Below are 71,529 nucleotides of genomic sequence, written 5' to 3' on the forward strand. Positions count from 1 at the left end.
TGTGGCTCTGCGCTGGACTCTCTCTAGCAGTTCCCTGTCCTTCTTAAACTGAGGGGCCCAGAACTGGACACAATATTCCAGATGTGGCCTCACCAGGGCAGAGTAGAGGGGGAGGAGAACCTCTCTTGACCTGCTAACCACACCCCTTCTAATACACCCCAGGATGCCATTGGCCTTCTTGGCCACAAGGGCACACTGCTGGCTCGTGGACATCCTGCTGTCCACTAGGACCCCCAGGTCCCTTTCCCCTACGCTGGTCTCCAACAGGTCTGTCCCCAACTTGTACTCATACATGGGGTTGTTCCTGCCCAGATGCAGGACTCTACACTTGCCCTTGTTATATTTCATTAAATTTCTCCCCGCCCAACTCTCCAGCCTGTCTAGGTCCCTCTGAATGGCTGCGCAGCCTTCCGTTGTGTCAGCCACTCCTCCCAGTTTTGTGTCATCAGCAAACTTGCTGACAGTGCACTCTATTCCCTCATCCAAGTCATTAATGAATATATTGAATAGTACTGGTCCCAGTACCGACCCTTGAGGGACTCCGCTAGACACAGGCCTCCAACTGGACTCTGTCCCATTGACCACCACTCTCTGGCTTCTTTCCTTCAGCCAGTTCACAATCCACCTCACTACCCGATCATCCAGACCACACTTCCTCAGTTTAGCTGAGGAACCTTCACACGGGTGCAGCTGGCTGCACACTGCTGCCGTTGGGTCGCTGGGGTGCTGAGGGCAGTCCTCCACACAGAGTCCCATCAAAGGCCATGCACAACCTTCATTACTAGCTGAAAACTCATTGACTTGAGGCTAACCTGATGCTGAGTCATTGGCTGAACTGCCAATGGCAATTTACTTGTTTGGTACCTCACTGTGACCTCCCTTCATGCAATCCCTTTAATAAGATTTTAATTCTTTGTCTTTTGAGTTACTTCAATACATCCTGTTGCTAGTGCATCTGGGTAGTTTTCTTAAAATACATGTTTCCATGCACTGTGTGTATTATTTAATGTCAGAGGAAAAAACAAATGTTTTTTGTTTTTCAAAAAAAAAACCCAAACGTGTGTGAAGCTGTCCATGTTTGCAAGAAGGCAGGGTTTTCATCCCAGGACTGAATCAAATGCTGCCAAGACAGGACAGTACGGACATAAATAAAACATAGGTTGCAGAGACAAACTGTCAGTGGTTCTCATCTCCTCAAAGATCTGTTTGTGTTTGTGCACAACCATACTTCCTGGCACTCCTGCCTCTATGTGTTCAGTATAAACTGATGATTGATTGAGAAAACAAGTTTAAAAAAAAGAGTAATTTCTTACTGTGGATACAAGTGGATAGATGCAGAGGGGAGATGGGAAAAGGGTGCAGAAGGAACATTGACCCAGTGGCACACACGCAAATGTGAAATGCAGTCAATACAGTCAATACGTTCATGTCCCACAGGTGTGGAGAGGTGTCATGCGTTGGAGTAAATGTTTCCTAATCCTTAAACACACATGATAGAAAAGGACAGAGCACAGGAAGAAACATATTCAGGGAACCTGCCAGAAAGAAAGGTGCTATTTTTTAAAAGAGAGCTGAAAACACTCCGGCTCTGGATCCAGATCCAGCTCTAGCCTCCAGCCATGGATACCAACCCGCACTAATGAGGACACCACCTAAGTGCCACCACTCTTGTGGGCTGCATACCTGTACTACATTGCCTACATGGCTGCCAGTGAATGGGGTGTCCCAGTGTGCTGTATGTACCTGTGGACATTACAGGAGGAGCATCCTCCCACCACCTGGAGCCCCAAAGCCCCAGGACTCCCGTACTGTGCAGGACTCCCCAGCTCACATAGCCCATCACAGTCATGTCCCCTCTCCCATGCTGGGGGAAGGGGTGATCCATCTTTTCCATGCACCACTGCATGCCCCTGGGTGCATACACTGCTGGCTTCTTTCTGAGTGGCTGATGTGTTGGTAACTGTGCTACTTGAAGCTTGTTTGTAAGCTAAAGGTGCTATGTAGCTCTCCCTGTGTTAATGCTCCTATTGACCAGCACCTACAATGGGAAGTTTGCAACTGGGGTAGATCTGCCCTGAACTAAGTGCATTTATTTCCTATCTCCATTGCAGCATGTCACTGGTTTTTCATCCATTAGTGATTTTTTTTTTCCCTTCTTAACATTGTCTCTGATTTCTGTGTCATGAGGGGGAGTATTGTCAGATCACATTCTCATGATGGGAGAGGCAGAAAATCCGTTCTGTATATCATGTGCCCTTGGCTCCCAACACCACAAAGGATTTCTTGAAGCCCTGCTCATTATCTCGTTTTATACTTTAAAAGAAAAGCTAAAATGCTGGTGACAAATGGCCTCGTTTATCACATTTAATTGATTGACTGTTCTTTTAAGCCTCTGAAATACACACTTTAGGCCAAAGCACTAGAAAAAGAACATGCCATTTACCCTGGTCTGCTGCCAGGTCACATTAAAAAGTGTTCAACAGGTGTTTGCTAGACCAGTACATGGAGCATGCTTTCTCCAGCAGTGTCTCCAGCTGTGTGCTGTGTTCCTCTTTGAAATGGACATTGAGCAATTGCATCAGAGGTACTTTTTATCCTTGTCTAATTGCACTAACAACTTTACTAGAAACTTATCCATGTGCAGCACAAAGCCTGTGCCCTCTGCAGAGGGTAGGATTTGGCAAAAGGTGCAAGGGTCCATGAAGTAGAAACAGCCGTTCTGGAGGTGGCCAGCCATATGCACAGCTCTTACCACTGGGATGCACACCTCTCCCCAGTGTCCCTGAGCCAGGCTGGGGCTGACTGCCTGGGCTGCTGCTCTGCTCCGAGGACCCGCATGTAGTGATGGGTCATGAGCTGACTGAGTACCTATAGTGCCATACTGTTGGAAAAAAACCCCACTCCAAACTCCATTGTGGAGTACATAAATAGAAAGACAGCGTGCAAGACATCTGCCTTCCCTCTGTTCAGCTCCCCCTGTTAGTGCGAGACTTCACCTAGAGATTTTTTTGTGGATGGGGTTGCTATTCCTCAAGAAAGGTTTATACAGGTATGTGCAGGAAGGTAGGGCAAGGAAATTGGGTTTGATTAAAGAACAGATGTCTGAAGGGAGAAATAATGGCTTTCAGGCAGATAAGGGGCTGAGCAAAAAGAAAGTAAGTAAACTGCTCTCTGTCCCTGCTGCAGATAGCAGCCACGTGCTAAAATTTCAATGAGGGTGTGTACTGGGTCTGGCTGGGAGGGAGTTAAGAAAGACTTAAGACAGATTTAAGAAATGTTCGTAATAGTAAGAGCAGTAAAAAGCTGAAATCCTTTGTCTCAGGAGACTGTGGAGGTTCTGTTATTAGAGGTTTTTAAGAACAGGTTATCCAGACATCTGTAAGGACTGACCTAGGCATGGGGTGGAGGGATGGACTGGAGCCAGCCTGAGTCCCCGGGGACCCTTTTGCATGACATTTTCATCACATTAATGTGAATACATGAGACTCCTCTTGTAAAGTACTAAAAATGTCACCCTGGTTTCTAAACAGCCCCCAGAAAAGGTTTCAGTCTTGACTGAGCCCATCTGCAGTTTGAAGATGGAAAACTTTTGACTCCTTTCCCCATCCCACCCTCAGACAAACCTGCTACAAAGGGGCCAGTGAGCAGCAAAGTCACAGAAAACATCTCCCCTGTCCTCTGCTGGCCTGGGAGCCCCGAGCTGGGAAGGGCAGCTCTAGGACCCTTTCCCCCAGAGGCACCAGGGTCCTGTGCCCTGGAACAGCCGGTCCCACATTCCTGTTCCTCTCTGCAGCAGCGCACACAGGGCACCCCGGAGCATACGCAGGGCACCCCAAAGCCCAGAGCCACCCCACACAGCTGCTCACCCCCACGGAGACCCCGTCCCTTCGCAGCCCAACCACCCCACGCTGACCACTGGGGCACTCCGCATCGCATCCTGACTGAAAGAATGACACAAACCCCGCTGTCTTGATTAGCAGCCCGTCTAATCCCCGTGATGTCAGCAGGGTTTTGCGTGGCAGGATTTGGCCCACTGCCCTCATACAGGCACTGCCGAAGGGCTTTGGGTTTTGTTCCCCTGCCTTCTGGCCATCGGCGGGCAGGAGGAGGCTGCAAGTGTCAGCCTGCAGCAGGAGCCTGTGATGGGGTTTTTGCCACCCAGCAAAATTCACTGCCAAGTTTTGTTTATCTTGGTGGGAAAATGATGGGACAGAAAAGTGTTTCCTGAAGAATGCAGAAAAATCCCACTGTGCAGTTCCTCTTTAACTGCACAGCATATATATGGGTTTGATTATATCTATGTGTATAAATATATATATTGCAATGACACTGTTTTCATACTTCCTACAAGCACAGTTTCTGCGGCTAAGACAAGGTACATGTGTGGTGTGGGGAGGAAAGGCAGAGATGGAAGGAGAAGAAATTGCCGCCGGACATGGCAGCTCTCCTCTAACCCCCATTTTTTACACTGATGGAATGCACCCGGCGACTGTTTCTACTATTTAAGGAAAAAGGTTCCTATACAAAATCCTGTGGTTTTGAAGTGATCCTTTTATAGGCATAAAGAGATTTTTCCACATCCCTCTATTTGATTTCTTTTTCACTCAGACCTGGCTACTCAAATAGCTATTTGCAGAATGTCATGCACTGGAATCAGACACTTGGTCTGATTCTTGTGTATTCCTATTTGTAATTCCTATTCTTGGTACTGGAGATCAAATATCTCACCAGTTTACCACATAAAGCCACAGGGATGAAACTGAAGTCAGTTTAGCTGTAGGGCAGTGCAAGAGAGAGTTGAATTTGGTCCTGTACCCATCCCGAGGGATTTTGAGCTGGCAATGCCCCATCACAGAGTTGAACGTGCTGTATGTTCTGCAGCAGGTTTGCCATTGTCACAGCGCTCTCTAATGAGTTGTTTGCCTTCTCAACAGTGGTGAATATATATGTTAAGCTTGAGTTAATAACACAGGTTTTTAAGGTGTGCATCCTAAACAGCAGCTGGATACAATGCACAACCTGTACCTGGAGCAGGGACCTGAACACATATCTCTCCTGTCCCAGAAGTGGGAGATGTGGCTTTCATGTCTGTTCGGGCCCAGAAAACAGTGAGCACATCCCACATCCTGGACAGCAATGTGGGGTGGTGAGGTGACATGGGATGCCTGGGCTGTGACTGTAGGCACTCATGTGGGAAGACTTGGCCAGGCAGCCTGTGTTGCATTCAGGGTCTCAGGTGGGAGACATCCAGCCCGAGGGCAGACACTGAGCTGCCCACCCAGCGAAAAAGCTGGGATGTGAGGAAGGAAAGCAAACCTTAGGTATTTACAAGCAAGCCCACAGACACCTGAGAGCTTCTGAGTCCCTCTTCAGGCACCAATGTCTTTGGGGGCATCCAGACACAAGTGCTAAGCTGGGGACCCAAACGCAGCATTACACAGCCCAGTGTTTTGTAAGGACCAACTCAATCTTTAATTTATTACTCCAGACTATACAGTCATATACTGTGCTGGAGGTAGCTTTTCTGCACAAAACTACAAAACAAGGGATTTACAGAGCCCCAGTAGCCGCTCGGTGCCAGATGTCTATTATCTCATCACATACATATGCTGTGCAAAGATGCCGGCACTAACACTTTCCTTCACTACTGCACAGACATGCCTGGTACCACCAGTTTGTGCCGACATAAATAACCTGTCCAAGCATCTCCCCTACAAGTGCTGGGGGAAGGGAGAAAGACATATGTTCTAGATGGAAATACAACCGGGGGTTGTGCCCTTGGTGGCTTCGAGTTATGCAATTTTATCTTAATGTGACCTGAGTGGGACTGATTCCTCCACAAACTGCATCGTATTTGGCTGCTTGAACACTTACTTTTTTTATAAGAGTAGGGGGACTGGTAATAGGGACGATGACAAAACTACCGCAAAGCAGCTGAGACTCCCAGTATATGGTAAAAAAAATTAACCCGCTATGTGGTTCCCCCTTGATAGATAAGACATGTTTACTTATTCCAGCTTTAAAGAGATGTAAATCTCTGACTTAAGAAGAACAAATCCTGATTTACTCCGATGCTGCATGAGTGGAAAATGCTGAAGTTGGATTTTGGATCAGTGGTACAGGTCTCAACTCTCTAGGCTTTGAGGACTCTCAACTTGAAATAATCTTTTAACTGCATATGAGGCCACCATGGAATATTATGTGATACAGATATCCTTCCAGCTCATCTAGAAGGAACGATTAAGGCCGTGCTGAAGATATATTGACAGAATGGGGATGGAAAACTAAGTGATGCCTGCCCACAGAGGGACAAACTCATAGTGCTCTCCCAAATTGTGGGTGGTCTATTGTGCATCCTCTAGTCAATGAGAACATTACACTCATACATGCAAACCTAATTTGAAAAACCATCATTTAAACTGAACAATGAATGTATTGTAACCTCATCGTTCACACACACTGAGCCTCAGCCCTCTGTTCTTCTCCTGTACATAGTAGCCTCTTCAAAATCCTGCAATTTGATTCAAAAAAAAGAATGCTGTGGGCGTAAAGTTAGCATAGAAGTACACAGACCACTGATGATTGTTTTCATCCGCACAGAGCATAAGGCAACCAGATGATTTATTTTTATTGGCACTGCAGGCAGATAAGCTTCCACTATTATGAAGGAGAGAAGTGCGGGTTGGCCCGGGCTGTCAGTCAGAGCGCGCCCAGCAGAAAGACTACAAAACCTGATTCAGTAATTACATCCTCCTCAAGGACATATAGCGGAGGAAGGCCAGGATCTCTGCTTCTCCCATTGCACTCGGAAATAACCTAGTCAACGAAGTCACTGTTTGCCCTTGGACTGTTGTTGATTTTTGTAAATGTTGTGGCAAGTCATGGGACATCATGGCTATGCTGCAACTGAATGCAGTGAAAATGTCCAACTTAGAATAAGAACTAGACACTGAGGCTGAAAAATAGAAATCCTTTATAAAGGTGCTGAGACATGGTGCTGCAAACCCCCTTCTCAGACTTCGGCAGGGTGAGGGCAAGGGCAAGGTGGAGCATCTCTGCTTGGAGAGCTGTGTGCTGGGGAGGCTCACCAGCTCCCAGGGAGGTCCACCAAGTTCTCCCTCTCTCCCAGGTAGGCTCAGCTCCATGTGGCCCTCCCAGTGCTTGTGAAACCTGTTCGCAAGCCCCCCTGTCTTGTCCCACCGCCCCCGCTGCCTCATTGCCACCCTTCACCTCCTGCCTCCCACGGGCAGGGATGGCAGCCTGTGATTACTCTCATTTTTCCCCTGCAAGGCTTTCCGGCATACATAGCTCACCGTAACAAATCTTTTCCCTTTGACTGTTGCTCTCCTGGCTTCTACAATACAACATTTTGTGGTTGCCTAGACTTTGGAATTAAGGGAACAAACTTTTGATGGATATTCCCTCTCTTGCTGGGTTGTGGCTAATTTACCCAGATCCTACGCTTTCTTTGAAGGAGACGCTGATTATCAAGCACATTACATTTTTACCCTGTTCCTCTGAGATCTCAAGTGGGAAATGATTTTTTTTTTTATTAAAGATTGCTAGAGGATTCCAGAAAGTAAAAAGACCATGAATACAAATGGATAATCAGGGATGAACATCAAACAATATTAACAGCCCTGCAGAATTGCTTCATAGCTTTAAACTTCAGCGTTGCGGGTCTGTGTGCCTCCACAGCTGTACTCACACTTCTTGGACAGTAGCATCATACTCTGTATCCTCTTCTGCTGAGGGGGAAACAAGGCAACTCTCCTGCAGCTTCAAAGTCAACAATGAAGGCATCCCAAAGAAAAGCACATCACAGCTCCATATACGCATGCACATGCTTTGGGCATGTCTGAAAGCATCTGCAGTGGGGAGCAAAGCTACTCAGACTTTTGTGACTTAAAAATGATCCTCCCAAAATAAGGGGGTTTGATGCTGTTTTTTAAGTCACTTGTTGCAGGAAAATGTTGCTTCAGAACAAGTTTTTTTCCAGTGGATTTAAAAAAAAACACCTGTAATTTAAGTTTCCAATTTTTGAAGAACAAAATACTTTGAGAAATTTGAATTTCATTTGTCCATCTCTGGTACCAGGTACCTAACAACTCGAAAAATGTCAGTGTATTCTTTCTATTTGTATTTTTTTCCCCCTTGTTTGTCCCTCTCTCTTTTACCCCCATAGCCTCCTCAGCTGCCCAGTTGCCTCCCACCTTTCCCACATGCTTCACCAAATTGTTTCACCTGAGTGGCATCAGGACCTCACCACCGATGTCCCCCTTGCACAGCCTGCATTTTGGAGAGGGGTGAGCATCCCTTCATGCCAGCCATGCAGGGGAAGAGCTGCACCCCAGGTCACCCATGAGTACTGATGGGACACCCCAGGTCAGACCCCCGGTGGGGTGCTGTGTCTAGGGGCTGTTCCAGCGCTCCTTCTCCTCCCCGTTTTGCAGCCAGGGCTTAGCAAAGGTCTGAGCTTCCTTTAGCCGGCAGTTGGGCGCGCTCCGTGCTTTCTGCTGCTGGCACTGAAGATCAGGGCTGGGAGGGCAATGTGCTTTCCACAATGAAATCTGATTGGAAACAGTAAAGATCTGAGGGCTCTCTCAGCTGGAAAATCAGATTTGGCTTACCTATATGTCAGGTCATCTGGGCTGGAGTTAATAAACAGCTCGGGACAGATGGGGACAGTGATGGAGTTGCTCGTGGGAGCCTGTGAGGTTGGTTTCCTGCGGGGTCCAGCCCCTCACGCTGGCGGCTCCTGCTGCCCTCCCCAGCGGCCAGTGCTTGCCTGGGTGAAGGGCAGCCGGTGCTGAGGGTGAACCCAGCTCATTGCATGTCCCAAACACGTGAGGACTTCACGGCCTTGAAACGCCTCCCCCCATCAGGACTGGGTGAAAGTGGCTGGCAGAGCCACACACTGCCACGGGCAGATGGACAGACAGCGCAACCTCCCAAGCCTGCTCTTGGTGGGAAATGCAACTAAAAGACTTAACTGGTTATTTGTACCTGTCAGTCAGCAGGCCAGGTCCCACTGCTGCTGGGCTGCCAGGTACTGGGGACACCAAAACAGACTGTCTTGTGTTCCCAGCATTATCCTACCTGCATCCCTAACCACATAGCCAAAGTCCTTGTTTTTCCCCTTCCTTAGAAATGTCTGTAGAGGTGGAAAAAGGTGGATTCTGCAAGAAAACCTTGGTATATAGTAGCTCTGAATATGCTGAACTGCTTGTAGAGAGAAGTCCTCACTCTGTCTGTACTCCCACCTCCCTGGAGCATCCCACATATCCTCCTTCCTTGGGCACGTGCTGCCCAGTACAAGGTCTGAGCACCCCTGCGCTGAGCTCAGAGTTTTCTTTCCATCGTGGAGGAAGAAGGCAGACCCCCACATGTGCTGTGGGGTTGTCTCTGGGACTGCCTGTGCAGGCAGGGCTGTGCCCACACCATCAGAAAGCTGCATGGTGAGATACCTTGCTTTGGAAGAGGGGACAGGGCCAAAGGCGAAATATGCAGAAAAAGCACTGCAAACGTGACTTCTGGTTGCCATGGCTGTAATCCTCCCCATAACCCTGCACCGCTGCTGCTGAAAGAAAAAGAGAAGGTGGTTCACAGCAGCCAGGAGCTGTGCCATGGGGATGCTGTGGCCTTCAGAGGACACGTGGGGATGGCAGGTGTTGTGAGGGACTCCTCCCGGCAGCACCAGGTACGGCAGTGCTCCTTCACACGGATGTTTCAGGGCCTTGGCATGCCTGGATTTGGACCCCTTCTGCTGCTAAGGCATGAGTGTCCCAAAAGCAGGGACCTCACCACTGCACCCTCCACCCCTCTCCTTTTGGGCATCACACCACGAAATGGGTGCGGTGGGAAGGGACCATCTGAAGTCATCTTAGGACTCAGGCCACCAGCCCTTACCCTGTTTGCCCATCTCCTTCTAGTCAAAGATGAGATTACTCCCTTCAGGTGCCAGAGGCTGAAAAAAATATGACTCAGCTCTGATTTTGTGCCACTGCAGTTAGATTTTCTGTCCTGTGCAGAGGAAACAATGAAAGGTGAAATCCCTGTAGGGAAGGATTTGCAGAGTTCTGCGGGAAATTGGTATTACAGATAATTGTTTCCCGCTGAGGGGGATCTAACAGAACCTTGCAGAAAAGCTGCCCTTTTCAGCAGTATCCACTGTAGCGTATCTAGGCACAAAAGTCTGTCTCTAGCATAAATATGCTTCACTGCACATTTTCCTGCTGCACCTGAAATCTAATATTGGTTAATTCCACCGGGATTTCCTTTAAAAGAGACACCATAGTGTAAATGATAAACTTGTTAAATTGCAAATGAGGTGAAATGGTGGGTGCTTTGGCCTCTGGAGAATGAAGACTGATTCTTAATGGTAGCTGTTGAGACTTACTTACCTTTTGCAAATGGGTAGGGAACACTTATTAACTGTCAGAATAAAATCTCCCCTCCTAAGCAGGCTCATGCTGCCAGAAAGCACCAACTTTGTTTCATAACGTTTGGTTGAGGATAAAAAAGACACTTATGAGCAGTTTCTTTTTTGTATCTGGTTCCCAGTATTTTGAGAATCTGTCCTTTATTTCTCCCTGATGAAGGTACCTTGTTAAAATAAGCCAGCATTAATAAAATAATAAATATGATGACTCATGTAATACTAGCTTTAACCATTGTACACAGTCATGGATATGCTTGTACACATCCAGAAAAATCATTTTTTTTCCTCTAAGCCAAGAAATGTTTGGTAAGCTGCTCTGAGCTGGAATAGCGTTAACAGTGGATGGGAGAGTGAGTCCTCAGATAAGCTCTCGTCTTCACTCTTCCGCTGAACTTTCCAAAGTAGACGGATGGCACTTGCTGGATGGGATACTACTGTCCATTGAATGAAGCCCTCCTGCCCAGCTGCTTCTGACAGCTCTAAACTTGAAACAACAGAGACTTTGACCTAGACAGAAGAAAACTTCTGCTTATAATTATCACAAACAGGACAAAACCAAGAGCACTCTGACTGTTTTATTAATAGTGTGCTTTGCTGCTTCCAACCTTTGCAAAATCTGTGTATCTGGCTCTCCAAGAATATTACTACTTGGACCTATTTCATATGGACTGTGAAGGATAAAGGCATTCCTGAAGGCTCACTTGCCAGCTTTGCTGTTCTGCCAGCACCAGTAATTTGAGAAGGAATTATGGTCGCTTTGAAATACGGATCGCAGCATGGCTGGAGTACAGTGCCCAGCCAGACACACGTACATGGACAGATCTACAGACAAATTGTTTTCTGTCCCTCAGCTGTCCCACAGTAGCCCTCATCTTCCCTCTTCTGATGCTCTGCAGTTTTCCTGCTGAGGACACATGTAGGCAGAGAAGACACCAAATCTGATGTTTGAAATCATTTCACAAACATGCCTCTACATTGGGCTCTCCTCCTGATTGTAGGACGAGGATCCAGCGGCAGAAGGCTGGAGCAGGAAGGAGCTCAGATCTCTTGTTTTCCTTACATGTCTCAGTAACAGCTTTATGCAGAATTAGAGCATTTTTGCAGGACTGAAGAGTGCTGATGGCATCTGGTTTAACATGATAAACCTTGTTTGTCATCCCCAATTTACTGGTTATCGGATCAGCTCATCTGTTAGATCGGTATAGTGGCTCCCTGACATCATCAGGAGTGAATGTGTTACATCGATTAAGCCTTTTACAGTCCAGCATGGATTTAGGTAAACTGCATTAGCTGAAGGGCTTAATGAGAAAAACAGCCTGTGCACATAGAGCCCTACCTGAGACATATTTGAAAAATGCAAGTGTCTGTTACACGGACCTCTAACTGCTTTATCAGACGAGAGGAGAAACCTGGCAAAGCTTAACGACCTCATGGCAAAACACGTCAACGCAGTTGGAAGACGTCTGTCAGATCACCCAAACAGATACTCAGGCTGCGAGAAGGGGTGCTGCCATCCGAACTAACGAGTTCCCAGCACGTGTGCCTCAGCTCGTCATCTACCCAGAGAGCTTCCTGGGAGGTGATCGCCTGCTTCAGAAGCAGGGTGAATAAGCTGTGGGAGAACAACAACTACACTCTCTCTTGCTCCCTGTGAGCCACTGGGGTTCAATAACCAGATTTCTGTAACTATTTTGAGCACTGTCTTGAGGAAGGAGGCACATGGACAGACATACTCTGCAATGTAGAAGAGTTGGTTAATGGAGGAATTTCATACCATGTTAGGAATGACTTTAAGCTGTTCCTGTACAGCCTTATTGATGGGTCATGGTACCAGTGGCTTTGAGCCTGGCATCCCATGACCCAGCCAGCTTCCACACATGCAGCAGTTGCCAGACTGCAGAGTCTGCCTCGTTCCACTGTTCCCTACCAGGCCACCAGTAGCAAGGGCAGAAGAAGAGGGAACATCTCTTTTGTGCAATTGGTATGTTCACCACTTCTATCCTGGACCTCTCTCAGAGAGCGGGACACAGCGAATGCTATGTGTGGGAAAACATACCCAAGCCAGGCTAGTGGCAGCCTCTTCCCTTGTCAGCATGAAGTCACCCTTGTGCCATGCTCATCATGACTCTCTGGCTGGAAAGAGCCAGCCAGCACCACCCCCCCATGGTGGCTATACCAACGGGGACGAGCAGCATCGGCCACAGTTTGAGCAAGAGCAGCTACAGTTGCTGAATTCAGAGCCCAGGGCACAGCCGCAGAGCATCTGAGCGACCCTGAACACAGCCACCTCATCTGCAGGGCTGGATGGCAGAGAGGCAGGAGGCAGGCTCCGGTGGCCAAGCCCAGCTAAGACAGCAGCACCTAGAGTCACCTCCATTGCAGAAGTCCAGGCTTTTAAAGATGTTCTTGGAAGGGGTGTACAAAAGGGGGAACCTAAGTCCTTAGGCAGCTGTGAATTGCTGTCTTGGATTTAGGCACCTAAGTGCTTTTTTGGATCTCATCCCAAACACTTCATTGAGTGAGTGTTGCATTAACAACAGCGCAGTCAGAGGATAAGCAGCAACAGAAATGCTCTAAGCTGCTCTTTTAGTGCATCCTAGGATGTGAACAAATGATCACTGCAGAAACAGCTGTACTGGGTTATGGTGTCATTGCCCCAAGCTGTTTCCTTCATCACTTCTACAAGGAAACACCCCTCAGCAGAGCTTTCTTCACTGGCTTCACTGCAAAACCATCAGCCTAGTGCGCTCCAGAAAACTAGCTGTGCTAGTACCACAGACTTGGTGTTGAAATGGATTTGCAGCTCCCACCATCCATGCCTCTGGCCCTGTTAGGGAGGAAGGCAGCTCCTGGTCGGTAGAAGAGAACAGCACCTGACAGTAGTATTGTTGTTTCTGTAGTGATTGTTGTCTTCTTTCCTTAAATATGGAGTGGCCACTCATAAGGACCTGAGCTATGCACTGAGCTTCGCAACTCACTCTTCAGCTTCCCTTCTGAGATGTGTCAAGTACCTACGTGGTTTGTGGTGCTACCCGTGACCACTAAGTTCACGTTGAACAGAAGGAGAACAAAGGCTCTTCTAGAAATGACGGGAATTAAAAGGTAAGGCTGCCTGTGACATTTTTCGCTTTAGGCAAGTGCACTCTGACTTTGGAGGATACACAGTTGCAGGTGCACGCTGCCTGCAGGGCACAATAAAAGGCAGAGCTGGAGTAAGAAGAGTCATTTCTGTTTTAACTTTCTCCTTGGCATGGATGCATCTTGGCTTCTCTGATATTGTCTGCCTGACTATAAGTTGCACGTGCAGGGGCGGACTTAACCTCCTTTCAAACAGGAGTTCAGTTGGAGGCTCCCTGGCTGCTTTTCTCTCAGAGCCTTCCTGAGGACAGACAAGCACTCCAAAACGGCTTGAGCAAAGGATCTCCTTCTAGGTTCAGGTCTTTGTAACACTTGTGAGATGAAGGGAGGTCTTGTGAGGTCCCCTCCCATCTGGGCAGGGGTATGTGTGACCCCCAGAGCAGGGACTTCCCTGTGGGTATGAGTAGGTTTGGGCAGGGCGGCGACGCGATGAAAGAGTGTGCGTGGTATAAATGTTCCGCAGCACCCCGGTCTTTGAACAGCCTGCCTCTAATGAGAGCCTGCGTGATGCTTCTGTGTCACAGCACCGCAATATGCCCAAATATCAGGGGTGAAGCTTGAGACAGTGGCAGAAAGGATGTGATAAATTAAGGCTTCCATGGTGGCTGTTTATTATTCAAAGCACAGAAAATGTGGTGTAAGTAGAGGTGCAATTTCCACTGATGAGTCTGAAAGCCCTCTAGTGAATCTGGGAGCTCCAAAAATTGTACAGAAGGTGGCCTCAGACCAAAATAACCTATAATATGCACATAGATGCCTTCTGATTAATCTGAATGAGCCTTTGCCTACTAAAAATCTTCTATTATTTTAGTGCTTGTTTCCATTTTCCCCTCTGGTCCTGGATAGAAGGAAGGATATGGAAGAATTCAGCTTGACAAGTAAAGCATTTTGGTATGAGAGCTTGGATTTCTCTACCCCCAAGCAAGATTTCTTTGTAATATCGATATAAACTTCTCAAGATAATTAATACAACTTTCAAACCCAAATACAATCCCTACAGACCTGCAAACCTTTATGGTACAAGCTGACATTCCGTTGTTGGTGCTGCAATCCCTTGCACAGTTGCTGTAACTTTAAAGGTTATGGAGCAAAGCCCTGTTTCTGTAATGCTGCTCAGATAAGTTCTTGGCAAAAGTTCTTTTCCAAAAAAGTGAATCCTCTCCAGTCCCTCCAAAAGCAATGCCAGCGGAGAGGAGGTAAGAAATGGGGATGACAGCAGTACCTGCAGAAGTGCATATCCTGCTGTAAAATAATATGAGAGCAAATAAGAGTCAAGACTAAAATACACATGCTCAAGGCAAGCTTATTACTGTGGGTCTGAAGACACATCCCCACTCGCTCCTCTAAACCTGTCCACCAGCGGGTGTGAGGGGGAAGGAAAGCAGCTTGGCAAGCGTGACTGTGCAACAGGGATGATCCGCACAGCTATAAGTTTTCTTTTCTTGGATTCCCACTTGAAGCAGAGGTGGGTCTGTACCACCCCCACAGATAACAGCACACTCCCTGTGTGATTTCATAGCTTTAAGTCAGGCATTTGGAGAAGATTTTTCTGTGAAGAATGGATTTGAGCCATCTTGCTTTGACCCCCTGGCCCGTTCGAGATGGCCGTGACATGTCATTGCTCTCTGATAACAATTCTCCACGCTGCCTCTGCCTGCTCCCGCGGCGGTGAGCAGCTCCGGGGTGGGTGCACGTTCCTGGCCTCACTCCAGAGCTCTGGGATCTGTGTAATCTCCAGTGTCAAGATGTGTTTGAATACAGAAAGCCGCAACACTCTGGTATATATCAGCTAGATAACAGGAGCATCCCTTTGCCCCAGGAGACAGATGCCTAGTGCTGGGTGTTGAGCCACCGAGGGCCCAACCTGCGGGCTTTCTGCCTGCTTTTTAACCCTGGATCACAGTCACATCTTCAAGGGGCTGTTCTTTGGAAGATAAACATAGCTTTTCTTATTCAAAAATTACCAGCCTTTCTCACATTTTTTTCTCTTTAATGGAGAGGACTATAATTTCAGCTTTTTGTGGGAACACACTGGCATGAAGGGATCTTGCAAACTCTTGTTGAACTTTTTGAGTACTCCCATTACAGACAAGCCTTTCTTCATGCTCTGCCCTTGCTACTGTGCTCAGCTTCTCTTATGAAAAATACCAAACAACCTACTACAGGTAGTTCTCTCCCCTTGATCTCATAAAACCAGCTCATGTACATCTAGGGGAGGGAGGCAGTATTTCAGAAAGGACAGTGCTGCCTGTTGAAATGTAAGATTTAAAAATTAATGTTACCACAGCTAAAATCTGAAATTGGTGAGTTAAACTTGAATAGCTATTACTTAAGTCCTTACGGAACTGATAGGAACTATGACACAGAGCATTTATAAAAAGAGCCTTTTATTGTGTGCCGTGGTTTTGTATTAAAAAGCACTATTTCAGTGATGCTCCCCCCTTCCCAGCGTGAACCTGCGTTCCCCAGGGAAGGGCTCGCTGCAGAGGCTCAGCGCGAGTGGTACCCAAAGCCACGCTGCTCAAAGCACAGCAAGTGCTGCGGGAAGGACGGTCTCTCAATTTTGAAGCTGTGTTTATCTCCTGCCTACTAAAGGCAAGCAGTAGGGCTACCATGCCAATAGCTGGCCCACAGCCTAGAGCTGCTGGTCCGATTCTCTGTCCCACTGCATGCCCCTGCCTGGCTGCAAATGGGTCCCTCAGCACCTCCATGTCTCTCTAAACGGCAGCGACCAGGGCTGGGGAAAGGGGGTAACCTGTTCCAGGGTAGGTTTCCTTTGTTTTCCCAATAATTACAGTCTGCCCAAAGCTTTGAAGAGTGTAACCCCCTCAGCTCACAGGCTGAAAGAACTGGGGCTGTTCAGCCTGGAGAAGAGAAGGCTCCAGGGAGAGCTTCTAGCAGCCTTCCAGTACCTGAAGGGGGTCTGCAGGAAAGCGGGAGAGGGGCTTTTTGCAAGGACAAGTAGTGATAGGACAAGGGGGGATGTTTTTAAACTGAAAGAGGGTAGATTTAGATTAGATATCAGGAAGAAATTCTTTCCTGTGAGGGAGGTGAGACACTGGAACAGGTTGCCCAGAGAAGTGGATGCCCCCTCCCTGGCAGTGTTCAAGGTTAGGTTGGATGGGGCTTTGAGCAACCTGGTCTAGTGGAAAGGAGTCCCTGCTCATGGCAGGGGCATTGGAACCAGATGATCTTTAAGGTCCCTTCCAACCCAAACCAGTCTATGATTCTATGAACCCCTCCAGACTCTATTTCTTGATATTTACTGCTGTAACTATAGGTTCTTTTGCCACTGGTATATATTTTTGCTTGTTCTTTATAAACCTCAGGGCTTCAGTTTTATCTTACAGCAGTGAATTTCACAGCCTCGCTGTATCAGTGTGAATAAATAAGAATCCTTTTATCAGTACTGTATTTGCCATCTTCCAGCTAATTGTTTATACATATATGTTCAGGAAAGGGAGGAGACGTTCCCAAACCACCTCTCCTGTTTCTACATTACTTCACATACCTTTGTCACCCTGCCCCTTGTGCATCTCCTCCCCCAGGTGCCCTGCTACTTCAGACTCTATTCTCCCAGATAAAGAGCTGCTCAGCACACACCATGTGTTTGCAAGTTAAATTATCTATATTGCTAAGAATAAGTTTACAACTGTTTTGAAGGGGGTTTTTTTTTCAAAGTAGATTTGCAAATAGTTTCATGAAAAAGTCAAAGAACTTTTAGCTAATGCCTGTGGGCAACCTGAGTTTGCTCTCACCCTTCACTCTAACTCCAACAGGTCACTATCTGCTCTCGCCACAGTAAATCTGGAGTCACAGTTGGGCAGTGCTGAGCTGTAGCTAGAAATTCGGTGAGAGGACAGGGTGGATCCTACTGCTTGACTAGACCTACACTGGGTATTGTGTGGGACCTGATGGGCTGCTGAGTGTTGGCTGGGAGCTGCTGAGCACTCACAAGTAACGGTGAAGTGGGCATTTTCCCTGGAGATCATCAACATCTTGCAGTAACACGAGATCCCACCAGGGTCTGCTTTTCTTCTACCTTGCTAAAATGTGTTTTCCACCAACACTAGTCCACACAGTGATGTTAATGGGATCCGTAGCTCTTGATAACCGCTTCTTTTTTCATTAGAGGAATCAAGCTAAAACCTTGCCTGTGCTTAGAAAACACAGGGATTAGCCTTCTCTAGAGTAGTAGGCATCCAAATTTTAAGCTAGGAAAAATAGGACAGATCCAGCACCAATATGCTTTGCTACTGCATAACTCTTCCCCTTTCATTTTCCCCTACCTTTAGGGATGACCCTCTCCATCCCCAGTCCCGACACCTTGCTGGGAGGCCAGCTGGAGCTCCTAACCCTTCTCAAGAGCTTTTCAGCTGAACAACTGTACAAATACTTTGGTCAGGAAACTCTCCTGAAAAATGAGGCCTAACTGTTCTGTTCCTCAGCTGGGCGACGGGGGTAATTACTGTAATAACTTCCCATTTCTCCTGGGTGTTATGATGAGAAACTCATTAATATTTGCTGAGTACCCTGAGCCAAGTCCTTGAATGAAAAGCTGTAAGGATTATTTTAACAATACTTAACACTTCAAAAAGTGAAAGGCAAACTTCAAAAGTTTTGGGAGCACTACCTAATTTTCCCAAATGTAAAACAGCTAAATTCTGAAGGGCAATTTGTGTGCCACGCCTCAGCCTTTTTGGCAGTCTTCACAATGTTCAGGTGTCTTCACACACACAGTATGCGTGTACACTTCCTCTGTGTTAACTATTCTTTTATTTTTTAGCTTTTTTTTCCCTCATTTTTTCCTCCCTCCAGCACACATTTGTGTGTCATACTTTAGGACTCTGAGGTACATCCAATAGAGATGATAGCTGCGTCCTTACCTTAAAGGAAAATACGCTCCTTTAGTGCACTGAACTATTACTCCTCTCCAGCAGCCTGTGGCCCAACACCTTGCACAGGCACCGACTGCTGTGCATTAAATCATCCTTGCACAATGGTCACCACCTGGCATCATGAACTATTTCCCTCTGTTCAGTACAGACCCACACCCATCCCATCTGCTTCTTTGGGATGCTTAGGAAGTGATAAAGTAGTTCAAGAACTGCATCCCCAAATACCAGGTCAAAATACAGCTAAAGAAGCACCAAAGAACTTGCGAATGAAAACATCCCCTCTCCATGGCAATGCTTAGTGCTTCCCTTGATGTAGCTATAAAATATCTGAAACTCCTCTATTTCAAACTAAAAAGAGGTGCCAATTCTATAAACAGGTGATTAGTGGTGGGATGGGTAATGTGACATGTTTCCTTGCAAAAGGTTAATAGCTGTTTTGTTTATGACTAGCATCTGTTCTAAGAAAGTTTAATATATCATGGCTGTAACGTCATATAGGATGGACAAGAAGAAAAAATAAGCATGGGTTTAATAGCACATCTGTGGCTAGTTAGTTATGGTAAACTTCAGGTATGTGGTGATTTCAGCGTATGTTCCTAAATACATTCCCAGCAACTGGATCTAAGACAAAAACCGTTACTGTCTTTCAGGGAATAATTAATGCACCTAGTCACTTCAAATCACACCAAATTATGAAGAAATCTGCTTGATTTCAAGGTAAAACCCACTAACGCAAGATCACCTCCAGAAATGCGGCTCCAAGCCTGCAACAAAATCTCAGTAGGAATGGCAGGAGAGCCCTGGCCCTGAGCAGCAACGCTGATGATAGGACATAAAACATAAATATAAGACTCCCGGTCAGGGAGGTTTTGAGACCAGAAAGAATTATAAAGGCATAAAGCAGCAATAACTTGCACCGAGTGGAGCAGGACTTCCCACTCACTCATCACACAGCAATGGCACGCAGCAGTGCTGCCGCTGAAGAGCTGGCTGGCTTGCAGCATGCCTGCGTGTTTTTCCTTTTCCCCTCCCTGTGCATTAATTCATCTGTATTTCCCCCATCTGGCCTGTCCCTCTCGTGTTTGTGTGTTTCTCTTTTCCACGATTCCTGTCCATAACCGCCACGCACTCAGACTTGCAGGCGCTACTCTCCATCTCCCCAGGAGCTGAGCCCTGCCATTCCCTGCTTGCCCAGGTACGTGGACCCGCTCTACCATGTCCCATGGGATGCTGATCTGAACCTGACTGTTGTGACACAGGGGATGGCTTTACCGCTTGCTAGGTTCATGCTCCTGTCCAGATACCTGCCTTTGCCGCACACAGCCATCGCTGGCGTTTGATTCATGGTTTCTTTGCCCTTCTCCTTGCCCCCTGCAAGCCACATGCAAAGCAGAGGGCCAATAACAGCTCTCCCCTCTGTGGCCGCATTGTGTCACCCTGCCCCATCACACTGATTTTCACCCATCTCAGGAATCCTCAGTGGCAGGGCAGAGGCTTCAGCGCTCTTTTCTCTTCCGCAAACCCCATTTGTATGTTTCCCTCACAGCCACATTTGGTTCTTCCAGCCTTTTCAAGGCTGAAACTCTAAGCAGAGGAATGTCTGACTGTGGTCCCCTTCTCTGGAAAGAGCCAGGAGAGGGACATCTCCCCAGGTGGCCGTAGGACCATGGTCTTTGTAGGGGAGCAATGCTTCATCACTTGTGCACATTTACGCTGACCATCAAAAAGCAGAATTTCTTTCCTGCCTCCTCTGCTTTTCTTCATCTTTGCCCTTCTCCTGGCAGGCATGGCCTGCATTGTAGTAGCCACCTGAGACCACAGCCCCATTGATCGGGGCACTGAGCTAAGGCAAAACCAGAAGGATCTGCCCAAAGACTTTGCTCTCTAAGAGGCAGAGGGCAAGGTGCAGGAGGAGCAAAGGGAGTCCTCGAAAGCCGTGCTGCCCCTGAGGAGCACAGCACTCAGACTTCCCAAACCACAGACCAATGGCTTCAAGCGTTACACCAGCCCTCTGGGCAATCCCGCTTCACCATGACTTGGGGCTGCCAGCCATCATCGGTCATTAATTGTGAATCCAGCCTGAGAGACCCCTCAGATTGTCTCAGAAATCATGCAACTTGCTTTCTAGTGTCTGACAGCAGAGCTATGTTCAGCTCAGGTTTTCAGGCTTTTTTCTGTAACAGGAGAGCTAGAAGCATGGGTGGCTGTTTTATTTTTTTAGGAGGAAAGATCTATTTCTCAACTCGAGACCCTTTGACTTCACTCGGGGGAAATCTTCAGTGACCGCAGGACTCCAAACAAATCTGCAGAAATGCCTCCTTCCAAGGGCTGTGCCCCCTTTTGCAGCCCATGAAGTGTTCTCAGAAGACGTGTAACAAAAAATATCCCCAGGTGCAGAGAGGCAGCTCTGAGGTGTGCTGTCCTCCGTGCTTTTATTGCACACTCCGCAGGCTGTGACCTCCTGAAGACAAAAAGACGTCCCTTCCCTTCACCTTGACATTGTCCAGTAAATGATCCAGATTTCCTTCTCTAGAGTGGCAGCTCCAGCCTGTGCCCTCCTGCTTCCCATTGCCTAAAGCCAGTGCTGCAGCAGCTTTCCCAACGGAGAGCCGAGAGCTCTGGCAGCAAGGACCTGCTCCATGTGGTGCATTGTAAGGACCCAAGAGGGAGCAAAGGCTTTTTGGCTCAGGAAGGAGGGTTGTAAACAGGACTGTCTCCTGCAACCAAGGAGAGTAAAGAGTTCAGAGCTGCAGCCATGCAGATGAGAAAATCGTCCTGGAATTTTTTTCATACAAGACAGTAGAGACAGGTATTTAAAAAAAACACAACTCCCAATTCGTCTGTCAGAGTCAAGATATTTAAATATTAAACCGTAACTTGTGCCAGCACGGCTTCCTTGATGGAAACCCCTGCTATCGTCACACCCACAAGAAGCTGCTCAGTGACAAAACCTAAACTTTCTACTGATTGACTGTGTCAGCTACAAGGCTTTACCATGGGAAAATACGTGTGTTTCCCAACCAGCAAGGCCACGGAGGACTCCGCAGGTACCCTGCAGGGACAGGGTATGAGGTGCCTGCGTGGGGTCCTGCTGGAGATCCATCTGCTGCGAGTGGCATTGCCCTTGGTGGATGCTTCATGTGTCAGCGGCTGCATGTTCAGAGCCTCGCTGCTGGAAGACAAAAGGAGATGTTGGTAGAGAAGCAGGTCAATGTCGGTTACTCCCAGCGCCCTACAAAACCAGGGCATCAGGAAACCTGTACTCGATTCTGGGCTCTCCTGCAGACTTCTCGTGTGACCTTGGACTCACTGTGTAACTTCACTGCCCTTGTTTTCCCACTATTAACTAGAGCATGTATTGAATAGGACTCAATTTATGAACATGTGTAAAGCGGTTTGATAGCCTAGGGTTAATAGTCAATTAAGACACGGCAAGCAGTTGATGGGCCCAAGCAATCGCTGAAGTAAATCATTCACAATCATACTTTTTTGAGAGTGTCATTAAACCAAAACAGATTTGCAAATTATTCACCTGTTTCTAGAGGATTAATAAATGATGGGGAGGGGAGAAGTGGCAAAGCAGGCAACGAACAATGCTTCAAAAACACTTGCAGATGTCACAGTGAAAACCATGGTGAGGACAAGCCCTGTGGGTGTGCAGCCGGGTGCAAGTGGGCACAGTGAGCTTTGAAAGAGTCTCCTCTGGTCCCTCTCCATCCTTGATGGACCCCAGACTTCCCTTCTGCAGATTTTCCTTGTGCTGAGAAAGTTGATGTCTTTCTTCTCAGCTGAGCCACGGGCTGAGCTCAGCTGCGGCGAGAAGGGGCAGGAGGTGCCTGTTCAACTTTTCGGAGGAAACAACCTGCCCCAAGTAAGAGCATGTTCTCGGCGGGGCTGCCACTGCCGGGGCAGGGTCCTGGGTCAGGCCCTTCTAGGTTATCTCTCTGGAAGGATGAACATGTCCCTGACCTGGCTTTGCAGTTAAGCGCCCAGGGAAAAGGCCTGTAATGCGCAGGCTTGGGTGCTCGAAGCTAACCAGACCTTCCAGGGCTCTGCATTTTTAGCTTGCAAGTGCCTCACGCACATTTCACCACCAGTGCAGGACATCAGCTCCCCAGCGCACAGGGCAAAATGTTTACAGGGATGGGTTAAAGGAGGATTGGTGGATCCCGGGCTGGGAAGCCAGCGTGTAACGCCTGCACGGGCTGGTGCCTGCGGCTTCCTAAGGGCAAATAAATGTTTCCCCAGCATCCTGGTTTTGTGGGGATAAAATTGATAGAATCAATTTTCTGTTACATTGTGTTTCAGTCTGTGGCCAGCTGTGGTATGGTGCTCAAGGCCATTAGCAGTGAAAGCCAGGGCAGCTGACCCAGGTGGGCCCACAGGTGTGTTCTGTAACTTTAAGGTCAGGTTCACTATAAATGGGAAAGCTGCTTTCTCCTTCTCTATGATTGCTGTCCCTGGAGTGACTTGCCACCACTCTGTGGGCTAAGTATAATTTTGTGTCTTTTGTATTAGTATTGATATTGTTTCTCTTATTTTATTAAATCTGTTTAGATTAAATAATAGGAAGAAATTCTTTCCTGTGAGGGAGGTGAGACACTGGAACAGGTTGCCGAGAGAAGCTGTAGATCCCCCTCCCTGGCAGTGTTCAAGGTCAGGTTGGATGGGGCTTTGAGCAATCTGGCCTAGAGGAAAGGTGTCCCTGCTCATGGCAGGGGCATTGGAACTAGATGATCTTTAAGGTCCCTTCCAACCCAAACCATTCTATGTTTTTGTCTATAAAAAAATATCACACTGCTCAAACTTCAACCCGTGAGCCTCCTTCTTTTTCCCAATTCCCTTTCCCAGCTGCGGAGGGGTCTTGGGTGACAGAACAACTGGGTGCGGGCTAAAGGGAGACACCCAGGCTGTAAGCGTGGCTCTGCGGGTGGGGGGGTCTGATGCGCTGCCCCAGTGGGGACCCTGTGGGGTGACGCAGGCATCATGCAAACAAACAAACAAACTAACAAAAAAAAAAAAAAGAGAGAGGAAAAAAAGGGGGGGGAAAGAAAGAAAAAAGAATCCTGCAATGTCTCTTCGGTGGAAAAACCGGCGCTTTCTCGGCTGGGTTGCTCCGCGCCGGTGACCGGGATGAGCGCAAGGAGCCGCCTGCGATCGGGGCGGGCGAGGCAGGGGGCGGGCGGGCGACCGCCCCGCCCGCCCCCCTCCGCCCTCGCCCTGTCCCGCCCCCCCCCCGCCCCGTCGGCGCCTCCCGGCTGCCGCGGCCGCTGATCGCGGCGGCCCCAGCCGCCACCCGAGGGTCTTACGGCGGTCGCCCGGAGAGGTGAGTCCCGGCTGGTCGTGGAGGGGGGTAGTGGGCAGCTGGAGGAGCCGGGGGGGGACAGGGGAAGGACGCGGGGGGGGGGGCTCGGAGGTCTCCCAAGGGCGGGCGGCGATGTGCGGCACCGGGGAGGGGGGGACATCGCTGGAGTTGTCATCCCTGCTTTGCACCTGCTCGTTCCTCACTTCGCCTCCGCGTCCCTCTCTGCCCCCACCCCGAGCGCCGCAGAGGGGGCCCAGCAGCCCTGGGGAGCTGGCCGTGCGCGGGGGTCCCGGGGAAGTTATCCGGTGCCGCTCGCTGCAGCCGCCCACCTTTATTTAGGGCTTGTCACCGCGGTCCCCTGCGCCTGGGACCTGGGCACCGTCTGCGAGTCGGTGCTGGGTCCCATTGACACCGACCGGGATGTGGGATCAAGGTCTGGAACATCAGCTGCCGTGCCTCGTGGTGGTTATTCGTATTCCGATATTTACACAGCAGTCAGATAGATCTTTTGGGTTGTTTCCTTTTTGGTGGCTGTTTTAAACCGTGTGCTGTTGCAAAGGAGATGATAAAAAGCTGTTATGTCAGAAGGAGATCTGTGCTGTTATGTCATTTCGTAATTGCTTCAGAATTACAAATTATGGCCTTAGTCTGCTGCTGGATCTGTGCCAAAGGACTCTTGCATCTATTAAGAGGTTTTTTTTTTCCTTTCTTTTTTTTTGTCAAGAGTTGAGAATAATGGCTTTTTTTGTGGCATGGACCCTACATGTTAAGTTACTCCAGCCTATGTCTTTAAGTGAAAATACGATGTAACTGTTCTGAGTAGTCACTCTGATCCACACAGGCAAGACATTAAATCTTGGCTAGTGGCAATGAGAATTGTGTCCTGCCGAAAAGTATTCAGTGACATTTCTTTGCATGAGCTGAAGCATTTTCTCTTTGTTACTTTAAAAGTTCTGATTCTGCCCAGAAATGCTTTTGCTGTTTGTGGGTAACAGACACATGGAAAATAGCCACCTTCCAGCTTCAAACTAAAGAATATCAGGTTAATGACAGAGAAGGGATCTGCAGTTCAGAGATGCGGCCACTGCGAGAGCCTCAATTTGTGCTAGCGCTTAGTTTGTAATCACAGAGGTTACGTCTGCCCTACCATACTGTGCTCTTGCAGTTCTACCACTCATCGTGGAACGACGTGGAGGAAAAAAGCGTGGTCCTGCCAGCTGTTCCCTTTGCCAGGGATGCTGAGGGCAGCAGGAGTGCAGAGGAGGGTTGCTGCCGCAGGGTAGGGAAGCTGGGCAGGGATGTCCTCCTCAAGGCAGGATGTTCTCCTGAGCTGTGCCTCAGGGGCATTTTGTAATACCAACTAAAATACCAATTTAGTCTGTCATTTTGAAGGCTGGGCCCACTTCTTCATCCTCCCTTCCTATGGTGATGGTCAGGATTTCTCCATGCTGCAACATGTATTTGCCAGCTCTTGGAAAAGAGGGATCGTTCAGAGTCTGCTGGGCTGTGTGTATCAAGTGGCATATTACAGTAGTATATTGTTCTTTAGATGCATAAATGCACTGGCCTCTTACGACCTAAAAAGCACACAGAAAATAAACAAGGGCATATTGTTTGGTGGGAAGGGTGCAGAAAATTCTTCTGCCTTAGCCGTTAGTTAAGGAAAGATTACTTCTAAGTGTTTCTCCTGACTGTCAGAGAAATGACACGGCACATGTGAGCTTGGTTTTTGCCAAGCAGGCTTTGTTTGGAAGGTGAGGCATTTCTGAACTTCTCGGTCACCTTGGAACTAGTTACGAGTTCATAGCAAAGTCCTGCCCAAATCTTCTCTTCTAATTAATTTGGCCAGAGGCCATCCTAATTAACCTTGAGGGAGTTCAGGGGTGGGAGAGCTTGGTATGAAACAATTGTTCTCTTGTAATTTGCTGTTCACAATGTGTTGACCAAGCCACGAGCTGCGTCTCTGAAATCCTCCGGGTCTCTTGCTGAAGCCATTACACCAGTTTGTTTGTTTTTTTAACAGATGTTGTTTTCCACTTCTTGAGTGGAAAGGGTTATCTCACTTTCTGCAACCTTGTTATTGTGCTTTGTTTCAAGAGCCAGTGGACTCAGGCTTGCTGGGGAAGCTTACTCACCAGTTCCAGCTATGAACGAAGGGGTTGGTCAGCCTTTCAGCGCTCTTGATGCGATTGTTAAGGTCTCTATGTGAACTGATGGCATCTTTTCACATCTGCCTAGAGATAACCCTCAGTTCTCCTGGTGTTGGCAGTGCCTGCAGAGAACAAAAATCAGCAGCAGCCTCTTCGTCGCCCAGGTGTATTACAGTTAGGATATTAATAGAATTTGTCAGCCCTAACTTGGACCATCTCAAATGGTGGGGCAAGGGAAGGGTTTTGAAATCTGAGCTAGTCGAAAAAAGAAAAAAAAGTTAAAGGCCGAGTTCTGCTTTTTGAAAGTGCCGAGGGCACGCTGCGAGTCACCAAGTGCGTGACGAAGGGGGAAAAATTAACAGCCATTTCTGAAATTTTAGGATGGTCCCTCTCCCCCTGCATCATGATGATGGCTGCTCACCTTGTTGGTCCAGGGGGCTGACCCATGCTCAGGAGCTGGGCCACCTTTCTCAAGCCTGGGTTTACCTTACCTGTACGCAGCCCTGCCCAGCACACTCAATGCCTTAGCGGCGCTTGCGTGTAGGCTTCTCGAGCGTCTGTCTTATTTTTTTTTTTAACGCTAATGCACACAAATGCTACTTTGGCATTTATTTTCTGGTAGAGCAAGGGGTCGGGGGAAATCCTGATGAGACTACAAGGCAGGACATGCAGATGCAAGAAAGAAAGATCAAAGGCGTCTATAATACAGGAAGAAGCAAAGGGTCAATCCAGAAGAGAGGGCATTTGATTATACATACAAGGGTAATATAAAAGGGATAACAACACAGGAGAGCATGGTAATGTCTGAAAACGAGTAAACAAACAGATGTGTAAGACTATGCTGAGAATTTATTTACTTCAGCAGACACAATCCTTATCTCTGTGAAAGAGTAGAAGACCACACCAACCTTAGACCGCCTCCGCTCCCAGCCACGTTTGTGAGCAGGAGAAAGTGTTTGTTTACGGATCTCTCCTCCGTGAGTCCTGGCCTGATGGGCTGTCCTGTCCTGCTGTGATTAGTAGGATGCTAATGTGTGTAATCCTTTTGACCACAGAGCCCAGGCTCTATAAGTCATGTCACTGTCACCTCAAAGAAGTTCAACTATGTGATAGATCCCCTATTAAAACTTTGTACTTTTAAAGATCTAATACAGTTATTATTGGGGTTTTTTTTTTTGGTTTGTACAGATAAAGAGCTTTTCTGTTTAAAAAAAATGCCAACAATAATAATGATCCATTTAGTGCTAGCGTGGGAGTAGCTTGTTAGCACTTTGTCCATAGGTATTGTAGGTGGGATGAGTAGCTCTTAACATCTTGATTTTAAGATGTGAGCAACGAATGTGGCTCCATGTGCTTTGTTCCACCAGAATAGATGGCTCCGTACACAAGTGTCATAAACAGCATGGAAACATTCATCCAAGTCTAAAAAATATCCTCTTGTGCAGCTCCTTTTTGGGAGGGAAAGAGCTGGCTGATTACGTTTTGTTTAATAAATGTACTCTTTTGTCCTCCTGTTGTGACAAACAAAAGCTGTCATTTGAGGAAATACACCATATGCTGCCAATTGGTCTAAGGACTGGTTATATCTGGAGCACAGAGTAGCAGTGAGTGCTCTTTAACAATTGCTCCTTCTCTGAAAAAAATCTGGACCGATTTCAGTGGAGTAATGTGCTGCTCTGTCATCGGTGGAAGCAAGCTGTTGACGTTTTGAAAACCAACTAATATGAACAGTGGTATCTGTGCATGCTTGGACGTTTCCTCTCTCCCTTTTATGCATTTACTTCTATTTGGATGCTTATGAGCCTCAGCGAACCAGTGCTCAGTCGGGGCTGGATTGGTCCATGGCAAATTTAAAAATCAACCTTATTTCAGATACAAACTCCCATCCATGCACCATCAAACATGCGTTTCAGCATTGTTTGAACCCAGTGCTCAAACACCCACATTACTTAAAAAAAATCTAGCTCTCTACCATTTTTTCTTGGCAAATCTGAGAAGGCAAACTTTGAAATATGACCTGAAACCTCCTCACAAACGGGGCTGGCAAGCCCTGGAGAGCAGCTGTCACTTGTTAAGGTCTCCCCCAGGAGATGCTCTGTGCTCGCTCTCATAACACAGTGGGTTTGCTGATGCATGTGAACTGGTGAGGTAGATACAAGATAGGAATAACTACCTTCTGAGAGTTAAATAAACTCTTTAAAACTCGCTCCTCTTCTCCTCCCCACTTCCTAATTTTATTGGAGACACGTTGTATCATTAATTTATTCTCTGGCACAGTTCCTCGGTGATTTCAGTGAGGACTTCTTGCTCAAAGAATGCAAAGAGGATGTGAGCTGTAATTTTCACTGTCTGTGAATCTCTTTGTTGGAGAAAAAATGTGAACTCTCCTGCCCACAGGTAATAAGGGTTAAACACAAAAATTCCCAGATTTCTTTTTAATTTCTGTGAGATGAACAGGAGACACTGGCCTGGGAAGACATGCAGAGCCAACATAAAGTTGGCTTATCTTCCAGCAATGACTTTGGCACGTCTTTTTCCCATGTAGTCGGCAGAGATGATTATGCCTTTAGCACTAGCGGCTTTGAAGCCCTCAGTGTGGTGTTGTCTGTAATGGGAACTTTCTTGAAGCTTTGCCTGGTGCATGTCTGTGATCTGATCTGAGTCCTTTGGTCAGGACCCCATTCTTGTGCCTCCACTCAGCTCATCTACTGCCTCTTCTCTGCTTGGGATCCTTCAATGTGTGGTGTGGCTCTTGTGTCTCAGTCTCCTTATCACTCCCATCCCTGGAGGAGAGGCAAAGTTTCTGTTCCTCCTAAGTGGTGCTTGCCATCTTGCCAGACCCGCCTGCCCTTGACACCCCCTCACTCTTCCCCAGCATGCAGAGGATGTCAGGACAGGGGGGTGCAAGGTAGGTCATTGGTGGCATTTTCTCGTCCTACTTTGGACTGTTGTAGCGGGGGGGCAAGCCACATTGTAATTCAGGTGAGGTGGCTATTTATAAGACTGTACAGAAGAGTTTCGATGTTCTTGGAAATGTGTGGAGCATGCCAAAAAACCAATATTTTCAGGGGGGGGAGGGAGAGGAGGGATGTCAAAATGTTTAGTTTCCATCCCAAATCCCTTGGTTCTGAGGCAGGATCTGCTTCACCTGCACCATTCCTGACAGATCTTCATTTAGCCTATTGAAGACCTGTACTGATGGAGATTCACAGCCTCCCAGCGTAACCAGTGGTTAACTATCATCATGGCTAGACAGTGCCTCCTAATACCTCACCTAAATCTCCCTTGCTGTGTGCTAAGCCAGTCCCTTCAGTTTTCCACATCCACGGGGAGCAGAAGAAGATTATCACTGCCTTTTAGCAGCTTGGCATATTTAAAATTTGTTACCGTCTCTCATTCTCTCACCCTTGTTCCTCCTCCCTTTCAACTAAACAAGCCCACTTCTTGTACCCTTTTCTCCAGGGGTCACATTTCCTAAACCTTTTACCATTCTTCTGAGCAAGTGGCAGGGAGCAGCATTTTGCTTGAGGTAGGGCCCAAAACTGGATATAGGGCTGAGAGGAGTTAAACAGCCTGACGTGATACTCCTTTTAGTATATCTCCGAGCATATTCACCCATGTGTACCAAGCCCTGCACTACTCTTGATGTCTTCCCTCTTTGTAGCTCTAGCTCCAGACACTCTTTTGCCATACCTCTCCATTTTGCACTTTTGCGTTGCATCCTTCTTCTTCAACACAGTGCTTTACACCCGCCTGTATTGAATCTCAGTCATTCATTTCAGACTGGGTCTCTAATTTATTAAGATTTTATTCTAATTGTAATCCCTGAAAATGCTTGCAGCACTCCCTACAGATTTGTAATTGTAATCTTTATTCTAATTTACAAGTCATTAATGGAAATACTGAATACAGCAAGACCTCAGGCACAGCCCTTATGTGTCTTTTCAAGTTGACATTGAATTTACTAACTGTTCTTTGAGTACAGATTCGAAACATTTGTATACCCACCTAGAGTAAATTATACTTAAATTGTATTCACCTGGTTTGCATAGAAGACTACCACATGCATCCTTAAAAAGTCTTCCTCGTTCCAGTGTGTGACTTCTACTGTTTTTTTCCCGCCTAGTTGCTATGCCCCCAACTCCATCAAAGAAGCAAATTAAATTGATTAGACTTAATTTGTTCTTGACAAGTCTGTGTTTTCTGTTTTCTCATGACTTTATCATGTGGGAGTGGATGCAGCTGCAGTGCGGGGCAGGAAGCAAGGAGCTGGAAATGCCGCTGCTCCTTCTGGATCGCACACTCGCTCCTTCGTGCTCCACGATAAATCAACACCTGTTATAAGTATTTACAAGTGGGTTGAATAATAATTTGTCTGAGTCAATATCAAAGCCAGGCTGTTTGGTCTATGATACCTCAGGTCTGTCTCCTCCCCCCTTTTATTTGAAGTTAGATAATATGTTTGCCCTTTACCCATCCTTTGAGAGTTTCTAGGAGGTATTTACTCATGGCTTAGAGGCTGCCCTGGCTAGTTCCCTACTCCTTCCTTACTTCTAGCCTATGCTTCATTAAGCCCTGCCAACTTGAATACATCCAACTTACATTAATATTCTCTAATATCTTTTTCCTGTGTTCTAGACTATCTTTGCATTAAATAGCTAATATTTGATCATAGTGAACATTATAGTTGAAGGCTCTTCAAGCACATGAATTTTATTTTTCCTGATGGAGTGTGTGTCTGCAAGCCAGTGAATGTGGTGGTGGTTGTTTCCGCAGCGGAGGGCAGGGGTGAGGTGTGCCAGGGTGGCTGCACACACACCAGCCTGCCATTTACAGTCCCATCTGACTTTATTGTCCCAAAAAAAGATGAAATTATCAAGGTAAAAGCCTCATTTAATGTGTTTATTTTTTGATCAGCTGTCTCCTATGCACACAGGCAAAACCAGAGTGAGAAAACAGGAGCAATTACAATGGCCAAAGACTTAGATATTCTCCTGGGATGTAGCTCAGGGTTATATTTAGACTGAGCGAGTAGTACCATGTAGTATTAAAACTTTGGCTACAAGAACCTGTTTTCCATTGCTGTAGTCTGTCAGGCTTTTATCACTTCATCTGAGACTTTCAGGTTGTGTCTCTCTCTCGGGCTAAATTTATTTTAATATTGTCAGCTAAACCAATTCAACCATTTCCAAGAAAAACTAGGGAGGAGGAGGGAGGAGAGAAGGAATGTTGTTTTGCCCACATTAAAAAGGGGAAAGAAAAGAAATCCTCCAGCTATTTGATTGAGACCTGTGGTGCCATCATGTTCAGGAACAGGATCTACGGTGACAAGGCTCAGAGACGTCCACACATGTTCTTGGCAGACTTGTCTCTGTTTCTAAGTTTCTCTGTTTTCTGAGGATTATTCCCTCCCATCCATCAGCACCCCACAGCCTCTGGTGCTGAGCAGCCCACTCGTGCCCCAGCCCTGCGCAGGGACGGTGCTCATGCCCTGACTGCTCCCACGGATGTGATGTGCCTGCATAGCCCGGGCACGGTGCCCCTGCCTAGGGCTGTGGCCATGGAGATGGATTGACCCTGTAATGACAGCTCCTGCTTTTTCCAGGTACAGGTGAGACGGGGTCTTGGACCTGGGAGCAGAGAGCAGGCACAGAGGTGCTTCTGCCAGAAATGTAGATGGGACTGAAGCTGGTCATCAGGAGGGGAAGGAGGAAATTGGGATGATGGATGCAAACCGAGGACTGGTCAGGAGTAGCTGCAAGGGGTGCAGGAGGGCAGGGTGGGCTGGCTAGCACGGTGGTAGGCTGGCTAGCATGGTGGTGGGCTGTGTGGGAAGAGCAGCTGGACTGGTGGGACCAGGAGATGGGAGGGCAGGGAAGGGATGCTGGGAGGTGGCAAGAAGGACAGGTGGTATGGGAAGTGGGAAATGAAGGCAACGGGGTGCATGGTAGTGAGGAGTTAACAGAGGTGGGAGGGATATGGGGCTGCCTGGCAAAAGTGTTGGTGCTGGATTAGATGGGCAGAGGGATGGAGGAGAATGTGCTAGACAAATTACTGCAACCAATTTTTTGGCTCATCCCATACCTTCATTGTGTGGACAGCTGACTTGCCATGCTTAGGTTGATGTGCAGAGGCACTAGGTTCTTGCAGCAGTTGCTTTGAATGTACCTAGTTCACTTTTAAAGCTAAAAGTGCTTTAAAAAATCAGGTTGTAGGCACTTCAGCCTGGGCGCCTAGAATGGAGAGGGTTGTTTTCACTTTAGTCTGTCTGCATAAATACTTCTGTCTGGCACACGTCTGATATGAAATGCGAATAATGTCACCCAGACGTGAGTGAAGATAAGCTAGTGTAATGTGTGACCCATCTAGATAATACATTTGTAATTCAGATGCCTGTTAGTAACTCTGTCTTCAGAACAGTGTTTGGATAGCTGCTGTAGATAAAGCCCAGGAAGACTAGCATCACCTCGCCTGTGTATCAAAAGAGGCAGGAGTCCTGCAGAATTCAGTAGCCTGAAGTCATGTAATTACAGGCTGCAGCAACTCGTGCGTCCATGCAGGGTGCCATGATTTTGGCAATTCAATGATGTTTGTATGCTTCATTTTGCAATATGAATCATGTCCCTACGATGTTTTCTTTTCTGTAAAATTGTACAGAATCACTTACAAAAATATTATAAATAGTTCTACAGAGGTGGGCGGGGCGAATCATGTGCAAGAAAATTAAAGGATTGCCACCTTCCACTTTATTTCAAGTAGCAGAGGGAGGGAGAGATGTAACAGAGGGCAGCCAGGGCCAAATGCTCTGTCACTTCTGGTCTCCCACCCAATACGTGGGTGCTATGCCAGGACGCTCTCTGGAACCAGGGCTAAAGGAAGGAGCACGCCAATGGGCTGCTCGAAACACCGTGCAGGGAAGATTCAACGGCATGCAAGCCATCTCAGAGTGTGGAGGTAAGAGCTGCTTCTGCCACTGCTGCAAATGTTGGCATTCACCGTCGCTGGTACTGGTCATCGTACAGGTGGTGGTGGTACCTCCTCTCTCAAAATAATAAGGCTTGGGAACCCCTGCCACTGAAAACAGCTCCAGATAAAGGCAGACCATCAACAGAAACCAGTGTGTTTCCTGCACCAAGAATGGGCTCCAGAAGCAGCTCAGAGGAAACTCTAGCACCAGATTTCTTCAGGCTGTCTTTCAGGAGTGCTTTGGGCTTTTCTCAGGGCTGGTGATGAGATCGCTGCTCTTGGACAGAGCACCCTGAGCTGAGGTGCTCTGATGACGTTTCCGTCTGGTGGTCCCATTGTGTCCCACTTGCCGAGGCTGCGGATCTCCATTGTGTCCACGTACGCAGGGGCTAATGCCGATTTCCGCCATTCAGCCTGCGCTTGTTTCTTTGCATCTGAGAGCGCTGCTGAGGAGTTTCCAGAGAAAAGCTTGGCCCCTGTTTCCAGTGTAATGTGGAGTTGTACCGGCTGACGGGGACAAGTCGGAAACGCTGGCAAGATAGCAGGCATCCTCAGGAAGCAAACCCTATCAGAAAGCAATGATGTCATTGGCAAACAAACCAAATGAGCACTGGAAAAACAAACTGTTTTCCAGCGTTGTTGATCTTCCCTCAAATTAGAAGCTCTGCACAGCCTTTACTCTTTGGCCCAGTCTGACGGATTATTTACAAGACAGCACTGCAGCAATAGTTTTGTTACTCCTGCCAGTCCAATTCCTTTGATTTTATTTTTTTCATTTATTTATCTTAGGGAGGGCGGGAAGAGCGTCCCAGCTCCGCAGCCAGCTTTGGAAAGCTGGCCAGCGTCCTTGCAGACACTGGGTGCTGACAAGGTTGATGTCCTGCAGGCTTTGCTCAGGCAGGGCCTCCGGCTCCCCTGCCCGTGGCCAGGTCTGATGTGGGGGGATGGTACCTCCCCATGACTTCTGCGCAGCCCCTTGAGGCATGTGTCCTGACAGTGCCCCAGCTGATGGCCACCCACCACCACTGCTAACCAGCTCCTGGGAGCTTGTGCCATGGGCATGGAGCATTTCTCCATGTGGTGGATCTGGGGAGAGCTCATCGGGGATTTTGGTGCTGAAGGCACCGTGGCAGGCAGAGGGGTGCAGGCTTCTCTACCTTGGTTGTTCCCATTGTGGAGCTGTGATGGGCACAGTGATAACATCCCACTCCCAGCTGGGCCTTCCCACCACCTGTAGCACTGCAGTGTTTTCCCTTCCACACGTGATAAGTTTGCAGAGCAGGAGGAGACAGTCGCACCAGTTCCTCAGGGTGCATTTCCACCCCGGTGCTGCTCACCACTGGTGCCAAAAGGAGGATCAGAGTAAACTCCACGGGCTGGAGGTTTCTTGCCCACTCGCCTTTGCCTCTCTGACAGCACCATGGGTGGAGTGGGCGGCAGAGAGAGGGTTAAGCTGCACTCCAAGCCAGCCTGACAATAATAGCAGGAAAAGCACATTTCTTCCTTGCACCTGCGAACGCTCTGATGGGCTTTCTGCTGTTTATGGTAGTCACATTGGATCTTTCTCTTGTTAGAAACTGAACAGCTCTAGCAGCCAGCTGTTCCCCTTGCTCTGCTCGTACCTGACTCCTTGCACCATCCGAGGTGGTGGGTGGATGGAAAATCAGCCTTTTAGGTCAGCATTCAAAAATAATCCACGAGGCTTTCCCTTCCTTCCAAAAGGGAAGGGTCCCACTCCTCCCATGCTTTCTGCCTGCTTGTACTCACTGCTGGCTCACTTACTCAGAGCGCTTACTGGGAATTTGGAGTCCTGTTCTAACAAGGGATACTCCTAAAATATCTTCGACACAGAGCTTTATTTCTCTGTTTCTAAAGGGTGTGTGAAAAGGGAAGAGATTCATTAAGCTCAAGAGACAAACCAGTTTAAGTGCTCAGCAGGCTCTCAGGCTGAAAAGCCACTTCTGCAGCGTTCCAGGTTACCAGTTAAACTGTGGCTTTGCATAAAAATTCTGCATGTTGTTCCACACGGCAGGCTGTCCTCGGGCGAGTGCTATGGCTGCTGTGGGCAGCGCAGGGCAGAGGCGGCTGGAGGGTCCCTGTGTGCCCAGGAGTTGCACACCAGGCTGGCCCGGAGCGGCCGGCCGGACCAGCTCCACAGTCTGCAGAGCATCCAGGAGACAGGGCGGGAGCAGAAAATAGATGGGGCGCTGGATAGGCAAAAAGTGGCCATAATGTATGGAGTGCTGCACCACAGAAACTGGTTTATATTCTAAGCCAACCCATCAACTTCTGCGTATACGTAGCCTGAGAGATTTAGTACTAAAAAACACGCAGCAGCCATCTTGGTAGTTGCTCCATCTCAAGGAAATTATTGTAAACAGCAGTGAACAGAGTTCTCCCTTTCTTCTTGTCCAAGAAAAGCATTAGAGACCAGTGTATAAAATGCACTTGCTTGTCATGATCTTTGCAAAGATGATCTCCTTTTGAGCAGCTGCCAATGCTGGGCTCCTGTCCCTCAGGTAGACCTGCTACTACTAAGGACACACACTACTCACCAGGAGCGTTAAACGAACTCTTCACGCAGGGAAAATCATCTTGAGTGCTCTATGTTTTACATAACAAATCTATTTCTGTGTGCTTCTCTTCTTCTTTATCCACCTTTTTTTTTTTTTTATTTCTTTCTTCTGGTAACACAGTTCAAGCAAGGAGGAATATATCAGAATGGGCCCGTTGTTGTGCACAGCCTACAGAATAGATCATTACCTTCCACTTGTTTTAAAACTCTGGAAGAAAGGGTATTGTGTAATTGCCATAATGAGCTGTGAGAGTGGTATAGAAAAGAGAGATTGTTTCCGGCCAGCTAATTCAGTTTGCTGGATCTTTGCTCTAGTCAGTGCAGAATTGAGGGCTGTCACTGGGAAGAAAAATCTTGACTGTCCTGTGTCTTGGAAATCATTGAGACACAATAGACACGGGCATCTCAGGTTGTTTCCAGTCATTTTACACAGTGGAAGTGTGCTGTAAAAATAGAGAGTGCTTGAAATCTTAGGTTTTGTATTCTTCTAGTTGAGGATTACTGATTTCCAGTAGGCCGACGCAGGCCGAAAAGAAAGTAATCTGTAAAAAGGACTGTTTAGCTGGGGTATTGGATGATATTACCTGGGTTTCTCCTGTGGTTGCATAATTCATTTTTATTCTCATGCATATTTTGTCCTTGTTCATGGGAACATTTTTTCTTAATTGGAATATGCAGAGCTGTAGGGAGAGGCATATTGCCCTGCAATCCACCCCCTCCTTCTGCAGCAACTTAAAATATAATACAGAGCACACCTCTCCATGACTAGAGAAAAATTGTTTTTTAAGGAAATGCCTGACTCAAATTGTGGGCTTACCTCCGGTGCAAAGATTTTTGTGAGATCACTTAGTGAGATCACTAGTGACTTCTTCAGTGAAACGGACTGAGTCAGCAGCAGCATGGCATCTGCTGCTGGCTGAGTGCGTGGAGGTGTGTTGTCTGGGGAAGGTCAGCACATGACTCATCAGCATCTGCATGCACTTTGCTGCTTCTCCTTTATTATAACGGTGGAAGACTGAGGCCAGGGGATGAGACTCTTAGCTTCAGCAGCCTACCAGCTGATCAAAGATATCTTTCCTTGTTTAAAGCAGCCTCGTGTTTGTTTTTGGTTTTGTTTTCCAGTGATGGGTACAGCTGGAAAGAGCTTTCTGATGGCACAACTGTGAGTGAAACCAGCACAATATGTTCAGTGTCGAGGACCTCCTGATTTCTCATGGATACAAATTGTCAAAAAATCCCCCTGTTTCACATGAGAACAGATATGATGGATACCGGCATGAAATCACCGGGAACAGATCTGCTCAGAGAACGCTGAATGGGTTTGAGGCAGAATCAAGAAGCAAGAAACCTCTGGTGAAAACCAACTCGAGCAGCACTGAAAGCAGCCGTGGGAGCCAAGGGAGGCAAGTGGGTCCTGGTTACCACCATGACCTTCAGGGTTTGTCCACTTTTCATACTTCAGAAGGGGGGTAAGTTTCAGCATCATGCCATGGCTTTGCTTTCTCTTCCTTTTGGTCCTGACAGATAACTAAGCATGACCCTAATCCCTGACACCATCTTCCTGTGATCCTTTCCTGCTCCCATACTAGTGACCATTTCCATGCACTGCAAGTCCACATGAAGCAGTGGCACATCCATTCACTTGGTGCTAGAGTGAGGCCTTTGAGAATATTGGGGTGATGGGAAGTGGCTGAGTGTGGGAAAATTTCATTTACTAATGTGGTCTGTATCAGGAAGGCCTTTCTGATGGGCTTAGAAAAGCTCAGTCCAAGTGCAGTAAAAAAGGAGGGCAAAAGCTCTTCCTTTTCTTCAGTTTTAAAGAACTGAACCAGCTGCTTCTGCCACATACATGCCCTGGGTTTTGCTGCAGATTCAGCCATGTGCAGCTCTCAGTGACTGTTCCTGCATGCACCAAGGACCTTCTTGTTTTTTTAAGGCCACTCTTTGTGGAGTAAACGTGAGAAGGTGCCTGTGTGTTTCTTTTTAAAACAGCTCAAAGCCAGTGGAAGCTCTTGTCGTCACTCCATAAAGCGTGCTTGTACAACTGTGGCTCGCTTAGCACGGAGTACGTGCGTGCTGGGGTTGGGGCAGGCCGGGCAGGAAGAGCTGTGTGTACACACCGCGGCTCAGCCATTGTTCTGCAGCTATTTGAGTGCTGCAGATGAACAAAGGAAAGGGCCTAGAGCAGGACTGGAAGCCAGCCCAAGTGTGACCATGGTTTACGAGGAAAAGCCCCTTCCTCCTGCTGAACGGGCTTGAAACTGAAAGCAGGGCAAAACGCTGTCACCTTGCGAGCTTGTCCTCTTACGAAGACCTTCAGTAACATGTGGCAAAGGCACGTGTTCCCTGAGTGCTGGGCACGTCTGCTCCTCCCCTTCATATCTCTTCCCCTTGCGAGCCTGTTTGCCTGGAGAAGGAATGGCTCCTGGCTGCCAGCTAGGAGAACGGGCAGGAAGAGATGTGAGCCCTGTAAAGCAGTCCTAGGGCAGCAAGTCCCAGCCGCAGTGAACGTCCCCAGGTGGAACCATCCCTTCCGGAGAATAGGACACATTTAAAGGTAATAAGGAGGATCCTTCATGGTGTGTTTTGCGTGAAGTAAACTGGACAGCAATAGAGTGAGGAAAGATACAGAAAAAGGCTTCAAAGCAGGGGAAGAGAGTGTGCAGGGGTGTCAAGGAAGGTGGTGCTTGGCTTTGGAGCTGAGTTTGCAATGTGGAGAAAAACTGGTATGAAGAAGATATGGCTGTGCAAGGCTGGAAGCGACTGCAGCGCTGCTGCTCCCACACGCTGTAAGACAGAGCCTGCGTGGGTGCATGGCGGCGTGGGAGGCTGCTGCCTCCCTGCCTCCCACCTCTCCAGGTGCCTCTGAGGGGCTCGCACGTCTGCCCCACGTCTTGGACGTGGCAGAGGTATCTGTGACTGCTGGTGTCGGCCAAGTACAAAATAATGCTCTCTGACATTTTAAATGTCTCTTTCTAACATCTCAGAACGCAAGGGGTGAAACCTGTCAGTCTGCAGTGTAGTTCAGTATTATATCCTGGTTCTAAAAAGTGGCTTTTCCCCATAAAATAGGGAACACAGCCCTGGAAATGGATTTGTCACACTTTCAAAATAGAAATCTTTTCTTACTATTATTGTTACAGCAAACTGATTCCCGGCGAGCCTATTGGGAACTCTTACAAGGCACTAGCAGCTATGAACAAGGGAAAACCTTGTATCGGCTGTCCCTCTCTTGCAATCCCTGGGTGTACAGAGTACCTCTGGTGCAGAGCATGACACTGCCGCTGTCCTGCTGGTACTGGGAGGGAGGAGCGAGCTCTCAGGCCAGCTCCAGGAAAGCTGTCTGCAGTTCCAGTGCTGGAGCACCTGTGTTTCAGTTCCTGAGCTCCAGGGTGACAGTCCCCCTCCAGACCCACTCCCCTGCCCTGGGGAAGCACCTGAGGCATGGGGCTGCCATGCAAACATGAGCTGCTTTAAAACAGAAGAGTGTTGTAAGGGCCCACTTTGGGGTGTTTTGGCCTGTTGAGGGCAGGCCACTGTGGGCTTTCATCTTGCTGTCTGGTTTCTGGACTGTGGCAGGAAATAGGTTCCCCGTTCTCAGGCTGGGACAGAACTGGACGCTGTGGAGACTTGGGGACCTTTTGGGCCTGAAGAGGGGACAACCACCCAGCAAGGTCCAGCATGAAGACACTGGTCTTTGGGCATCTCCTGAAGCTGCCTTCCCAGTGCAGCACAGTGGGAGAAGAGGGCCAGAGGACACAGTGTGTGTCCCAGCCACCTTCACAGACCTCAACCAGCTCCACGGCAATTCAGAGTATGACTCAGGCTCCTCAGCCAGAGAACTATCTGCACTACAGTCATGCTCAGACCACTGAAGTAGAAGAGCTAATCACCCTCCAAACACCACAAAAGTGAGTGATATTGCCCACCTTAATGCTGCCTTCACAGACAGGTTTGCAGGGCTCAAGGTGTTTCATGATGGCAGGGGATGATGCTGTTGTCTCCACTCATTAGGGTTGTTCTGCTGATCAAACCTTGCTGAGGAGGAGGAGAGAGGCTTCATAGCAACTGCATGTAGGCACATCACACCACCCGCTGCTGCTGCTTGCAAGGGGGGAGTGATGTTTTGCTCCATCCCTTTGTTCCTCAGGAAAAGTGTGGTGGAGCAGATGGTGGGAGGGCTGTCCTGGCTTAACTGAGAGTTAGGAGGCTGCACAGTAGAGGTTTTGAAGAGGAAACGAGGCAAAGAAAATGGGAAAGCTGACTCTATGGGTAGAGCTGAGAGGGTTCACAGGAGAACTTCCTCCTGCTTCTCTTCTGCGTGGAGAGAAGAGGCACTTTGCTTAGCTATTTGTATGGGTTGAACTATGTTGGTAGCTGGCAAATTCAGAGATAAATAGATAGCATCATTAATGAGATCACTTGCTGGAAAAATTAAAGTGTACTGTTGTTTCCCAATGTTGAGGCTTGGAAGAGTGTATGTGAGGATAGGATCCCAAAACAGAACAGAAGATGCCAGTGTCCAGAACAGCCCTCTGAAAATTTTTCCCCCTTGCTGCCAAATCCTGGAAATTTCTCAACAGTGCCTCCTCATTGGGCACGAAGTCTGTCCCGGTGCCTGCAGCTCACCTGCCCTGAGCTACTGGGTACCTAACACCTGCTGCTTGCATGCTGGCAGCCAGAAACAGGGACAGGAACTCCCATGGTATTGCTAGATAGCAATACCAGTGACGTCACTCTGCGGGGTTTTGACTTCATAGCCTGTGCCATGTTCCTTCACTTCTAGCCCCGTTCTGTGGGTCATGCAAGGTCCTGTTGGTCCAGCGTTGCCCTGGGGGACCTGGGCAGCTTCAATCCATTGCTCTGAGAGCGGCAGCTCAGTGAAATGCAGTCATGCAGCTGGTGCAAGTTGGACTGATGGCCTCACTTCTTGCAAAGGCCTACAATTCATAGAAAGCTAGCAATAGTTTATTTTTTTTTAATGGTTTTAGAATAGAGTAGAATGGAATCATTTTGGTTGGAAAGGACCTTTAAGACCATCAAGTCCACTGCTAAACCATGTCCCTAAGCACCACATCTACTCATCTTTTAAATACCTCCAGTGATGGTGACTCCACCACTTCCTTGGGCAGCCTGTTCCAGTGCTTGATAACCCTTTCGGTGAAGAAATTTTTCCTGATATCCAATCTAAACCTCTCCTGGTGCAACTTGAGGCCGTTTCCTCTCACCCTATCACTTGTTACCTAGAAGAGACTGACACCCGCCTTGCTACAACCTCCTTTCAGGTAGTTGTAGACAGTGATAAGGTCTCCCCGAGCCTCCTTTTCTGTGGACTAAACAACCCCAATTCCCTCAGCTGTTCCTCATAAGACTTGTGCTCTAGACCCTTCACCAGCTTTGTTGCCCTTCTTTGGACTCGCTCCAGCACCTCAATGTCTTTCTTAATGTCTTCATTGGATTAATTTTGTATGCAATCAATTAAAAGCACTTTATGACAGCAAATGTGATGTTTTTTAGGAGCAGGCCTGTTAGAAAATGGTTCACAATGTTAAAATCTACCTCTTTTGTCCCAAGCGACCCCTCTGTCCCTGGCACTTAAATCCTCCCGGTTGGTCCCATGGGACTGCTCCATACTTGGCACCCCTTCCAGCTGTGAAGCACTTGCAAGCCGCTGTATCTGGTGTGCATTTCTTCATGCGTCAGTACCATTGCATCATGGAGTGAGAGACAGAATTGCGTAGTGGCACAGTCAGAGACTAGCTGCTGCTAAGAGGGACTGCACGGTCTCTTCATTAATAACGTCATGGACGCAAAGACTGCAGCATGACTGGCATTTGCCATCCAGAGGTGTAGCATTTTGAACTTGGGATGGCCCTTGGGTGCTTCCCCTTCCCACCCCTTCATTAACTGCAAGACCCAAAAGTGTCATATATCCTGGAAGGAGGCACTCTCTGCCTCAGTTGTGGCCACAAGCAGGGTGGTTGTGCTGTGCTGCCTCACTGCCTCCTGCCTGCCTGCCATACCTGCTGCATCCAGGTGTGCAGGAGCTGCTCTCCATCCTTGGGAGCGGAGGAGTCTTCAGGCTGGAGCTAAGCTGGAGGGTCCTTGGGGAGACTGTGGAGCATCCCCTTCCCACTGCACACTGCAGTGCCATCCTCTCCAGAGGTTCACAGGGCCCACAATAGAGCATGTCTCTGGGTAACCACCTCTAGTACCTGAGCCAGGAGCTGGAGAGGCTGATATTGTCCACCATGTGAATAGATCATAGAAAAGATCAGGTTTTAAATGCTCTAAATACCTCCTTTTAAATGTCTTTTCTACATTCACGTTGCAATGATGACAAAGTACAGGTCACAGTGGTTTGTATCATGTTCGGAAATTTATTACTGAAGCCTAGTTATTAATCTTTTAATCTTTAAAAGTAAATTTAATATTTTAATCAGCTTTTAATAAATGGAGGAACATCCTTTCTGTAACTGAAGCTGTCCTAACTTAGGGCTAATTTACTTTAACGAAAATCTGAGCTTGGGTTTTGTTTGTTTTTAAAAAAGCAAACTAACCAAAACTCTTCTGTTTTAGTGGCTTCCTAGGAAAGAGTGGAGTAATGCTTCCTTCCCTATTCCTAATTCCCTGTTAATTCCTTTAGACATCCAGCCCATTCCACTCCTGTGCTGTTAGTTGCAATTGTTGCAAATCTCAGTATTATTGTCTACCATACCTCCTTTCCCCAATGTTTTTATATTTGGCTTGATAAGAATTTGGGTTTACTTTGAGTTTTTTTTAATGGTGAATTAAGCTTTGCAACAACATCTCTGGAAATTTAAAGATCAAGATTTTTAGATGCTTCTCTAAAAGACATGCTACCACTGAAGCAGGAATCATCTCGGGGAGATCTGAAGATGTCAAACTACATAATCGTAATGGTCTCTACTGATCTTGGAATCTGTGACTCTCTACTTCCTACTATTTCTGTAGGCCCTTTTACGATGATGGTTAAAATCAAACAGAAAGAGCAATCTGTCGATTCCTTACGATCTATTGCTAGACCCTGTTTCTCACCTCGTTTTGTAAACACAGATGCAAATGGTGCCATAGCAGCATGGGGATGAGATGAAAAGGTAGATTTGATAATCTCAGAAGGCAGCAGCATTTGTTCAGCTGCATGTTTCCCCATGCAGAGAGGCATGGAAATGTTTGTTGTTACAGCAGTCAGCTTTCCAATATAGGAGGTGTCCTGTTATATCTCACTGATTAACGAGAACGTCTGTTACTTCCTGGGGTTCAGTGATCGAACTGTACTTTGTGCTTCAAAGGCAGAACATTTTGTTCAGATGTTAAGTCTTAATCCAGTTGAATTAATATGAACAAGATGCTCCTTATCCCAGTTTAGTTTTTAAACTTTTATAGTCATAGGATGAAGTTAACATACATCAAGAAAATTGCTGTGGATCTGGATTGCTTAGTTTTCATTTTGAATTTTGAACTGTATTATGTTTTTGCAAACTACTATTTGAATAGATCATTGTTTTTAGTAAAAAAGAGCCAGATGACACTTTATATACCTTGGGGTGGAGGGAAGAGAAAGAAATTCTTGGGTTCTATCTACTTACTTGTCCTATTTCTGTCAATTTTGATTTTTCTTTCCAGTCTTATGCTGATGGCAGCTACATAGTGTAAAGGCAGTTATATTGTTGGACACCTTAGGTACAAGAATAGCAGAACACAGTTCAAGTAGAAGATTAATTATTTATATAGAAAGGTACCAATTTTGTTCAGCAGTAATATATTAAATAGTTTACAGTCTGTCCAGAACACACAAAGAACCTATTCTGTTCATGTAAATCCATGTTCTGAATTTCTAATCTTCAATAAAATGTCTAATGTCTTTCATATTTCAGTAACAGATTGCTGGAGTTAATTCCTCTTTTGTTCAACAGTGTTATACTTCTTTTGAGGTATTTTAGATTGCAAATATTCGTTCCCTTTTATTCAGAACTGTGCTGATACACCACCATTGTTGTGGTATGTATCATTTCATCTGAAACACTTTGAAGAAATTTGTTCCCTTTGAAAGATGAACAAGAATCAACACTGGAAATGACATGCTTAATTTCAGCTCTTGTACTAGAATGCAAATCATGCTTCTCGCAGAATATACCTTATGAAATAGCCCCCTACCTGTTCTCCCTACCTCTGCTTTTTAGCTTTGGATTCCTATTAAACTTGCATACCACAGTAGTCCACAGAATCACAGAATGGTTAGGGTTGAAGGGACCTCTGGAGATCATCTAGTCCAACCCCCTGCCAAAGCAGGTTTCCCTAGAGCACACTGCACAAGGTTGCATCCAGGCAGCTTTTGAATATCTCCAGAGAAGGAGATGTCAAGTCCCCTTGACATCTATAGATTTTGATGTAGCAGAGCGCAGAAATAAGCTCAACACAATCATTTCTGGTTTTCTGGTGTCCATTGAGGAGGACTGTGCATGTTTGCAGAGAACAGAACTGTGTGCATTTGTTTTTCTTTCTAACACCTTTGCATAGCTAACAACATGCCAGCAGAGCATCAGTTACATGTTAATGACTGACTTTTAAATCCTTTCATTAAAATGATAAAGTCATCTGGTTGCGAATAGATTACACAAACCCCATTGGCATAACTCAACATTTGACCTCCTAATGGCTTTACCCGTAAGGAAAAGAAAGGGCATCTGTGCAAACTGCCTGTGACGCTGCGTTTCTTTTTCAGGGTTTATGACAGGCCTCAATTAGCATGGTCTTCCCAGCCCAAGACTGAAAAAGATCTTGCCTACTGGAGAAGACGAGGACAAGACTTCAGTGTGCTACTGGGCTATTCCCAGAAAGGTGGCGTGGAAATGAAAGGCCTGGCTGGAGCCCCGGGGTCACCCCGGCACCCCAAGGAGAGTCAGCTGAAGGTGGGGATGGGCACAGGCTACGTCAGAAGAAGCGGCTTGCAGGAGACCTGCGAAGTGCCCGGCGACTGCAAATGGCAAAGTCTGGGAATGGAAAGCTGGAGCCAGCCAAAAAAGGTAGGGAGGCAAATGTCCGAGGGTGACAGGGAGAAGCTGCTTCAAGAGCTGTATTCACTGACCCTGGGAGACAATGTACTGAGCACCCACAACAAGGAGAAATCACAGTCCTTGCCGAGGGTCCTTTCGCCAGAGAGTATGAGGTGTGTGGAAATGCCCTCCCTGACCAACAGTAACAACTCACTCAGCATAACTAAAACCCCCTCCTATCCCCCGAACAGACTGAGTGTGGAACCAGCCAAGCACCACGAAATGGGAGGCCATTTCCTTCCCCTGGTGAAACCCAAGTATGGGAGACCTCTCAAGCCTCCATCCTATGAACTGCAGCGGCAGACGAGGGCACCTGCGGAACCCGTGGGTTTCCAGGACCACTACCAGAAAGATGAACCCATCCCCTATTTAGCCAAAGTTAATGAGCCAAGGCAAGATGCTTGCATTCAAGACTCTGGTTTGGAGCCCCCGGTCTACGTACCTCCTCCATCTTACAAATCCCCACCTCACCAAAACATGACCCCACATCCCCTCAGTGAAGTGCCTAACAACGATGCGTGTGCCACCAGCGATCAGCAGAGTCCTGCAGAGTGGGTTGTCCCCTGCCAACGACCAGCCGCAAATACTTTTGAAGCGGGGGGTGACCCTTGCAAAGACAACCATCTTCCTCATGGGAAGCAAAGCCATGTGAGGCGCCCTGCTGACTACCTGTGTTCTGTTCAGTATATTCCCTTTGATGATCCTCGGATACGACATATTAAAATTGCACCACCAGAAGGTCTGCAGGATAACACTAAATACACTGAAAATGCATGCAGTCCCAGTTCTGGTGCTTTGCAAGAGAGAGATCTTGAAGTACAGTACAACAGTGCCTTCTTGGATGCATCAAACTTGTCCAATTCTGCAAAGGGAGAAAGAACTTCTGACAGCTCCACCCATAGCAACAGATGGTTGGCACCATCCATCCGAGATCAGGAAAATTGTGCCTTGCCGGACCAAAGAGAGAGTTGTAGCACAACTAATCACAGCCCCCATAATGAAGCCAGCGCAGAGTACACAAAAGGCAAACTCTCTGTAAGAAATTCACATATGGACAGCACCTGTGAGACTGTTACAAAAGTGAAAAAGTTTGAACCTGGAACTGGGATGCAGAGCAAAAAGAGTTCAAAGAAAAAAATGAATGAAACTATATTTTGTTTGGTCTCTATCCCAGTTAAATTGGAATCCAATCTGCCAGATACAGATAGGAACAACAACATAACCCAGAGCCCTGATAAGAACGGGTTTGATAACAATGGGGCTTTGCAAGAACAAAGTCTCTTAAGTATGTCTTCAACGGACTTGGAGTTACAAGCACTTACAGGAAGCATGACCAATAAAAATGAGTTACAAAAACAAGAGTTGTGGAGACCAGAAGAGTTCAAACAAATGAATGACCTCAGATTTATTCAGCCTGCAAAACACAGAGAGCTCAAATACTCTGGCTCCTGGCCAGGTGATCAGTACAAAGACCAGCAGACACAGACCAGTTTCACTGAAGAACCTAAAAGCCCACAATTTTTCCATGGTACAAAGCCTGGGCAGCCCAGTAGTAACAAATTGCTGTCTCCAAAGCTCCTAGGATGTACAGCATCCACGATAGGGTCAAAACAGGCAGGGTTGCATTCTGACGAGAGAAGCTGCAGACAAAATACTTACGGCATGAAGGGTCAGATGTACCTCAGCCAGTCTAGCAACAGTGCGTTTTCCAGGACTGTCACTTCAGTCCTTCAGGCCTCTTCCCCAAAAGCCCACCAGAGCCAGCCTGTGCCTGCCCAGGAGAGGGAAATCAACATTCTTTCCAAGGGAGATGTAGTTAAGGGAGAAGCAGGCGCTCCCTGCAACAGTAAAGAGCTGTTTGGGCAGTTCCTGCTGAAGCCTGTAAGTCGCCGTCCCTGGGATGCAATAAGTGAGCTAGAAAGTTTTAACAAGGAGCTGCAAGAGCAGGAAGAGAGCACAAGCAGTGAAGAAGATTTGGAAAGTGCTGCGGCTTCTCTGCAGGCAGGTGCCCTTACGCAGAGGAGGGCGTCCAGAAATGAGAAGTCAAACCAGGAGCCAAAACACAGTGGGAAATCGGCAACAGTTGTGCCAGAGGTGCCTGTATTTAAGTCAGGAAGAGTTAAGAGTAAGTCTGAAAGTTGGAGCATGGGGACGGAGCATGGTGGCGAGCCAGGCTGCATTGACTCTCAAGGCTTGTGGCAGCCAGGAGGGAGCAGTGGAGGAGTCGGGCCAGCAGATGGAAGTCTGATAACAAAAATGAGGACAGGGGAAGCCAAGAGCAGAACGAGCAAGCAGCCAGTTTGCATGGGCCCTCTTAAGAGAGTTTTGTCCAGTAGCCCAAGCAGTTCGTGCCACAGTAATCCTTTCAATAACCCTGTCTTGCAGGAGATGAGTGAAGACCAAAATTACCTAGACTTTGTTAAACTGAGCAAAGGTGCAACTCCCACAAATGATACAGTATTAGAGAGAGGCTCAGTAGTACGCTTGTCACTAACGAAGAGGAACCAAGGGCGCTCTGAGCCGGATTTGAGGTCAGTGGGACTTGATGTAGCCCCAGGACCTGGTGCTAACAATTCTGATCACCCTTCAAATGCAAATGCAGTGGAAATCCCTGTGAATGAGTCATTGCAGGCAAGAGCTGCAAGAATTTTAGGTATAGATATAGCAGTGGAGTCTCTCCTTCCGGATGACCACGTTGGGCCCCACCCAGGCACTAGCCCTGCAAACGGTGCCCAGGACTTTGAGTCGTCAGTGGGGAGCACAGTAAGTGACAAAGAAGGAAAAAAAGATGGTTCTTATGAAGGCAGACGAAAGTGTGGCTGGACAGAGAGTGCTCTCTTTGTCAGAGTGGGAGGCCGATCTTTATACCCTGATGAACGCCAGACCACTCACCAGGAAGCCAGCGCTAAAACACTGGTAGCTGAGCAAGTTCTTGAACAACTTATGAGTCCCAGCCAAGGTGAGGACCAGAACTTGGTTTGCAAGTCAGCTGTGTATCAGCATTCGGAAAAGAGAGTGAGAAGCACCTCAAAAGTGATAGAGACACTCCAAGGCAAGCTCACTTCTCCACCAAGCCGGACTGCCATGGATCGCTTAGTGCGAATGAAAGAAGTTGACTCTGTGTCCCGGATGAGACGTCTGAGCATTAAGAGCGCAGACTCAGGAGAGGAGGTAGATGAGGAGAAGCTGTCGAGGGTACAAGAGGAGAGAGGAAGCAAACTGGCAAGCTCAGGGGCCGTTTCCAAGCGTGTTATCTCCCTCAGTGAAAATGGATATTTAGGTGGAACGGACAAGAAGAAGATTGACAGAGATTTTTCTTTAGGTAAGATGCTATTATGGGAGATCTCAGTGGGTACTGTTTCCTTATGTAATGGGCATGATCATATTTCTTATGCCCATATAATGCTACTCAAATAGTAACAGGCTGTAGGTGGTACTACCCCCATCTGATTGCCACCCTCTTTGCTCTCCTTGTGGAATAGATAACATGAGTGTTCTCTGATCCCATTTAGGAAAAGTTACTGTAAAACTCACTTGTGATACTGAAACTCGTTCACAGAGTCTGGAGCACTCCCTGAGGTCTCATCTCTGTCTAATTGTTTCAGGGAACGGCCAGCTTCAAACAGCAGGGTTCAAAGATAGTCACTCTAGTGCCAGTGTTTGGGAACACGTGGCGATTTAATCATAGCCTCTCCTTGAATACCCATTTTTTCCCCCTCTAATACTTAAGTAGACACATATTATGTCAGAGTTCAGAAGAAACTAAAAATAAAAATCTGATGTTCTTCTGTGAAGCCTTTGGGAAATGGCTGCATTAAGGGGCCTGGAAAATTCTCTCTCTCTCATGAATATTTTCCAGATCAGATGTTGAGAATAACTGTTATCCCCAGGTCAAATGGAAAGTTGACTTTTTCAGTGAACACCTTTTTTTTTTTTTTAGTGTTCCTCATCTCTCAAAAGAATATAAACTTGTGTAGTCCATATGCATCCCCAAAGTAACATGAGCTGTTCTCTCTCCAAAACAGTTTTCATACAGCATTGTGTTGAACAACTGAAAATCAGTTGTTGCCATAGATCTGTGTAAGGGGATAAATCTCCCAGGCCACCTGTCTAGTCCATTAAATTAATTAGAATGAGCAAATGTATGGTGTGAAAGTTGTTAAATTAATATTAATCTCCTCCTTCCTTTTTCCATCCTCTCTGTAACAGCTGACATGCTACCTTGAAATCTGCACAGGTTATTCATTAACCTCATAGATATAAATCTGTTCACAGTTTTCCAGTACAGAGGGACTGAAATTAAATGGAGCATACTTTAAAGTGGATTTATGTATTTCTATCTATCTGAAGAGAAACATTTGTATGAGTTTTTTTCAAGTATTGACTTCTGCAGTCTTGCAGCCTTTCCCTTTATGTCTTTTTCTGCATCCTACAGCTCTGTGTCTCTTTCTGCTCTGAACTGTGTTTCTCTAGACCAGATTTTCCAAACAGGCTAATTCAGCTTCCTTGTACCCATCGGGTCTCATATACCCCACATGCATTTCATATGCTTTCCTCCCTTGGAGTTTCTGCTGGAGTAAAGACAATAACTGTTGTGGTGACATGACTTCAGGGATGCATCAGAACAGATTGTGTGTGTTTTATTGGAGAGTTATTCTGCAGTGAATTAGGTCTAAATTTATCCCTCTTGCTGACAATGCCAGGCTTGTATTCTGCAGTGTGTTCCCATTGCAGCAGTTCCCTCACAGACATAACCGCTCTCCCCATGACTGGATAGCATGGATGTCCCTTCCTGCTGCACACATCCAGAGCCGCAGGGTAACACGCACTCACAGGGCAGGAAGGTGTCTCCGCCACTGGCCTCTTCCTATCCAAAGAGACCCTGATTTGTTGATGGCCACAAGATCTTCACCTTACCTTAACGGGGCAGGACTGAAGATTCATGTTTGTAGAAAGGTCTGATATTGTGTCTTAGAATCATAGAATCATAGAATGGTTTGGGTTGGAAGGAACCTTAAAGATCATCTAGTTCCAACCCCCCTGCCACAGGCAGGGACACCTTTCCTCTAGACCAGGTTGCTCAAAGCCTCATCCAACCTGGCCTTAAACACAGGCTGCTACGAGGTCTCCCCGGAGCCTTCTCTTCTCCAGGCTGAAGAGCCCCAACTCTCTCAGCCTGTCTTCATAGGGAGAGGTGCTCCAGCCCTCTGAAGTCATCTTCTGTTAACCCTCACTCCAACTTACAGACTAGCTCACTGGTACCATTGAAAGCCAAAATGAGAATTAACCCTAGAAAACCATTGTATTTGTTGCTTTTAAAGAGTAAATATTGCTAAAGGCCATCCTATTTGGAGTGAGGTAGGGTGATGTTAGTCTTATAATTGCAGATTGGGCCCGTTGCAGAGGCTAGAGCCCTTAGCAGAAACAGGCTTTCACATGTATAATGCAGCTTGGCAGGCGAACAGTCATCTCAAAATAAGAGCTCTGCCGAAACTCAGTGCAAGCAGCTCATCTTACTATGCAAATACTGCCCTTAGAAGAACATCTCCAAATGTTCCCAAATGCACTGGATGTCTTTTCTCCTTTGCTGTTTGAAGACTGCTTCCATGAGGCTGCTGATCTGGCTTGGTTTCTGTAGAGAGCATTTCAAATGAGCTTAACCAAATGTTGAATAAACATTTCTGTACCAGTGCTAGAACTCCAATGTTTGTCCCCCCAGAAGTGTGACACAGCCTGGCAGTCTGGCCCTCTTGTGTCCTTGTTTAGGTGCTGAGGGTGTGGGTCAGCTTTCAAGGAATAATAAACTGAGCCACGCAGAGGCTCCGTGTCTTGTGGCCTGATTTTCTTCCCCCCCCACCACTCCCCAAAACACTGAGCACCTGCAATCTTGTGGGGAGTTCTATTACTGTGAATGTGTCTGGCCTTAGGAAAATCAGACTTCTGAAATGTGAATTCATTTTTATTCTTAGGTCAATCTCACATAGAACAGTTCAGAATTTTTGTACGATGGCAAAATATTTACAGTCAAAAAATGTTACAGCTTTAGAGGCATCTTCCCACTCCATAAGTGCATTAAGCTGAGAAAGATGCAATGTTATCCTGGAGTGGAGTAGCCCTCAAAAACTTTTTTCCTCTTGATTTTTTTTGCATTTGTGTGGTGTCTGTTCTTGAAGTTTGGAAATACCAGAAGAGGCTGAATAGTGATAAGCAGTTCTGAAAACATAGGTGTTGCTGGCACAGACTCCCTTCTTGGCTGGCCTAGCGATTTGAGGAGAGTGGGTAAGAGAAGCGATAAAGGATCCTGCACCAGGAATCCATCCACTGGGGCCAAATCCAGAAGTTCTTTCTTAGCCTGTGTCCCACTTGATATGAGTCTGGATGCTGCAGATGGACCACTTGCACACAGGAGTGAAAATTTCCCTCTTGAGTGTTTTTATGCTTGTTGGAATGAAGACATTCACTCACATCAACATAAAAATCCTGAGGGTGAACGTTTTACTCCGAAGTATAATATTTATGTGTGCAACTATTTTCATGCTCAACTCTTTAAATGCGAGTGCTGTGGGAGTACAGCCTACAGGAGGGACGTTTAAGGTTAGCACAGATACCTGGGTTGCGTAAGACCAGCACAGGGTAGCATGGGCTGCAGTGCCCGATTGTCCAGGCGCCTGGGTAAGTCAGACGTGTGCGTGATGGCACAGGGCAGGCAGAGCTTACAAGGCAAAGCCCTTTCATTGCAATCCTATCCTAGAGTCACAAGGGTGAAGGAAAAAGCTCATATCTGCTCTCGTCATGGCCAATGTTGGGATAAATCTAACAAAAAAATCTGATAGAAGAGTGTCTTTGGGGTTTCAGGGAAAGAAAACCAAAGTGTGGTCTGTCCTGTGAACTGGCAAGAGATAGGCTGAAAATGAAGACCAATGTTAGTAAGCCAGTCCAGTGCTTTAGTGAATAATGTTCAAAACGTGAGCTGCAGTTTTGCAGACCAAAGCGAGACAGTCTAACAATAGTGATGCGACGCAGCTGTGCTTTCCTGTATTCTGTTGAATTCATCTGAAACCAAGAATTTGCAATCGAATGAAAAGACCCTGATGACTGGACGGCATCATCACTTCTATAGCCAGCCTTAAACACCCTGCATTTACTTGTCCTTAGTGTTCAGTACAAGGAGGGGCAAATCTTATGTCCTTCTCTTCCTGTCAAAGCATCTGAAAACTAGAAGTAATCACTTAGCACTCAGTGCGCTTGTTCCTACCTACCCAAGGCTTCCCAAATTCTATCTCCATACATTTGATCCAAGTTGCTCCCAGATTACACTGATGTAAATACAGAATTTGGGTCAGGACTGTAGTATGTATCTTTAAGGCTGTAAGTCCAGTATTAGCTTTTTTTTTTCCCAATAAAAACTAGGGAAAAGATGTCTCATTTCTGCAGCTAGCAATGTTGAATAGATTTCACAATACATTATTAATAGCATTTTCTTGGTTTTTTTCAGATACGTATGACCCCACCAAGGTTGAAAAGGTGTGAGATGAACGAAGAGGAGAATAGAGAGATTTCTGCTCTACTAAGAATGTGTCACTGATTTTTTTTTCTGTGTGCTTTTTGTTTGTTTATTGTTCTTTGATGCTTGGAAATTGCCTCCATTTGTGGTGTTCATGGTGTACTGATAATGCCTTTACCACTGCCACTAGAAATTAGCTATTTGTATCTGAAACTGTTGCGGAGACCACAGAAAAATCTGACTTCTACATTGGAACCATATGGCTTTGTAGCGTTAAGACATGATACCTACCATTGGCAAAGAGTTTTTATCTGAACTCTGTTTCAGTCTTCACTGGGGAAGATGAAATGCATGAAGTGAGGCTTTTGAGCTTTCCCTTTGGTGTAAATGTAAACATGGGAGATTAGTGAAATGATTTCTAAAAGAATGTGAATTTATAAGATAAACTTATAAGTATCTACAGTCTAAACTTTGTTTAACTTAAGGGATTTTTGGCTGTAAGTAGAAAGCGCTGCTGCACTACGTGGGGGAAGGAATGTGAGAGAACGGTAGCGAAGACTGATTGTGAAATTATTTCTGACTTCCAGAGTTTGAATTTACTTGGATTAAATACTTACTTGCCACCTAGAAAGAAGAAAAGCAAAAATGCCAAAGCTTCTAAAAGATGGAAGACTTTTGTAGTACAGTGTACAGAACATGTAATTATAGTAGCTGGTAACTAGTGTTTCAAACCAATGCAAAGTATACCACTGGCTGTTTTGCACTCAGTATTACCTATTTTTGTTTTGCTGTTTAGAAATTCTTTATATGAAAGAATAGTAGCTGGTTTAAAATAGCCCATTTTAACAAAGTAACTATATTTCTTGTTACAGAATACTATCTATTTTTCTATGATGTAAACAATTGCTAACAAGCGGCAAGTATAAAGAAGTATTATTATTATTTTAAGAAGACTTATCCCTCTGAGTGAAGGTGCCCCAAGCAGATTTCACTTGTATATCTTAATGCACACTCTGTATTGCCACATACTCAGTAGTGCTACCTTATTTTGTTCTGAAAAGAGCCATCTATGTATGTATGTATGTGTGTATTTGTGTATGTATGTATGTATGTACTACAGGGTTAATTTCTGGTTTTCCCCACTCAACCCTTGGATCGTTCTTCTTGGAGCTACTTTCTGAAACACGGCTGAGAACAGTCTGGGCTGGTGTTGCTGCCATTACATTCCAGTGACAGTGATCACCAAAAAGGGGGTTTGGATCTTTGTCCCAGTGTCTCTGAGGGGCTCAGATAAAATACCTGGTTTCTTTCTTTTACTTTGTTCCCTTTCACAGATTGTGAGTTTGGATTAGGCCAGTGTATAAAAATAAATAAAACTGAGTTTAATTCTTCCCTGAAGTCAACTCATGTTGCTGGGGAGGAGTTCAGGTGTCTTCTTGATGACATTTAAATACATGGCTTTAAGTATCTTTTATCTGCACACACAAATGCATGAATTACAGAGTTTATAATAAAGCCTATGCATTCTGCTTTTTGATACTGAACTAGCCTGCATAGTCTCTGTGACTTTACAGCCTTTATGTCCACTCCTGTGTGTTTTTTTGTAAGTACCCGTGTACTAACATTGTTCTGCTGACTTGTTCATGTACTTCACTGGTCTATTCCACTGGCCTTTTCTGGTTTTTAGAATAATTTTATTTTTTGAAATCTTCTGATTTCTTGAAATATTTTTGCCTAAGTCTCTAATTTGGAAAGAATGACAGGGAAAAACACTCATCCTGTGTTTTGGCAGCAAGAATTTCTTGTCTGTAACACATGATTCTGTTACATATGGACTATTTAAAGCTTGTTTGGAAAGAAAATGTGGTGTATTATTTATTTTATTAACTCTTGTGCATGCTGTGCAGAAATAATTGTTGACAAACTGTTCCCACCACTCTTACTATATGCACCTCTCTTCATCACCATGTAGGACATCTGGGGGCTAGTAAATAGCTACAAAACATGTTTCTCCCCCCACCCCAATTCTGCCCATAAAAAAACAGTTCTTAAAAAGAATTGCTTCAACTCTCATCATCCCACTTACTAGTAAAGCTGAGATGCCTGGCAATAATTTGAAAGTTTTAATTTATCCTTGACTTCTGGAGAAATCTAAATTGTCCCATATAACCAGTCCTGCTACCTTCAGTTCACATCTCTGTGGAACAAGAGTTCTCTGTGCATTCTATTTTCTTCTGATGGGAAGGGGGTTAATTGATTCTGCAACCTGTCTCTGTTTCATCAGTCATGTCAAGTAATTACTTTTCCAATGCACATAAACAGCCAAGACCTTTAAAAGAAAAAGAAGAAAGAAAGAAATAGAAAGAAAGAAAGGAAACAGTAATATTGCAGGGAGGGTTTTATTGGCTAAGAATCAGAAATTAAAACCTAGAAAGTTAGTTAGCTTTTTTTTTTTGCAGTAATATATGACTGATCAGTGGATGAAAGACAAGAGTTAGTACTGCTTTAAAAATGGTGTGTTCCTCTAACAACATTGGCTGTTTCATTTCATACTATGATACAGACAACTAAGAAGTACATGCAGTACAGTTTTATGAGTGATTGTTGGCTCGGTGTTTCTCCAGTACCTGTGCCATAATTAAAATGTCAGCTGTCGGAATGGGCTGGATGGTACCATAGCTGAACACCTTTCCAGAAACCTTTTGCCAGTTGCAGCCATTGACAGAAAGCTCCTTTTACACCAGATGTAGTTAAAAAACAGTAAATAGTGACTTTCAGTGACTGTCTCAATGGGTGCATAAAACTGTCATGGCAACAGCTATCACTGGTAATGGCAACGGCAGGAGCTCAGGGCTGAGCGGATGCAGAGGAGGATGTGGCAGTCTGTTTCCAGTGCCTCCTGCGATGCAGTCGTGTGACTGAAGAGCAGTGGCGAAGAACTGTGCATTTATCTTGATTCTCAGCAGGAAGAGCAGAGCTAGAACCTCAGAAATCATGTTGTTACAAGCTGTTGTGTATCCAGCTTGTGCTGTTGCTGTGCTGCTGCAGCTGGGGAAGCTGGGGTTGGGTGACAGGTTATTAAAGTGCTTGGTTGGGAAGATACTGGTTTCATGAGCATTCCCAGAAATTCATGCAAAACCCCTGTGCCTGGTTTATACATTTCAAAAATGTTTAATGGTGAGACACCTCAGGAGGTGGATAGCTAAATAGGACCTGCCATCTCCTTCCATTTACCCTGCTGAAATCCAGAATGGATAGTCAGCCTCAGGGGTTAGTGACAGTAACAGCACTTGGTGGCAGTGCTAAGGTGCCAGGAAGATACGGAACGAACCCAAAGTTTGAGGCTCTTCTGTTGGAGAAAGAAGAGTCACCCGTGAGCTTCAGGGCTAGTGTAATTGAGCTTTACTCACCCATGCGGACAAAGAAAGACAAGTCCCTGGGCTCTGCAGCGGAGGGAGGGGGCAGCCAGGGCCTGCCCGGAGGCGATGCCTGGAGGGATGCCCCGGGGAGATGATGCCCGGGGAGATGGCCCGGGGGGATGCCGTGTTCTGAAGGTGAAAGCGCTCCCTCGTGCGGTTCCCCTGAGCACGAGCTGGAAATTTGTTTCCACGAAGAATTGCTATTTTCGGACCCCACTCCAGCCTCCTTGCTAGAGGCGTTTTGAACTAGACAGAAGTGCGGTCTGAGAAGAGCCCTTAAGTATGTGTTTCAAATCCCACTGCCATCTCAGCTAAACGAGGGGGGTGGAATGGGGAGGCAAAGGAGGGAAATCCCTTTGAATGGCTTGGGATCACTGGTAATTGAAATGCCGGGCGATATGCCTGACTAAGCATCACTTGTCAGCTACTAACTCAAGAAACCTTCCCTCAGCATAAGAAGGACTGTTGTATTTCATACCACAGGTTTTACAGCTGGTTAATCTTTATTGCAAACAACTGTATCGCATATCGAAACCATCGAGTTTCCTTGACTCAGCTCTTGATGCAAATCTCAGCTCTTGAGCAAATAGCCTACATACTAAAACATCCAATTACTCTTGAATACCACAAAGAACAGCATATGCTTGAAGTGGTTAAGTAACACAATTAATCTGTCACCCTTAGAAAATAACCAGTCCCATCAAGCTTATTGACTTATAAATATTGGAATTTAGTAAAATATTTCTGTTTCTTTAATATCATAAATCAATATTAGTATCTAGGGTCAACATTCTGTTGCCTTTGCCACATGGACAGCTAGCTGAATGTTAGTTTTATAGCACTTGACCTTCTCTTTGGGTTGAAATGTTGATATTTTCCTCACTGCCTCGTTTCAAAGGAAAAACTAGAGGAGTGATTGGGAGAAAAGTAGAAGTGAAATGTTCTTCCATTTTAAATAGCTGAAGTTCTTGCAATTGCAAAGTGGGCACTTTTGTCCAGGTTCAAGATCTGATAGAGACAAGTATATGTGAGGAGTGAATCTGTACTTGGCAGGAGCCATCAGCTCAAAGAAGAGAGATAAAACAGTGTTAAAAGGAATGGAAAGGATTGACAGCTTGTCAGCCTTTTGAATGTTTTCTGTAAAGCTGTCCTTTTGGAGGACATCATTGGTATTTTCTTGGTTGAGGATCAAACGATCCCCTGATTTCCCTCCACTGGCAATAAGCCACAATACTGCAGTCCTAATTTACTGGAGGGAGATTTAATTACAAGTGGAGTCTACAAAAAGTTTAAACTTCTATTCTTCTGCATAATCCCAATAAAGGATCAAGCTGAAGATTTCTTGAGATGATGACTATATCATTGAATTCATTAGAAAATTCGAGAAGTAATTGTGATTTAATTCTTATTCAAACTTGCATGAAAATGTTCACTGCACCTCCCCCTGGGGACTAAATGAAAGCTGTTTACCATCAACTCTATTTTTAAAGAAAAACGTATTTCAAACAAAGAAAAAGGGAAATCTTTATATCAATAGCAAAGCCCAAAACCACAAAGCTACCTCCCACCCATGCTGAAAAATACGTTTGCAATATGGCTTGCAGAGCTGCACATCAGGGAGAGGGTGAAGGGAACTTAAGTCAGAACTGACTGACACATGGCTGAGATTAGAAATAAAAATGAAATTTCCCAGCCAAGAGAAACCTCAATAACATGCAGATTATAAAATGAAGGAGGAACTTTCCACCCTCAACAGCAGCAATCTCAGCCTTCTTTTGAGTTCTGGACTGGCAGAGAAAATAATCAGAACCCTTCCAAAAGCCATTCCTAACCTGGAAGGAAAACAAGGAGATATATGTGCTAGGCAGTATATCAGTCTCCTTGTGTCTTTGTCCTTATACAATGCAGATAATTCTCCACACTAACTTTCAAGATACTATGTCCTGTTTCGAAAACTAACACTATGTCATTGCCATGGTTTTCTGCTCTAATTAGCCCAAGGGCAGATTTATAGGGGTAAAAAGAGAGGAAATAGGGGTAAGAAATTACAATACTATTTATATGGTATCAGAAGATGAATGTGTTTTAAGAATTTTCTTTGTATTTTTTTTCTGCACAATGCAAATACTGTGTTTCTGGGCTTATGTATAAACTGGAGGGGTGCTGTTATTCAAGAGGAGACATTCTCCAAATAAAGACTTTGCATGGATACGCTCCTCTGTGAAGTTGTTGATGTTGTTAGCATGGGGCAAAATGGTGCATGTGCTCTGATGTTTGCATTGCCTTCGAGAAAGATAAATGTACTGGTGAAGTGTTAAGAGGCTGCAGTATTCTCCAAGGGACTGCTGCTTCAAAACCTGATGTTGTGACAGGCCTGTTACACCAGCAGGTATAGAAATTGTGTTTACTTGAAAGAATTATTTTCCACATCCACAATTTCTCAGGTGGACACAGACTGTAGGTCGCTCGTTTCCAAGTTCTGTTCTGTTTGTTTGCTACCTTTGGGGTATGTTCTGCCTCTATGCGAGTCGATTCCTCTTTTACTGCCTGGCAACCAGCCACCTGCACTGGTTAAACCTACGGTGTCAGAGCATTTTCCACTCCACGTGAGCATTTTCCACTCCCTTTGCACAAGTCGATATGGCACTGGGATAGTTTACTTTGGCTACGTTTCAGTGAAGAATGGCATGCTCTGTATCTGTGCTGATAGGACTTCAAGAGAGCTAAGTTATCAAGTTAATAAAAAAAAAATCTTTTTTTTTTTTTTTTCAGGCAAAAGTGTAGGCTGCTCGTGGCTAGAATGTGCAGCTCTGTCTTTTGTCACTGGCTCACAAGTAGGTTAGACCTTACTGTCATGCTCACGTGTATTGCTGTGTAGAAGCAATGGATTCATGCTGGTACTCCTCACCTGTCGCCAATAAACCCATGGAATCGACAGATCTGGGGAGGATGAAGATGGAAATCATTGTGGCAGTTTTGCTCTCCTTTTATTTCCATCATCCAGCCAATCTGATCTCACCATACCCTTTCCTTCCCCACCTACTTGAAGTATAAAAATCTCTAGTCCAGCATAATCCCATCTTCCACCCAATGCGAGTCTTGAAACCAGTTTTCCTACTTTTTTCTGCCAGCAGGAGAAGGCAGGCATTCAGTTCTTTCCAGTTGCTGATGGGTGGGTGTTTTGTTTCTATTCTTCATCTTAGTTTTGGTCCCTGCATCAATGCACACATACTGTTCATTACTTTTTCTGGAAGTAGCCATATACATAACAGAATTGGCCCATTTGCTATCAGCTACAACAGAAGGAAGTCCCCAGGCTGCCTAGGGACCAAATTGTCCTGTTACTCTGAGACCTGATGCTTCAATGTGAGAGGCTGGCCGTATGTTGGGGAACCTACACACTCAGCCCAGTAGGAAAGGTGAAGGCATGAGGGCAGAGACCATTCTGTGCTTGCTCGCACCCACCCACACCCACCCTCTCTGCAAAGAGGAGGGCAGCTGTATCAAGCCTGGTACTGGCCCACACCAGCTGGGAGCCTTCTCTTGCTCTTGCTCTTGCTCTTGCTCTTGCTCTTGCTCTTGGATGTTAACTGGCCAGCACTCCCATGACATGCTTCAGGCAGGCAGATGTTCTGCTGTCTGCCACCAGACAGGGACAGGGGCTGGTCAACATAGTCTATGCTCCCTCCAGACAAATCTGTAGGTGCTCAGGTCCACACTGGCCTGCAAAGCAAGTCAGTGGGAAAATGTAGGGGTGGCTAACGGTGAGCAGATGCTGCTCAGCCCTCACTCAGGAGGTTTCCTGCTAGGTCAACCAGCAACCCTCCCAACTGCAGGGCTTCCCTTCACCCCCTCTCCAGCACTAGTCAGAGAGCTACCAGCTCACTCACCCTTTGCCACACTAGCCCACACATGCCTGACCCTTGGCTAATCACATAAGACCCTTAGCTCTTATCTTACTCTACACACACCTCAACTTCTTTATCTCTCCCACTGACCTCTCACAGCCCTAGAGCATGTTTGACCTTCTCTGGGTAACAATGGTATGCATGCCCAGGTTCAATTAAAGCTGTATTATCTCTCTCTCTCTTATGCTCTGCATCTTCCCTTTCTTGGGAGAAAGAAAAAACAGCCCCCTGGGAATCCCTTTGCACCATTTATGCAACGAGGTGCTAACACCAGCCTGCACAAGTGTCATACCTGAGGGGCGTGATGCAGAAAGGAAGAAAGCCACCTCCCTCCTTTTACCCCTTAAACTAAGAACAGTTCTTGTAAGGCTAATTGAAATCACGGAAAATGTTTGCAAAAAATAATAGGAAAAAACCCCTTAAATCTCTTTGAGGTGCTGTACTGATGCTCTGTAGCAGTGTAACTCAAGGGCTAGCTGTAGCTCGCTTTGCCATGGATTTAACAGCTGGTCCTTGGGAAGTGCTGGGCGGACAGACGTTGCCCTAACCGTGAGCTTCAGCTTTTCCTCTTACCCCTTCCCTACTCCATTTAGCCTGCAGAGTATTTAGTTTCTCTTTCCATGTACTGCCCCAGGTACAGCCTTTAGCCTCAGTTTCACTATAGCAGCAACAACAGCCAGTACCCTGCAACCTGCTGAGCAAACAGCACAGTGACCTGTCCAGCTCGTGTCATTTGAAGTGGCAGGGTTATGACAATTGGTGGGCAGGAAGGCTTGTCGTTCGTCCCAGTTTCTCATTATTGTAGCATAATGTTTAGAGTATAAAGGAAGTCCTCTGCTCTCCCAGTGGTGGGTCACACTATAAATACCCCAGATGGCACAGGACAAGGAGGGCTGTAAAACCCAGGATGTGGGTCACAGGATGGCTGTCTGCTTTCTGTCTGGGAGAACACGATAATAAACCCTTGCAAAGAACTCTGATAACACCACATGAAAGGAGTACAAACACTGTGGAGGAGATCTTCGGCTGCTGTAAAATGTCACCGCTCTCTTCACTTCGTGATATGCTGCTTTTCTTATTTCCTTCCCCTCTCAGCCTTCTCTTGAGTGCCCAAAACTGAAAAGTATCCACGAGACTTGTTTTTCCTTCTGCATTACTTTTCAGCTCCTTCTCCCTCTCAGTGCAGACACACCTCCATGCTCCTGCAACACCCTGCTTAATCTAAACAGCTCTCATACAAATCGGTCACTACAGCCAAAAGTCCCCTGAAGGATATCAGCACCATGTCAAAAATACAGGGCCCTTTCCCTTGCCCCCAAAAATCACAGTCACCGCAGGGAGGTGAGTTAGGACAGTGAAACAGAGGCCACCGAGCTCCTGGGCCAGAAGATTTTAAACAGAAACATTCCTTATGTAAAAATCACCTTTTACTCCCCCAGAGAAGTGAAAAACAAAATTCATTGTTGTCAACTCTTGTAATGAGAGGATGTTCATGGAGAACATTGTGCCTTTTATTGCTGTGTACTTTGCATTTTTATTACGAAATGATTATTGGCTATGGTGTTGGTGTTTTAATAACCCCTGGATAACGTTTTTGATAATAGATTGAGAAAGAGGATTTGAGGGAAGTGGGAATAATGAAACAATTGTGGATACATTTCAAACCTTCTGAAATACTCTTTGAAAACCCCATTTTTTTCATCCCCCAAAAGTAATTTTTTATTTTTTAAATCTGCTTACACCTCCAGGTTCCCCCCACCCCCAACCTTTCACACCACAACCACCAAAGCCTGGTGTGTACACAGCTCTATGGAGCAGAATGCCTATTCCAGCTGAAGTTACAATTCAGCAGTTGGTAAGTACTGGTGACTACATTTATATCTGTACAGTTTTGTTGACTGCTGAGAAACTATACTGCTTTAACTATGTGAGTGAAGCAGCAGAGTTTTTTTATATAGGTCCACATTTCACCAGACAGGGTTGAAAGGTGTAACTCACGCCTCCTAAGGCAAAGGAGATTTATTTCCCTCTTTTATTCTCCTTCGCTCTGAGACAGGAACTTCCCTCTACTGCTGAATCAGCAGGATATGCCCTGTGACACAGACTTCAGCTGGCTGAAGAGCTGTTAATGCATCTGAAAACCATATCCTACCCCAGCCTCCCTCCATGCAGCATGTGCGGGAGAGGCAGGGAGCAGAACAAGCAGCATGGGAGAGGGAAGTGGAGACCCCTGATACACACAGCTGTTATCTGTGATAAGCTGCATCCTGTGCCATGCTCCACCTCGCTGCAGCAGGGAAGGCATTTGAACTCCTGGACCCCTTCTCAGTTCAATCCCTATCTGACAAACACACAGCAGGCAGCTGGAAGAAAAAAGCAAAGTTTAACCCATCCCCAATGACTCAGTTTCTAAGACTTCTGACCAATTTCCTAAAGCTCTGCCTTAAGGATTTTTTTAGGCAGTGTCGGTACATTTGAACCATTTAAATAGCTGAAGGAGTTCATAATAGCTGTGAAGAAGTGAAGCGAAGAGATTGAGCTGAGAAGGGAAACAAAAAACTCAATTACATGCAGGCAGGGCAGTAAAAACGCCAAGCTCCTTTCAGGAGAGTCACTTGTTTCAAATGGCTGCAGCTGACCTCTGACCTCCTGTCAGCCCACAAACCTCACTGGAGTGTGCTTGTTGGCTTGCATGTCCCCTTTACAGGCAGTTCGTAACCACTACTCTTGCTCTGACAGTTGGGTTTGACTGTGCTCTTCAGTGAAGACCCCTGAGTAGGGGGCAGTGGACCTCCTTCCCCAGTGTCCTCCTCAGGGACTCTTCACCCATGAGGGTGAAGACACCAGAAGAGACAAAAATCATAGCTGTGAAGTAGCCTCCCATTAACTTCAGATTATCTTTGTCAAGCACTTGTTCCTCCTTTCAGTGTCCACCCTGTTTTACACAGTAGGGCACAACAAACATTCACAGGCCTCAGTGGCCCATCAGGGAATTGGCCCTTTCCCCTCCTGCCTGGCCAGCCCCGAGCACCCCTTCAGCAGGACTCAGATCTCATTTCTCCATTTCTCCCTCACATAGAGGAGCCAAGTGGGGACGAGGAGCTGCTGCAAAACGTTCCTTGCAAATCCCCTCAGAGGCACAGCTGCTGGGCCATGGCCCCCATGCCATAGCAAGTGTCCAGAGCTGGCAGTCATTACCACCTTGCACAGGGCTGCCGCACAGCCCCGATTCCTCCTGAGATGTGCCCTGACCCTCAGCCAAGATCTGTGAGGAAAGACGAGGGTTTCCCACACCCGGAGCTGCTGCACTGCTGCCAGGGTGGGTGCCATTTTGTGCTAACGCTGAGGCCAAGGGCTGCAGGTCTCTCATCTGGGGAAAGGCAGCCCTCGGGCTTGTTGCCACGGTTGTTTGTTTGTTTTCCACAGAAGAAAGTCTGTCAGTGAAAAATTACTCTGCTTTTTCTTGTTTTATTGGTGTTTATGTAAGGGAAAATGTCATGAGAAGAGGCCATAGTTTGTCAAGTCCTTAAGGCTACTGCCCATGCCGTGGCAGCCCCACTCTGCATAGCCTCCTCAGGGGGTCCCCCAGTGCCCCTCCGGATCATGGGGCTTCTTCAGAGATGGGTAAATCAGAGAATCACAGAATCAAATCGTTTTGGTTGGAAAGGACCATTAAGATCATCCAGTCCGACTGTTAACCTAACACTGCCAAGCCCACCAATAAACCATGTCCCTAAGCACCACATTTACATGGCTTTTAAATACCTCCAGGGATGGTGACTCCACCACTTCCCTGGGCAGCCTGTTCCACTGCTTGACAACCCTCTTGGTGAAGAAATTTTTCCTGATATCCAATCTAAACCTCCCCTGGCACAACTTGAGGCCGTTTCCTCTCGTCCTATCGCTTGTTACCTGGGAGAAGAAACCGACCCCCACCTCTCTACAACCTCCTTTCAGGTACTTGCATACAGCAGTAAGGTCTCCCCTGAGCCTCCTCTTCTCCAGACTAAACAACCCCAGTTCCCTCAGCCGCTCCTCACAAGACTTGTTCTCCAGACCCTTCACCAGCTTCGTTGCCCTTCTTTGGACTCGCTCCAGCACCTCAGTGTCTTTCTTGTAGTGAGCGGCCCAAAACTGAACACAGTGTTCGAGGTGCGGCCCCACCAGTGCCGAGCATACAGCCAAACTCACGCCGTGCTCGCAGCCTTGCCAACACCCGCGCCGCAGCCCCTGCCGGGCGCGCTCCCCGGGCGGGCGGCGGTGCCGCGCCCTCCTCCCGCCTCCCTCCGCCGCCGCCCCGAGCCCAGCCCCGCCGCGGGCACCGGCCGTTCCGCCGCGCTGGGCCTTTGCAACAGCGCCACCTGCGGGGCGCGCCGCGGCAGGACCGGGCCGGGCCGGGAGCGGGGCCGCCGGGCGCTGCCGGGGGCGGCTCTGCGGCTGGGGCGGGGCCGCGGCGGGCCGGGGCTCACGGGCAGGACTGAGGAGAGGGCCCCGGCCCCGGAGGTGCCAGGAGGCGCGAAGCGAGGGTCTTGGGGCACGCAGGGACACCGTGGTTGGCGTTCTGGGGATCAGTGCCCCCCAGGCACGCCAGCGAGCTGAGGCAGAGGGTGCAGGAAGACTCGTAGTCCCGGGGAGCTGACCCGGTACCAGGTGGAGGAGAGACCCTGGCCCTGCAGCGGAGCAGGGTGGTCCTCGAACATCTGCTGCCAAGCCTGTCCTGACCAGCCTGCCCAAGCAGCTCAGCCCTGACAGGCCAAGCTGGCAGGGAGGCCATTCGCCACCCTGACCCCACTCATATTTGTCCTGGCCTTGGGGACAGGGAAGAGTGCAGCGGGGAGGGGGTTGTGTGCTGGCTAGGTGCCTTTTACCAAAGATTAAAGGGGCTTGCGGGACAGCTGAAATGCAAACAGGCTGTGACAGAGCAATAGGATTAAGCAGGAGCATTCAGAGATAGGTTGGGGTTAGGTGGGAGGCAGACAGGATAGGTGGGACCTGGTAGGCTCCAAGTCTCGTTAAACTGGAGCTTGGACAAGGGGCAGAAAGAGCCAGTGGCAGATGAGGGTGGGGAGGCCAGGTAGATTAGGTGTGGTGGTTTGCTGCTCTGGCTGGTGTTAGAAGCACCGTTTTCCAGACACACAAAAAATTCAGAAAACCTTCCACTGGAGCTCACAATTCCTTGGATTTACCTATGAGGCATCTACCAGTATACGTCTGTCCTGAAACCACTTTTGCTGTGACTTTCCTTAGGATAGGCCTGTCTGGGAGCGTGTACCTGACCTTAGCAGCTCCCTTCAGATCTATAGAGGCACCCATTACAGCACCTGTCTCAGCATTGCTCTTCATAGGTGGCCAGTCAACCAGTTTGCCCTTCTAGCATCGCTGAGACACATGGGTTCTGCTTTAGCAACTTCCCCAAAGGTGTGGGGACCCACAACTGCACTATGAGAGGATTTCCCAGGACAAGGAAGCAATCAACAAAACTTATGTGAAATTACCCAGCAGTGTCACCACATTCATCATCTGCCACTGGCCTTTTAAAACATCTGTCTCTACTTCACCAACATCTGCTCTTGGTTCTAAACACAACACCTCCAGTTCCACTTTGGCCAAAACAACATCATCAATGTTGACTCTTCAGTAAACCCCTTCTGAGCATCCTGCTTTCCTCCTGTCGCCATCCCTCCTCCCTGCCGTTGGTGTCATGCCTGGCTTGCTCTCATTTACACCTTGCACTCTGGGCAAAACCCTTTGTTTTTAATTTCTTCCTCTTTGTAAACTGCGATGCCAGTAATTCGTAATCAGTTTACTCCAACTAATGGCCTATACAGACACAATTTCTCCTACTTTACTGATTATCAAAGTATTTATTCAAAATAGGATACTTTTAGAATGAGAGACTGAGACGTAACCCAGACTCTCAAAAAAGAATAAAAGCCAATGCACGGCAGCCAGACTCTCTGCTCTGCCTGGTACATACCCAGGTTATGAGGCTGCATTTACATACTCCAGGCTGCTGGGCTCTTCTGGCAAGGGAGAATCTTTTCTTTTTAATGAATATTTCAAAAGACCCGGGGTTTACTCCAGTGATGGTTTTCATGGAGGCAAAGTAATAAGAGGCTGTTTTCAAAATTGAATTAACCACAGTTTCTTCCCACTTGCCAAACCCTATCAGCCAGAGCTCCATAACTCTTTTCATGCCAGACATCCTATACCCTAGTCCCAAATACATAACCCATAATCCCATTTGACTTCGATACCACAACTGAATTGTCCGATCCCAATCCTGTGGTTTCAGACCCAGCGTAGGCAAATTTGACATTTCACACTTGTATGGAAAATAGCTTGAGGGCAGTAAGTAAAACAAAAGTCTGTGGAGCTTGGCTTTGTTTTTCATTGTTGATTGTGTCAAGATGGCTGAAGAATAGCTGGGAAGGGATTAGGCATGTTAGCTTGATGCTGGAGGAGGAAAGCTGTGTCTTGGCATTTCTTTCATGGGGAGCTGGGTCCCAGGGTGACTGGGAACACCCACTGAACTGAACAATTAATTGTCCGGCTGCTCGGTAACCTCACCCATCACTTATAGATTTTTCCCAAAGTTTGAAAGAGATGTTGCCAAATTAACCCCATTTTTCCTGAAATCCATCTCAATCCCAAGTTTACCTTAGATTTCCTCCAACCTTTGAACTCATTGAACTTTTGCTGTGGGGAAGGGGACATTTATATTGAAACATGTCACAAGATGAGCTGGGAGGAAGACAGAGGAACATTTAAAGAGTGCATGAAGGTAATTTTTCACCCTTGATTCTGATGTAAATGGGTTTGGTGAACTTGTCAATGGGCTTTGTGTGCTTTCCATCTTATAAAATGGTGAAGCATTTTGAAATCCAAAGGTAGGAAAAGGTGGTACTACCACCACCTCTTTATGAGTGTGTTTTCCATTCTTTCTCATCTGTTTTTCTTAAAATATTTGTTTTTCCAGCTCTCTACACATTTTCTCTTTCCTGTCTTAGCTGGAAGATGGGCAGATGCCTTGGTCCATCTCCTCCTCTGTGGTGACACAAAAGGCAGGCAGTGCCGTCACATTACCTGTGCTGTGTCAGCCTTGGCTCATTACACAGTCCTTGGAATTGCCAGCCCTTGGCAAGTCACGCAACACAGCATAACATTTTTTACCTATACTGATCCCCTTGGTGTTACAAACTATAGGAGGGAGATGAAGGCTGAGCACTTCAGATCTGCCTGGGTGGGAAGAAACACATGGCAGTTGCACTCCTTTTTTCTCCTCTTCTCCCCTCACCTTCTAATTCTGCCTGTGATAAGGCAGGGTACTCATATAAAAGACACTGAAGAGGGAGAAAATCCATAGTCCTGACAGGACAAAAAAAATGAGAAATAAACAGAAAAGGTTTCAAGTCCTGCAAATAATAACTCCTCTTGTTTCAAACGGGTATTAGAGCGGACTCTCCTGTGCAGCTCTCCAGAAGCATTGATCTGACTTTTTTCTGAGCTGACCAAAGTCAGAGCACAGGCTGCCCTACAGGGAAATGCCTGCCAGCTGCCACCTCTGAGCAAACATTTCTCAGGTTAAGTCTTATTTCACAAGAAAAGACAAACACAACATCCAGCCTGATAGATATCTGCATTTGATTGATGCAAAGAGCCAAGCAACTCCCTTCAAGCACTTGGAGCCAGGAGGGGGTGAACATCTCTTCAGAGACAGTTACCAGAAGAGCCCCGCTCCCTCGAGCACATCTTCCCACCGAGGCAAAGGCCAGGTTTGAGTCCAGCAGCTGAGAATCTTGCCCTCTGGCCAGTTCCCAGCACCTGCAGGCTGCTTCCTGCATGAGCCAGGCCAGCTGCTTTCCCCAGTCTCTAAAGGGCACACATTTCTCTTACACTGTTTTTCTGCACAGATTTATTTGCATAAAATGAATGTTCTTTAAACACAGGTTCTTCTCTTTTTAAGATCAAAAGCCTAGTGCCCTTCACTGCAGCTGTGTCTGTCTTTTAATGTGTAAGCCAGTATTATTTTAAAGATTACACAAACCGGCTTCAGGGAGATTTTCTCTCCTGCAGTGCAAGAGGCTTTCAGGAAAACATGTATCAGTGAAATCTAAATCCAAAAGAATAGAGATGAGCATAAAGCAGAGAACCCAAAACAGCACCTGGGATAATAAATATTCAAGCATATCTATCTCACATTAGGTATCTAAATCAGAACCTTTTTTGAGTCACTGCTTCGGTTCCCACATTTTAGCCCTCAGAAAGAGAAAAGCAAGTAAAGAGAGGCAATGCTCACACTGAGCGAGTTGGTGTCAAACAAATGCTTTTTCTTTCTCTTCTGAACAGGGCATTCTGCAAATGAACTGTAACATGTTTGAAGAAGCCATCTGTAGGAGAAAAGAAGCTGATTTGTGTGAATATTTGTTGTCACTTTGATTTAATAAATGATCAATTATAGTCCATGAATTAGTTCTACAAGTTGTTAGTGTAGACTAGAAATCTAGCAATTCAGTCTGAGCAGACTGGCTACTCACATAAACCAAGAGACATGATAACTTTTTGGCTGCAGATTTAGTTCAGTACAACTCTTGGTGTCAGTCTAATCTCAGTGAATGTCTACAGGAAAATGTAGAGGATTTTCTGCAGTCCTTCTAGGTCTTTATAAAACACCAGTCCTCAGCTTAATAGCTTTGAACTCTTTCTGGAGAAACTCTTTCTGTAGATCTTATATCAAGTGCTCTTTTGGAGAAGTATAGAACCTCTACTTATTATTTGGGTTGGACAGTTTTCGCTTCTATAAGACCTCAGTCTTCCTTGTTTGTGATTTTGCCAAACTGAAAAATGTTTGGGCAGGAGAATTTCCATTGCAAATATGCAGCTTCAGCTACTTCTAAAATCCAAGTTAAGGATGAAAAATGCCTTTTTTCTCATGGCCTGAAATTCTTGTGTGCCCTTTTTTGGGTGGGGAGCAAGGGTGGGATGAGTGACAGCTCTTTGACTCTCTGGAAAGCGCTGAAGAAGTGGCGATAGTGCAGAGCACAGACCAAAAGAAGAGCCTTTGAAACACCGGAGCAGTCTTCAAGTTACATGTACAGACTGCCCTTTGAGTACTTCCCACAGTCCATCCTCTCTGAGCACAAACAACAGGGGAGCGCAGATTGCAGCAAGGAAGCACAGGGATAGGAAGGACAGTACAACCCCAAAAAGCTGGATTGTTTCTGTGCCTCTGCCACCAGGTGGTGCAGGGCACATCATTCAGATAGTCTTTGAAGATGTAGGTAGTGCCAGTGGAAGGCAGTGGGAGCTGTGCTTTGGGCAGACAAGGCACAATGCTTAAAAATCCTGAAAAATCAGGTGAGACACTTTGAACAGAGCAATCAGTTTTCTGGCAAACTCTGGCTGTCATGGTTTATATGGGTGAGTACAGATGGGATCTTTGCTCATGGAAATGCTAATCTCGCAGACTGTCTTGAAAATAATAATTGTCTTCTGTGGAAGACAGTCACTACAGTGATGACTGCCACAGAAGGGTAACATGGCTGAGTCGTTCAAAGTGCTAAAACAGAGCGTAATGACTTTATTTCTGGCATTGCCTAGCTTTTGAATACTCATCTTGGCAACCTTTGTATTGTTCATCTAATAGAAGTTTTATATGTGATAATATGACTCTGACAGGCTGGAATGCCATTTATTAGGCAGCCTTCTTAATCTCTTTCTAACTTCATAGTTCCAACACGGAAAAAGCCCATCCCTGAAGCAGGATTGTCAAATATGATTGATTTAAAACTACGGTTTTCAGCTATAGATCCCTAGAACAACTCCTGCAGGGATTGTCCAAGTTAACGGCTTGTTGTCAGCCAGCTTGCATTTGAAATGCAGGATCTTCCCCTCCATTACAGGGTTCTTTAGAGGTATGCAAATGAAACACATGGGTTTGAAGCATCAAGGCTGGTTTTCCTGGTGTCCTGTTGCTGGTAGCTTGCCAGTGGGGTGTGACTGGATCCATATACCTCTGTGTTGCCATGTGATTAGAACAGAATAAACTTCTTGGAATAAAGACTGCATTGGACGATTTCTCTTTTGTGTGTGTGTGTGTGAATTGGCCACAAACAGGTTATGACCATTTAGAACATTTTCCTTAATCAGAATTACTTAGTGGTCCCTGGTCAAAAGCAATTTGGGAGCAGCCTATAGCTGGCGTGCAGTATTTGAACACTGACTGAGTTGACTGAATTAATGACTCATAAGGATGGTTTTGCTCCTTGTTCTCTCATTGGGCAAGTGAAGCTTTGCTTCGGGTTTTGTGCACGATCACTCCCCTTGTACAAGTACAAAATTGCTCTTTTCTGTGAACATTTCCAAATGTTGCTTAAAAATCTACTGCTTGGCACAAACAATAGACCCTGTCAAATCCAATGTTCACTCGAAAACCTGCAGGGCCTCTGGAAACCAGCTCCTGATTGCTGGGGAATCATGAACAGCTGAAATTAAAGGCAGTAAATGCTTCACCTCACACTTCCTTTTTATTAAAATGCCTACAAACTTTTTCAGCCTTTATGATATCCCTATAGTAAGTGAATCACTTGTGAAGATGTGAATGAATGTTTCCAGAAAATGGTTTGTATGCGTGAGATTTGGCCAGGGAAATTGCTTGGTTGTGTGCAGAACACCCTCTGGAAGAGCTGTATGTCACTTGTAGGTCACTACAGCATATCAGATATTGCAAGAGCAAAATAACTATAGCATAGTGTCATAAATCAAAACACACAGCAATTTCCCTTGTTGACTACCATAAGCATGTTAACTCCTGGGTCTCATGGATTTTGAGCAGCTCCGAAGGGGCTGATACTAAGCTGTGCATTACTCATTAGGTTTGTTAATTACTTGATTTCCTTTTACGGATTTTGAGAGAGAAAACGCATAAAAATTAGAAGCTTCCACAGTTTTTTGATAAAATAATCTAGCTGCTCTTTTAAGAACAGAAACTTAAAGGGTTCAATAAAGGAACAGGATATTTTACTCAATTGTTTTGCACTCTAGACATAAAGGTTAATAAGGGGCTGTTTGAAAGGGGAGGGGGAAAGGGACTAGAAGGGTTTTGGTCTATCCTCCAGATTTCCCCATCTGGATCCAGCTGTTGTATTGCTGCTGCCTTATAGACAGCACCATAGGTAGCCAGGCTGTTTGTATTCTGCCACATGCGCAACTGGGATTTGAATGCTGCAATTAGGCTTAAATCAGGACCCGTGGAGGGACTTCATCTCGACTGGGGCCAGTCACCCTGGCTCCCTTCATAGACAATGGAAAGAGAGGGGCAACTAGGGAGCGTGATTTTTTAGGCATCCATTTTAGGATGAGACATGACATGCCCAAGACTCCATTACCCGTATTAACGAAGTCTCTATTTGCTAAACGTTATTTATTATGCCATATCCAGATATCTAGCATGTCTCTCGCAATATAGTTCCCATAGTCACTTGCACTATAGCTGCAGCTCCTCTGCTAACCACGCTGGGCTGTACTTGCAAGTCTGGCTGGAAAGCCACTCCAAGTGCAGAAGACATCTACAGGGTCCCAGCAATTAGCTGAGCAGTTCTCAAAGACAGGAGAGGCTCCACTTAGGAAGCAGTGATCTGTGGGAGCCAGGGTCCCCCAGCTCCCTTCCACTTTCCCTGAAGCTGCCAGAGCACACCAGACAGTGCAGGAGCAGAGTGGCACACAGAGCACCGCAACAACCCCTAGTGCAATAGCGTCTTGCTGTGACATCTCCTTGGACACCAGCAGATAGGAGAAGATTGAACTCCTTCTCCCCCTGATCTTTATCTTGTTTCCATACTTCCTCACTCCAAGAACCTTGCTCACATGCACTTCTCCCCATAACTCAGAGTTTTTTCTTTCTTCTGTAAATCACATGCATAATGCACTATAGACCCCCATTTATGAAAACAAGATCTATAACAAAACCCTCTTAACACCAGTAAATCTTCTTTTAATGAATTGGGCCTGTAGCTTCAATTATGAAACTGGACTGTGGCGGCTGCTGAACAAGCCAAGCCAACAACAACACTGAGACAGATCACTGTCATAAGGCGTTAGGAGAGTCTTGGGAAAGGCTTGGACGCTCTCTCTTTCCGTTCAAGCACTT

General features: G+C 46.5%; 1 protein-coding gene across 3 annotated transcripts; it reads left to right on the top strand.

The window, feature by feature from the left end:
• Positions 1-23,715: 23,715 nt before the first annotated feature.
• On the top strand, positions 23,716-57,682 carry JCAD (junctional cadherin 5 associated). Of its 3 annotated transcripts, none has more exons than XM_068404682.1 (4): positions 23,716-23,803; positions 36,596-36,942; positions 44,220-47,872; positions 52,046-57,682. In XM_068404682.1, exons 2-4 carry the CDS (start codon positions 36,656-36,658, stop codon positions 52,078-52,080), a joined length of 3,975 nt encoding a protein of 1,324 aa, XP_068260783.1. In that variant the 5' UTR covers positions 23,716-23,803; positions 36,596-36,655; the 3' UTR covers positions 52,081-57,682. The 3 variants fall into 3 exon arrangements, with proteins under 3 accessions (XP_068260783.1, XP_068260784.1, XP_068260781.1); XM_068404683.1 differs by having other exon boundaries at positions 36,596-36,876; XM_068404680.1 differs by lacking the exon at positions 52,046-57,682 and having other exon boundaries at positions 44,220-47,967.
• The last annotated feature ends 13,847 nt before the right edge of the window (positions 57,683-71,529 follow it).

The sequence above is a fragment of the Nyctibius grandis genome, chromosome 7 (genome assembly GCF_013368605.1).
Source record: "Nyctibius grandis isolate bNycGra1 chromosome 7, bNycGra1.pri, whole genome shotgun sequence".
Taxonomy (NCBI): Eukaryota; Metazoa; Chordata; class Aves; order Nyctibiiformes; family Nyctibiidae; genus Nyctibius; species Nyctibius grandis.

Coding starts and splice junctions, on each gene's coding strand:
- JCAD (XM_068404680.1), top strand. CDS start 36,656: ATGTTCAGTGTCGAGGACCTCCTGATTTCTCATGGATACAAATTGTCA. Junction 36,943..44,219: donor TTTCATACTTCAGAAGGGGG/GTAAGTTTCAGC, acceptor TTTCTTTTTCAG/GGTTTATGACAGGCCTCAAT.